At 42.0% G+C, this 71,940-nt stretch overlaps 3 protein-coding genes across 6 annotated transcripts; 1 reads left to right on the top strand and 2 right to left on the bottom strand.

Moving 5' to 3' along the window:
• Positions 1–28,144: 28,144 nt before the first annotated feature.
• C6H7orf25 (chromosome 6 C7orf25 homolog) lies at positions 28,145–33,768 on the bottom strand. Of its 4 annotated transcripts, none has more exons than XM_038333446.1 (2): positions 33,613–33,768; positions 28,145–30,031 (listed from the first exon to the last, which is right to left on the bottom strand). In XM_038333446.1, the coding sequence occupies exon 2, from the start codon at positions 29,763–29,765 to the stop codon at positions 28,500–28,502; it is 1,266 nt and encodes a 421-aa protein (XP_038189374.1). In that variant the 5' UTR covers positions 29,766–30,031; positions 33,613–33,768; the 3' UTR covers positions 28,145–28,499. The 4 variants fall into 4 exon arrangements, with proteins under 4 accessions (XP_038189374.1, XP_038189372.1, XP_038189373.1 ...); XM_038333444.1 differs by having other exon boundaries at positions 33,531–33,657; XM_038333445.1 differs by having other exon boundaries at positions 33,508–33,650.
• A 4,225-nt stretch (positions 33,769–37,993) lies between these two features.
• On the bottom strand, positions 37,994–49,540 carry Psma2 (proteasome 20S subunit alpha 2). The gene is made up of 8 exons (XM_038334069.2): positions 49,457–49,540; positions 47,075–47,151; positions 46,334–46,466; positions 44,042–44,164; positions 42,766–42,847; positions 40,059–40,132; positions 38,345–38,402; positions 37,994–38,255 (listed from the first exon to the last, which is right to left on the bottom strand). Exons 1-8 carry the CDS (start codon positions 49,495–49,497, stop codon positions 38,139–38,141), a joined length of 705 nt encoding a protein of 234 aa, XP_038189997.1. The 5' UTR covers positions 49,498–49,540; the 3' UTR covers positions 37,994–38,138.
• A 163-nt stretch (positions 49,541–49,703) lies between these two features.
• Positions 49,704–52,583, top strand: Mrpl32 (mitochondrial ribosomal protein L32). Its single transcript, XM_038333973.1, has 3 exons — positions 49,704–49,879; positions 51,234–51,415; positions 52,046–52,583. Exons 1-3 carry the CDS (start codon positions 49,756–49,758, stop codon positions 52,298–52,300), a joined length of 561 nt encoding a protein of 186 aa, XP_038189901.1. The 5' UTR covers positions 49,704–49,755; the 3' UTR covers positions 52,301–52,583.
• The last annotated feature ends 19,357 nt before the right edge of the window (positions 52,584–71,940 follow it).

The raw sequence follows: 71,940 nt of genomic DNA, 5'->3' as shown, positions 1-71,940 counted from the left end.
AACTGAAACACAAATTAGTTCACATTCTCCCTCGGTTACATAGTTAATGATCTGCAGAGACGTTCCCAGGAAGATGCCCTTTAAAGAAGCTTTGTGGTCCTTTCATCGCGTGACTCATTACACTCCTGACTGACCCACTTTGCATGAAGGATATTTAAGGCCCAGTGGCGGGTGTGGCCACATAGAGTCCTCTTCTGCAGAAATATCCCCAGCATGCCACCCAACACACATATACATAAACAAGGTGTGGTGCGGGAGAATTGTCTGTATTCTGTCAATCGTGTTATAAATAAATGCTGATTGGCCAGACAGAAAATGTAGGTGGGAAAACCAGACAATAAGTAGAAATGATGTAATGAGAACAGGAGAACTCTGGGAAGGAGGAAGTTGATTCCTCCCACTCCTGCCCAGATCACCGAAGCAGTAGGATGTGATCTGCCCCACTGAAAAAAGGTACTGAGCCACATGGCTAACATAGATGAGAAAAATGGGTTAATCAAGATGTGAGAGTTAGCCAGTGAGAGGCTAGAGCTAATGGGCCAATCAGCTTTATAACTTATAGAGATCTCTGTGTTATTTCTTTTGGGCTTGCCATCTGTGGGGTACCACTGTGGGGTACCACTGTGGGGTACCACTGTGGGGTACCACTGGGGTACCGGGCGGGACAGAAACCCAAACAAGCAGGTCTGGCCCCCTCATGTTACAAAGGTGCATATAGACCATACTCCTTGCCTATGTCCTCAAAGTACAGTGCCTCTTAGCAACTTTGTTCTTTCACAGACCATGCACAGACTGTGCTTCCTAATCACTAAATTACCCCCAGAGAGATTCATCAAGAAGCATAGGCATATACGCCTTCACGCCTCAGGACTTCACGCCTCACCCATGTCCCCTAACAACAGGGTCAGCCCTAGAGTGCTGCCCAGGCAAGGCGAGGTGCCCTCCCTCCCATGTGCTACAGCTGGTGAGGGGCAGGGCCAGTTCTCCCACTCGGTGGCCCCAGAACCAGTTCTCTTGCGTGCCGCAGGTGGGCAAGAGGAGGGAGAGTATTTTTTTTCCTCATCCATGTCTCTACATGGTGGGAGGGAACTGGACACAACATATGACTAGTCCTGCTGTTCTCAAGACCCACCCAAACCAGCTCACGACTACGCCTGTCAACAGGGTCAGCTCTATTCTGCTGCCCAGATGAGGTATGAAACCTGCTCTCCTAAGGGCTTCTTCCAGTGGGGGGCAGTGCCAGTTCTCTTACTCTGGTGACCTCAGGACCAGCCAGCTCTGACACCTGCCACAGGCAGCAAGGGGCTGGAGAGGGGAGCAGTCATCTCTCTCTCTCCCACTTCAACACAGCCACATGTCCGGTGAAGGGTTGGGCACGTAATCTCCTGTGTCCCTGTCAATGGGGTCTTCTCTACTGTGTTGCCCAGCTGTAGTACAGGGCCCCCTCTCTTGAGTGTTGCAGCCCATGAGGGGCAGGGTCATCTCTCCCACTCTCGAGTCCCAGGACCAGCGTTTCCTGCCTGCAGTAGGTGGTGAGAGGTGAAGGGTGTGGGGTCAAAAGGGTATCTCTCCCTTGCTGGTACGATGTGACAGACCGTGAGGCTAGCTCTCTCCGATCTTCAGGGCCAGTTCACCAGCACCCTTGCGAGCAGGGAAGATGCTACTGCGCTGCCCTGAAGAGGTACAGGGCTCACAGCCCTATCCTCACGGCTTTCCGTGGTACCAGGAGTCAGACATCAACACAGACTGAGACTACAGCAGAGTCACAAACACAGACGTGGCCCCTGGCAGCAACGCAGGCCAGGACGACATGAGGTAGCAAGAGAAAAGGGATGCTCCACTCCCATCCCTTGCCTCCTGCAACAGGCAGGAGAGCCAACCTCGGGGGCATAAGAATGGAAAAGCTGGCCCTATCCCTCACCAAGTGCAGCAATCCAGAGAGCTGGCCCTGTACCTCTCTGGGGTGAAACGGGAGAGCTGGCCCTGGTGGTGTGGGTGAGAGTGAGAGCCACCACAGGGTGTGAAAGCAGAACTGGCCCCGCTCCTTGTTGTCTGCTACATTGGGTGAACTAGTCAGGAGCAGTGCTGGAGAGCTGGCCTGCGTGGTGAGAGAGAGAGAAAGCTGGTGGAGTGACCAATCCGCAACCACCCTGGCCCAGAACCTAGGGTGATGAGTTGGCCAACCCCAACATCCACCCCATCTATGATCCGTTGGAGCACGTGAAGGGGCAGCACCTGCAGATCCAAAGCTACAGGATCTCCATGACACAGGATATAACAGGATATCCAAGGGGAGTCCCAGTGATGCCCAGTATCGATAGTGTAGCAGAAGCCAGAGGCCTGAACCAGATGGATGACCCATTGCAACGAACACTCTCAAGTAAAGATGTATGGACTAAAGGGTAAACTGTGTGACTCACTGGGCCACACTACAGCTTCCACACTGAGACTTTTTTTTTTGATTGGTTGGTTTGGCTTTTCTTTTAATTTTTGTTTTGCGGAGAGGTTGCAAGGGCAGAGGGCAGAAGCGAGAGGACAGAGAGATGAGGGGGTTCAAGATGCATGATGTGAAATCCACAAAGAATCAATAAAAAGCTTTAAAGAAAAAAAGCATACGGCAATACTAGTGGCAAATGGATGTTTTTGAAAACTGTTCCACAGTTTTTCTCGAGGGTAGAAGGAAAGTAAACTACAGCACATGGGAACCTCTCTTCCTCCCCCCCCAACACACACCCCCCACACAAAAAAAGTCATTGTATTTTTATTTTTAGAGACTTAGCTATATAAAATTCCATCTGCAAAATGAAGAGTACTGTTTTAATTTTTTTAATGAAAACAACTGAAGGACACGGGGGCAGATGACTAGTCAGGCATAGTTCAGATACAGCATCCTACAATCTGAGAGGACCAAGAGCGAAATGATAAATCAAATGTGTCAACAACTATTAACAAACACATAAAAATACTTACCTTAATAGTAGCCCATTAGAACTGTGTTTCCACTATGCTATCATGAAAAAGCATTTAAAATTTTTACTACATTTTTATTGTATGTTGATGTGGGATTCTCCTCTGTATGTTGTGAATATCATTGGTTAATAAAGGAACTGCTTTAGGCCTATAGCAAAACTATAAGGGAACAGAGCTAGGTGGGGAAAACTGAAGGCTGGGAGAAAGGAGGTAGAGTCAGTGAGAAGCCATGCAGCCTTGCCAGAGACAGATGCCAGAACTTTCTCCAGTAAGACACAGCCACGTGACAATACACAGATTAATAGAAATGGGTTAAATTAGTATGTAAGAGTTAGCCAATAAGAAGCTAGAGCTAATGGGCCAAGCAGTGTTTTAAATAATATAGTTTCTGTGTGATCATTTCAGGACTGAGCAGCCAGGACCCAACAAACGGCCTTCCTACTACAGTATGTAGAGAGCGTATATGTCCCTGAAACAACATGCATGTGAAGGTCGAAGGACACATGGGAATTGGTTCTCACTCTCCACCATCAGAATAGAATGCTATTGGGCTTAGCAGCAAGCCTCATTACTCCCTAAGCCATATCACTGGCCCACATTTTTTTAAAAAGAGTATTTTCAAAAGCACAGCTCTCTGGAGTGTAATAAAATAGACATTCATGAAAGTGTGTAAAAAGGCTCTTAGAAGATAAGATTTTATGAGTAATTGGACAATATGTACAAAATCTAGGTGATAAAACAGAAATAATTAAAATAGGAACACCACATTTCAAACTTCTTTTAGGAAAATAATTTAAAAAGCACATAATTCAAGGTATAAACCCTCTTGTTTGTCCTGGTTGCCCAGCTAGCTTACACCCAAAATAACCACACAGAAACTGTATTCATTAAAACATTGCTCGGCCCATTAGCTCTAAGTTCCTATTGGCTAACTCTTACATCTCAGTTTAACCCATTTCTATTAATCTGTGTATTGCCACATTGCAGTGGCTTACTGGGAAAGATTCAGCACATCTGTCTCTGGCGGCTCCATAGTGTCTCTCCCCTACTCCGCCTTTCTTCCTCCTAGCATTCAGTTCTGGCTTCCCCACCTTCCTAAGTTCTGCCTTATCAACGGGGCCAAGGCAGTTTCTTTATTCATTAACCATGAAAGCAACACACAAACAGAAGGACCTCCTACACCATAAAACTGTAAAAATTATTTAAATGATTTTCCATTAAGGAGAGAGTGAGTTGCTGAAACCATGTTACCTGTGGAACTGTTTTTCCAAGTTCAAGCACCATCACTCCTAGAAGCTTCTGCAGCCATTGTCCAAAAGGACTTGACTATTGCTCAAGTCATGGGTAGACCTCAGAGCCATCTAGCTTTCTAGTTATTTCTTCCAAGCACACATAGTATATGAGTTACAGAATTGTGGAGGCTTCCACAGAGATTTTAAAGGACGTTGGGATAACATGGTCTGATTCTGAGGAGAGCCCCGGGGAAAGAAATACATGAAGCTGTGAACATGAAGTCTCAGCCACAGTAGTAACCCCAGGATGCTGGAAATGCCAGACACATGGATGATCTGTTCAGGAAGGCTGCAGAGAAGAGAAACTTGTGCAAGTGAGCTCTGTATGAAAAAAAATCACTTGGCACCTTAAACTATCGGAGCTCCCATCAGGACATTGAACTTCTAGGTGTCTTTGCAAAGTCTCCTTTTTCCATCTCTTGTTTTATTAATTTGAATAATATCTTTATTTTGATTAATTTGGTTAGAGGTTTGTTAATTATTTTAAGTTTTTTCAAAGTGTTGGCTACTGGTTTCATTGATTCTTTGTATTATTTTTCCTTTCTACTTTTTTCATTTCAATACTAATTCAATTCTAATTACCTATTTCTGTGTACTTTTCTGTCATCGGTTACTCTTGTTTTTCTGAGACCTTCCAGTGCATTTTAAGTGATTAATTCATATCTTGTGTTTTTGATATGGATACATGGGGCTACAAACTTCCTTCCAATGACTGCCTTTATTGTGTCATAGATTTTGCTATGCTCTATTTTAAATTTCTTTCTTGATTTTTTTCCCATAAACCAGTTTTGATTCAGTGGTATGCTGTTTAGTTTCTATAAGTTTGTAAGCTTTCTGTCATTCTTGTAGTTACTGTTGATATCTAGCTTTAACCTACAGTGCACAGAATATAGGATTTTATTTTAAGTTATTTGCATTTTAGAGGCTTGTTTTGTGTCCAAATTGAGGCATTTTGTGAAGATTCTTTCATGGACTTCTTAGAAGAATGTACATTCTTTAGTGTTTGAGTGTGATGTTCTGTAGATATCTCTTAGGCCCAAATGGTTTATGCTGTCATTTAACTCCAGAGATTTGTGCTGTGGGACAATGGTCTGTACCCTGTCACTTGTATTTTAAATAAGCACTGATTGGCCAGTATCCAGGCAAAAAGTAAAGGTGGGGCAACTAGGCAGGAAGTAGAGGTGGGGTGACGAGAACAGGAGAATTCTGGGAGAGGAAAGCACAGTCTGCAGTTGTCACCCAGACACAGAGGAAACCAGACACAGAAAAAGCAAGATGAGAATGCCTCACTGATGAAAAAGTTATCCAGCCATGTGACTAACACAGACAAGAATAATGGGCTAATATAAGTTATAAGCTATAAGAAGCCTGAGCTAATAGGCCAATCAGTTTATAGTTAATGTAGACCTCTGTGTGTTTCTTTGGGGCTAAAAGGCTGTGGGACCAGGCAGGACAGAAACCTCAGTCAACATTTTTGAGTTCAGTTTTTTCCTAAATGCATTTAGTTTTTCTAGTGGGGTATTCAAATCACACACTGTCTATAGTTTTAAGTCTAATAGTGTTTCTTTTATGAAATCAGATGCTCTTAGATTGGATGCATATATATTTAGGATTATAATATCCTGTTTGATTTTCTCTTTAATGAATATAGAGTAATTTTTAATCTCTTACGTTAGCTTTCATTTGAAGTCTATTTTGTCAGATATTAGAATAGCTATATTTGCTTGTTTCTTAATTCTATTTGCCTGGAATACCTTTTTCCATATTTTCACCCTAAGGTGGTGGGAGATAACGGTAAAGGATGAAATATAGAGAGGGACAAATATACTAAAGAACATTTGAAAAACCATGTGGAAGCCTACTGCTATAGAATCTTTCTAAAATATATACATATATGAAAGAAATCTAAATGGAGACACCATCTAATTGGGGAAAAATTCCCAATTGGACATTTTATGCCACTAACTAAAAACCTCCAGTTCCAGGAATGGGTTACATCTTATTGAGTTGTTCGATAAACGGGGCCCCATGGACTGCCCCCCAAAAACAAAACATCACCGGCTATTGCCAAGGCTTTTTGCTACTTTCCACAGCCTAATGATAAGGTCTTATTGCTGAAGATACAATTTACTTATTTCATTAACTATGGAGAAGTCAAGCTGGTGCCTAAATAGAAGCTTCATTCTTACTGAGTAGCATTCATCATATGTAAGAGTTAGTTAATAAGAAGACTGAGCTATTGGCCAAAGAGTGTTGTAATCAAAATAGTTTCTGTGTAATTACTCTGGTCTGGGCAGCCAGGAAACGAAAGAGCAGCCTCCGACTACACTGTTAGAAGGAAACATAGGCATTACTCTACAAGACACAGGTGTAGGAAAGGACTTTCTGAACAGGACTCCATTAGCCAAGGAATTAAGAAAAAAACCTGACAGCTGAGACCTCATAAAAATAAAAGGCTTCTACACAGCTAAGGAAACAGACAAGTGAAGAAGAAGCCCACAGAATGGGAGAGTCTTTACCAGCTGTGCATCTGAGAGAGAACCAATATCCAGAATATACAAAGAACTCAAAAATAGAATAAAAGAAACAAGTGACCAATTTAAAAAATGGGTTAGGGATCCAAACAAAGTCCTCAAAGAAAGAATTGAAAATGGTTACATAATATCTATCTCAGGAAGTATTCATCACCCTTAGCAATTATAGATATGCAACTTTAAAGAAATTTGAGATTTTCTTAAAACCTCACTTCACTCAGAATGACTAAATTAACAAAACAACTAGCAAAGAAAATACTGGCAAGGTTCCCAATGTTGGTAGGAATACAAGTTGGTATAGTAACTCTGAAAATCAGTGTGGAGAGCCTTGAGAAAAACTAGCAATAAATCTACCATATGACCCAGCTATTCATTTCTTGTTATATACCCAAAGGACTCAGATACTTGCTCAGCAATGCCGATTGCCATTATATTCACAATAGCTGGGTCATGGAAACAATCTTAATGTCCTTCAACAGACAAATGAATAATAAAAATGTGGTAGGTATAAACATAAAATACTATTCAGGTATAAAGAAAAGTGAAACCATTAAATTTTCAGGTTAATGGATTGACCTAGAAATGTTTATATTGAATGAGGTAACCTATACCCAGAAAGATAAATACTGCATGTTCCTTTTCATCTTCTGTTCCTAGTTTTAATTCCTCGGATGTGAGTGTAGTGAGGAGCTGTGGGCCGCTTCCCACCGCCCAGCTCCCGGCCACCGGCTAGCTTTACCCGAAATAACAACACACAAACTGTATTCATTTAAACACTGCCTGGCCCATTAGTTCCAGCCTCTTATTAGCTAACTCTCACATCTCTTGCTTTAACTCGTATCTAATAATCTATGTAGCACCATGAAGTGGTGCCTTACAGGGAAGATTCTAGTGTATGTCCATCTTGGGCTGGAGCTTCATTGCGTCTGGCTCAGAGAGGAGAGGCATGGCATCTGTCTCATTTAGGAGAGGCATGATATCTGACTGAGCCATCTACCTCACTTCCTTCTTCCTGTTCTGTCTACTCCATCCACCTAAGGGCTGGCCCATTAAATGGGCCAAGGCAGTTTCTTTATTAACAAATGAAATCAACACAAACAGAAGACTCTCCCACATCATGTGAGCATAGAACATGGAATAACTACAGAAACCAAATACATATATATGTATTTGCTTATATATACATATATATATGTATATATATATATGTGCATATATATATATATATATATGAACTAGGCTAGGGGCTAGGGGGGTGCTGGGGGAAAGAGCAGGATGTGGGAAATGCAGTAATGTAGAAGAGGCTCCAAGTGGGAAGAAGGGAGGCTGAACAATACAGAAGGGAATAGGGGACAAGGGACAAAAAAATTATAACGAGGTTACTGATAAAGCCTTGAGCACATTTTATCTTTACATAAAGTTATCCATATCTAATCTTTACCTAAAATTATACACATAACACAGAGGGGGGGGATATACACTATGAGAGGTAATAATGCTCCCAACAAGAACCATTGATTCAAAAACACCAGAGTCAGGTACAAAAAACTTTCTTTTGAATGGTAGGTCAGGACAGTTCAAATGACTCTGAAAATGATACAGATTATTGATGTAGCCCATGGTTGCCTCTCAGAAGTTGAGCATGGGCTGCTTTTTGTTGAAGACACTTTACGCGTAGGACACAGGAGGACTCAGACAATTTGAACTGGATCTGACATGAAAGCCTTTTTCCTGTGATCTATCTTCTGTTCCAAGCATTACTATGCAAGCTGCCAAGGGAGAGAAAGAATTAAACAATCCCACCCCGCTGCAACACCCACAAACCACAACAACTACCAGCACAGCAAAGTGTGTATAAAGGTGCGATAAGTGGCACTCGCACGACAGTGGCAGCCTACAGGCGTCTAATTGGACGTAAGAACCACTCGGCAGGAGGGAAAAACATTCCTGGTACTGGAAATCTAACCATCTTCCTAGGACTAGTTTGATCACTATCCTTAGAAAAGAATTTACTACTGCCACTTTGCTAGACTAGCACAATTGCTTACTACATTCTACATTTATATTATCCTTGTAAATGGAGACTGCTCGTTCATTTCCCAGCCACCCAGACCTGAATAATCATACAAAACTATATTAATTACAACACTGCTTGACCAATTACTTAGGCTTATTCCTATGTAGCTCTTACATCTTAAGTAAACCCATTTCTATTAATCTGTGTATTACCTCAAGGCTGTGGCCTACTGGTAAGTTTCCAGTGTCTGTCTCTTTCATCAGATACATGGTGTCTCCTTGACTCTGCCTACTCTCTCTATAATCCTTATACCCACAGATAGTGGAAGTAACAACCCCTCATCAAAGAAGCCTCTCTTTACAGTAAATGGATGCCATCAAAGAAAACCACAACTGGTCACAATGCTTAGGTCAACAGATCATGGGAAGTCTAACCCCAAGGGATCCATCTACATCAGTTCCTGAACATGAATCATATTGTAAAAACATCCATCCAACCAAAAGCCAACTAAACATTCAATGCAATCCCCATCAAAATTCCAATACAATTCTTCAGAGAAACTGAAAAAATAATCTTAAATTTCATATTCCAAGATAAAATCAGCAGGACAGCTAAAATAATAATGAGCAATAACTTCTGGAGATAGTCTCATTTCTGATTTCAACACAGAAATAAAGTAACAAAGCACCACAAAAAAGAGTCATTGAAGAATAAAATAGAACTGAAGATTCAGACACAAAGCCAAGCACCACTCACAGATGATTGTTTTTACAAAGAGGTCAGCAATACACATTTAAGAAAATACAGACTTTCTAACAAATGGTGCTGGTCCAACTGGATATGTACGTGTGGAAGAATGAAACTGGCTTCATATCCATCATCCTAAAAACAATTCTAAATGGATCAAAAACCTCAGCATAAGATCTAAAGCAGAATCCGGTTAAAGATAAAGTATGGAATACACTTGAACTTATAAGTATAAGCAAGGAAAGGGCTTGCTGAACAGAAACTGGCACAAATCATGTAAAATTAAAAAGTTTCTGTACAACAAACAATATCCCTATGTGAACAGGCAGCATCTACAATGGAAAGAATATCTGCCAGCTAGACGTCTGACCGCCGAGAGCTGTTACATGGAATATGCAAAGAACTCAGAAAAAAAAAACCCTATACATCAAGGAAACAAATATACAAATTGAAAAAATAGGATATGGAACTAAATTGAGAGTTCTCAAAGTATGAAGCACAATAGCTAAGAAATACTTCTTAGATGTCCAAGACCCTTTGCTATCAGGGAAATACAAATTAAAACCACTTTGAGATTTCATCTCGCCTCAATCAAAATGGCCAAAAAAAATAAATAAATAAAAATGACAGCACGCTGGGTAGGATATAGTTAAGTGCTGTGCAGTGGTTTAAGTGAGAATGGACTTCATGTGCTCAGGTTTGAGTTCTGGGTCCCCAAGGTAGTGGCACAGCTGGGGAGGGTGTGGCCTTGTTAGGAGAAGTACACCACTGGACAAGGGGTTTGAGATTTCAAAAGACTCATACTATTATTCCCAGTGTGCTACTCCCTGCCTCCTAAGATGTGGGGTATAAGCTGTCCCTGCCACTGTGCCTTTGCTCTGACATCATAGACTCCAACCCTCTGAAACCAGAAGGCCAATTCAATGCTTTCTTCAGTAAACTGCCTTGGTCACGGTGTTTTGCCAAAGCAACAGAAAAGTAAAGTCCGAACAGGGATGGGCACTATCAAAACCAGTGTGGAAGTTCCTAAAGAGCTGAAGCGAGAGCTACCACACATCCAGCTGTACTTGCTCTTTCATACTCACTGCTGCGCTAGTCACAGTAGCTAGGAAGTAAAAGCAGGCTAGATTTCTATCAACTGATAAGTTAATAACGAAAATGCGGAACACTTAAATAATGCAATATTATCCAGCTGTTAAGAAGATAAAAGCATGAAATGTGCAGGTAAACGGACAGAACTAAAAACAATCATCCTGATTGAGGTAAGTAGAACTCAGAAACAGCAGATTCTCTTCTCGTTTGTAGATGTTAGCTTTTAAGTTTTCACTGTGGTTTCTGGGTATTTAGAATGCTCGAGGTTAGGTACAAAATAAGGGATCGTAGTTGGAGGAGATGGCCTTTCATGCCAAGGGAAATAGGAGACGGTGTTATATAGGGAGAAACAATCAGGAAGGATTAGATGGCATGGAGAGCCGGAAGATAGAGTAGAGGAGGGCAAGTGGAGGGGATAACTAACAATAGAGGCCTTCTGAAAACTCACATGCAGGTCTGTACTGTAGAAGTTTCCATATATTATATATGGAAATAAATATTATTAAAGTTTAAGTGGTTACTCTATAATGAGATAACAATATACTAACTAGGCCTCACATTACCAAATAAAAAGCTCAGTACTGGGAATGGGTTAACAATTTCAGAGTTGTTGGTCAGTGGGATCGCTTAGAACCACATCCCCACTATGCAGTGGTGGTGCACATCTTCAATCCCAGCACTGGGAGGCAGAGGCAGGTGGACCTCGGTGAGTTCGAGGCCAGCCTGGACTACAGAGCAAGTTCCAGGACAGGCTCCAAAACTACACAGATAAACCCTGTCTCAAAAAAAAAAAAAAAAAAAAAAAAAAAAAAAAAAAAAAAAAGAAGGAAGGAAGGGGAGGAGGGAGGGAGGGAGAGAGGGAGGGAGGGAGGGGGGACGGAGAGAGAGAGAGAGAGAGAGAGAGAGAGAGAGAGAGAGAGAGAGAGAGAGAGAGAGAGAGAGAACCCCTGCCCCAAACCTTAGAGAACACTGGCAATGCATTTAGTTACCCTCCAGACTTGACAAAGACACATTGCTGAAGATATCATATACTCGAGTCATATTGTTGATGGTGGACACGAATAAGCAGATTCACTGTAGTATTTTCTCTGTATACACTTGACATTCTCACCAACTGAAAAAAAATCAAAGTGCTCAAAGTCCCCTAAAAACTGAAGAGATGGCTCAGTGGTTAAGAGAACAGGCTGTTCTTACAGGGGACCCAGGTTCCATCCCCAGCACCCACGTGGTGGCTCAAAACCATCTGTAACTCCAGTTACCATGGATCTGGTATCCTTTTCAGATCACTCCCAGGGGAGTATCAGGCACCAATGCAATACACAGGCAAACATGCAGACAAAACACCCATACACATAAAGTACAAAAAAATGACGGTTTAAAAAAAAATTATACAACAGCACCTTAGGCCCAGAGCAAGAGAGGGGCCTAGAACAATAGATTGCCCTAATAAAAAAATTATATTAACTGATGTTGCAAAATCGAAAACAATGATGCTTATGATTTTTTATTTTTTAAAATTTGATTCTTTCTTTAGTTCCAGAGATAACCAGTTACAAACAGTTCTCACAAGATAACCTTGTAATGTTATCTGCTCTAAATTGACAGAGATCTTAGTGACAAGGTCTACCTCAGACCACCGGGTTTGATGATGCTGTCAGAGCAGGGCCATTGGTCAAAAAACGAGGCAATGACTGGCACAGATGCTATGAGAGTGTACTAGGAGAGGCAACTAAGCCATACAAAAAAGGCTTAGAGCACCCCCATGTGGTCAGTAAGGGTTAAGGCAAAGCCACGGCTTCTCGATAAGTAAAAGTGATTAGTGCTTCCTGACCTCTTTATTCCAAATGGCAGCTACATCTGGTGGTTTTTCAAGACCATTGCTCAATCTCACACTCTTATAGATGAATCAAAATCTCCCTCCTCAATGGTAATAAAATATCAGTTTCCAAGACATCGTTTTTGGAAAAGAATAACAAACAGCCCAATAATTTTCATTAACAGTGTTTCCAAAGTGATTGAATAATTTCTGTTTATGGTTTTTATACATTACATTTTTCAGATAGCAGAGTTCATAGGCTAGACACAGACTCAATGACACACTGTCACCATTACAGTGGGTGGCGATGTTGGGGGTGGGATGTGAGTAGGGTTAGGAGAACAGAGAGAAAAATTTTTAATTAACTACTTATAATTAAACAAAAGAGTTTGACAAAAACCAGTAGCAAATCTCAGTGTTCGAGCTTCAGAGGAAGGGACATCATAGCAGGAAGCAGAATCAGGAAACACACCCCTCTTCCATGAAGGGGAAGACCTCCTCAGGGAAGAAGGGAGGACTCACCTGGGCTGCTGCTGTAATTACCCAATGACTTACCACCTGAAAAGCACCAGAATCGAAACAGGATTCTGATGTCAAGGCTATAAAGTAGCTAGGAGGAGGATGTAGGAGATGGTTCGCTCCACAAATTTTAGAGATTGCTAAAGCTGTGGAGGTTTTAATTACATAGTAAAAGTGGCAACGAAAAGGATAAGAAAAAGGTGTATGGACAAGAAGGGGTTAAAAGAGATGTGACTGAAGAGTACAGTAAAAAAACAAAAACAAAACAACCCTAAAGTGTAACTGAGCAATATACAAATAAAAGCAAAATCGTCATAAGACATGTAAGCAGGAATGGACATTAGAGAATACTAACTAAGAGGTGAAGAGGATACTGACGGAGGGATAACAGCTGAACTGACATGTGAAGCGCTCAGGTCCCGCTGGCTTCAGGAGGTTCCTCGTGGTACCCGGTGGGAAGCCAGTGGTCTCTGCAGCCTCAGTGTTCTTGGGGTTCTGATGTGGGAGAAAGGAGGCTGTGAGTCCTTTCCAGTAGTTCCTAGGGAGCCCGGCACCGCCTCGTGGCTTCTGCTCCTGCAGGTGTGTGTGTAGAGCAGTATCTCCCTGCAGTTTCGCTGCTTTCTCCTGGTAGCTTCCTTCAAACCATGCGACACACTCGGACAGTTCGTGTTGTAAGGTGAGATGGAGAAAAAAACTAGAATTATGCATTGGGGGCTTTTTTATGAACCTAGTTTTCAAATAACAATTTCAACTAACCCTAAGAAATGTGTCCAGATTAAAGCATCACATAAATTCGGTTGGCTGCACTGATACATCTTTAATGCCAGCACTCAGCAGGAAGATCGCAAGAAGTCTGAGGCCAGGCTGGTCTGCATAGCCAGCTCAAGGCCAGTCAGAGCTACACAGTAAGACACTGCCTCTAATAATAATAATAATAATAATAATAATAATAACCTTAAAAATTATACTCCCCTCAGTCCTTTATCTGAAATTCTCAGAACCACAAAGCACTCGAAATACATAAAACCAAGTCATAAGCATGAAGAACTGAACCAGACTGACCAGTTATCCCTACTCTTTAGCTCACCACCACAGTTATTACAATACATGCTTCATTGCTGATCTGTGACTGTGATCCCCAGATACTTTTAGGAGTGCATAATACATTCAATCCTTTTTCTAAGTCCAAAATTTTCTGATTTCCAAAATATATCAGGCTGCAAATTTTTTTGAATTACAGATTTGTGGACACGGTCTAGCAAAAGAATAAAGGACGTTATTACCTACATTCCTGCTGGCCACTAACTATTCTTTATTACTTGACTGACACTGGATTCTTCAGGCTCCTTTTAAGGAATTTGATGCCACCTAATCATCAAAGACATGCTTCTTGAGTTTACCATATTTTTATTTTGTTTTGGGTTTTGCAGCACTGGAGACTGCACTCAGGGATTCTGGCTTGCTAAGCAAGCACTCTGCCACTGATCTACAACTCCAGCCCATGGAACCCCGTTTGGAAATTACCTGATAACTAACTCCCTTTGTTTGGCAGATAGTCTGTCAAAGGAATGCTTTCAATTTCTTTTTGCTGTCTAATAGAACTTTTTCAACATTTTTCCCAGACCTTAAAAACTTCCTTGGCAGGCTGGGCTGTGGTGGTGCGTGCCTTTAATCCCAACACTCCCAAGAGAGAGGCAGGTGGATTTCTGTGAGCTCAAGGCCAGCCTGGTCTACAAGAACTAGTTCCAGAACAGCTAGGGCTGTTACACAGAGAGACTCTGTCTTGAAAAATCCCTCCCAAGAAAAGCAAACAAACAACAGCCTTCCCTGGCAGAAAGATCTTTTATCAATGTAGAAAAACAACCCACTGCCCTCTATTCCTGCCAACTCATCAACAGAGAACTAATGTCATCTGAAGCCAGAGGCCTGGTCTGTAGGGAAGTATAAATCAAAAAAACTTTCTCCTCTCCAAGTTGCTGGGTTTTTGTTGTTGCTCTTTGGTTATGGTGTTTATCACAGCAATAGAAACTATAAATTAGACTGTGTTTAGACATAGTAGTAAAAACAGTATAGCATTGGAACAATGAGACAGCAGATCAATAGAACAAACCTGAAGACCCAAATATGAATACACATAACTTCTGCCATTTAATATTTGAAAAGATGCCATAAACATATGCTGGAGAGAAGAAAGCATCATCGACAAGTGGTGTGGGAAAACTGGATGTCCATCCACACACAGAAGAGTGAGATTAAACCTGTATCTATGATCCTTCACAAAACAAACACCAACTGACCAAACACTTAAACCTAGAACCTAAAACAATGAAATTGCTAGAAGAAACTACAGGTGGTACCCAACATGATACAGTTGTGGGAAAGCACTTTCTGAATAGAACTCCTAAAAATTAAGGCCAATGATCAACAAGTAGTACTTGATAAAACTAAAAAGCTTCTGCGCTGCTAGAGAAACAACCAACAGAGTGAAGAGGAAGCCTACAGAATGGGTTAAAATCTTGGCCTACTGTACATCTGACAGAGAATTATAGTAAGGGTATATGAAGAGTTCAAAAGATAAGGAATCAATAAAACTGATGACCCACTCAAAAAACAGACCTGGAACATGCACACAGAGTCCTCAAATGAAGAAAAGAAATGACTAAGAAATAATTTTAAAGATTCTCATCATTGTAGTTAGAGAAATGCAACCCAAAACAACTTTGAGATTTGATCTCACCCCAGTCAGAATGGCAAAAATCAACAAAGCCACCAAGAATAAATGCTGGCAATGATTGTGGAGGAAAAGAGAGCCCTCATTCGCTTTTGCTGGGACGGAAACTGGGGCAGCCATTATGAAAATCAGTGTAGAGAATTTTCAAAGAGGTGAAAATAAACCACATATATACCAGCTATACCACTCCTTAGCATATGCCCCCAAAGACCTGGCACCCTACTCTGTAAACGGAAAAGCCTTTCCAGTGTATACGAGCTTTATGTCACAACAACACTACTCCACATAATTGCCTTGTTCGTTTCTGCTAGGAAATGCAAACAACCCTAAATGCCCTTTAACTGATGACACGGTGGAACACTATAGGGTCCTAAGAAAAATATTAAATCATAAACCTTGCTGGCAAATGAATGAAACTAGAAAATATCATATTGAGTGAGGCAAACCCAGACCCAGTAAGACGAATGTCACACGTTGAGTCTCATCAGAGGTTCCTTGTTTCAAATCTTCAGGTGTAAGTACATAGCCTGAGTGCCCGCAGAAATCAGGAAGGGAAAATGTGAGCATTGTCTGGGTAGGGGTGAGGGAGCAGTAAAGGGGGTAGCAGCAGAGTGTAAATGAGCTGATAGGGAGATGGGAAAGAGATGGTCTAATTAGGAACCAGGGAGATAAATACAGGAGAGAGGAGTTTAAAACAACAGTAAGGATTCTGAAAAAAAAATCATAAGATACTATTAACTATCCACCTAAAAATACATGTAAGCCCCCATATAAATATACATATATAGTTTAAGTGAAATTTTTGCATCTATCTGACCATGTTCCCTCCAATAGCCAAAGACCACCTAACAAAAACCCTAATGCCAGGCAGAAGCCTCTTTTAATTTGTTGGTCATGGTTGTCTGGAAAATTCTCAAAACATTACAAATTATTGCTATTGCCTTTGGTTGCCTCCCTGAGGAAGGCGAGACCCTGTTGCTAAAGATAGCATGCACTTCAGACCCAAGACCCAGAGCCCTTGAACTAGAACTGACTCCTTGAGGAGTAGCTTTCATGGTACGAGAAGGAGCTATGAAAACTTCCTAAGGTGTAAACAAATACAAGTCCTACCCAGCTATGATGCCTACGAACCATAACAACGACCAGCATGACACAGTAACACTAAGGATGCAGCAAAGGCACAAATACCTTGAGGTGATCAACAGCTCTTCAGCTGGATTTAAGACCTACTTCAACAAGAGCGAAATCATGCTTGCAGCTGGAAACCTCGCCAACGACCCGGGACTGGTGAAGTCAGGGATCCTGGAGGAGAATCTACAATCACCAGCATAATCCACAACTACATTATAAACATCTGTCCTTGTATCTACAGGTAAGGATAGTTCTCACCCCTGATCAAGGAAACGACCAACAAAATTGCAGGCTTGCGGAGTCCAGTCCAAATGGGTACATCCACAAAATAACTCTGACACCTAAAGCTCAGGGAACTCTGTGAAAGAGAGGAGCTGGAAGATTGTAATAGCCAGAGAAGGAGTTTACTGTGAGATTTTGATGTCTGGTCAGATTGTAGCTGATTGAAAGAATGGAGTATAGGGTAAGAACAAGAGAGGGGTATTGTCTGCTGTGACACACTGCTTGCTGGTGTCTGGTCAGTGCTAAAGAGAATAGTCAAGGCGGAGAGCTGTGTTTACCTTTGTACATGTATGCACACCATAAGGGAATGTGGTAGTTTGAATACATTGAATTACATTGGCCCCCATAATCTCACAGGGAGTGGCACTGTTGGGAGGTGTGGCTGTGTTGGAGTGCGTGTGGCCTTGTTGGAGGAAGTATGTCACTGTGTTACTGCTGGGCAGGCTTTGAGGTTTCCTATGCTCAGGATATTGGCCCGTGTCTCCGCTGACTCCCTGTTGCTACAAGATGTAGGACTCTCAGCTACTACTCCATCAAATGTCTGCCTGCATGCAGCCATGATTCCCCACCATGATGATAATGAACTGAACCTCTGAAACCGTAAGCCACCACCTAAATTAAATGTTTTTTGTTTTACGAGTTGCTATGATCATGATGTCTCTTAACAGCAACAGAAACCCTAACTAAGACAAGGGGCTATGGAGAGGAGGGGTTCTAAAGAGAAAGGGGAAGGTGGTACAAGAAAGGTAATGGAGGAAGATAAAATATCATATATATATAATATATATATCTTATATATAAGGGATATAAATAATATCTCTATTATGGTGTATGTACACACATATATGTACATACACATGTATACTAATTGCAATGAAAGGTAATTAACAGGGAGACCCATAGCTGGACAATGAGCAGAGAGACTGTGGAGCACTCCAACCTTATTGGGATGTCTATATTACACCCCTCTCCTCAAGGTTCAGGAATCTATGTGAAAGGGGAGGCAAAAGATGTTAAGAGCCAGAGGTGATGGATCATATCTTCACAGAAACAGCATTTTCCAGACAGCAGGGCTGATGCAGTATGAACTCACAGACTATGAAAGAGTGTGTGTGTGTGTGTGTGTGTGTGTGTGTGTGTGTGTGTTTAGTAAACTGAAGGGTGATTATTTAGGGGAAGGGAGGATATCAAGTAAGACAAGGAAAGGTAATGATGGGGAGAACAAGAACAAGGTACACTGGCACAAATGTCTAAAATGGCGTAATTGGGGCCTGTTATTTTATATGCTAAAAGTATTTTAATTGTTTATTATCAACTGTTTCTGGCTTTCGGTTGTAATTATTATTGTTAGTTGCTTACAAAAATCCCATCCCTGTCTAAAATAGATACCTCAATCATCTAAACCACACATTGGCACATTTGATGGGGAGACAAGCGCGATAGAAGAAATTATTTTGAAGCCAGGCGGTGGTGGCGCACACCTTTAATCCCAGCACTCGGGAGGCAGAGGCAGGCGGATCTCTGTGAGTTCGAGCCAGCCTGGGCTACAAGAGCTAGTTCCAGGACAGGCTCCAAAGCTACTTTGAAAATGATACTGTGTTGGACTGACTGTCATTATTTCTGTCAATTTCCAAATACAGGAAATACAATTTGAGTTAAAATACAAATGATGGTTTTTATGGAAAGGAAATGACTTGAATGATATCATATGACTTACAATTTATCAATTTGGTAAATTCATTCATTTCCACACTTGGTTATCTGCTCACGGACATATCAACAAGTAAGTAAAGGCCAACAGGAGCCTTACAGAAGGATTGGGGGAATGGTTAAAGAAACCAGATCAGCTGGGTGATGGTGGCACGTGCCTTCAATCCCAGCACTTGGGAGGCAGAGGCAGGTGGATCTCTGTGAGTTCAAGGTCAGCCTGGTCTACAGAGTGAGTTACAGGACAGCCAGGGTTATACAGAGAAGGTATGACTCAAAAGAGAGAGAGAGAGAGAGAGAGAGAGAGAGAGAGAGAGAGAGAGGAGGGGGGGAGGGATGGAGGGAGGGAGGGAGGGAGGGAGGGAGGGAGGGAGGGAGGGAGGGAGGGAGGGAAGGGAAGGAGGGAGGGAAAAAGAAGCCAAATCAATGTGATGTGATTTTCAAGTGAAAATATTTTTTCTAGCTCGAGTTATTATCTCATTTTTATTTAATTTTTAATATTTTAAGATTTAATGAACAAAATGATGAAATCAGTGTACATGAAGCCACAGTTCACCTGCTGTTACTATTTCAAAGAAGAAATGACTATTCCACCTAGTCAAAGACTTGCTAAGGCTTAACAGAGGAACACTGAGGTTCCTGAGGTCACAGAGGGGCGTCTGCTGGGGACAGCAGTCAGGAGCCCCTCTAGGCCATGTGCTGGCAAAAATGGCTGACCGGTCATGAGCACAGCAGCAATGCTGAGGATGCCAGGCATCTCTGGGGCCACTGACTGGCTCCACCTCTTGTCTTCATGCGGCAACAGCTGCTCGGTCTCTGGGTCAAAGTCAGCTTCTGTTAAAATGAACCTATTCTTCCTCCTTTCCTGTTTCAATCCTAGACCGTCCACCCTTCTGCTTGTGTCCTATCCTATCTCTCAACAACCCCTGTACTGTAGCCAATCAGTAGTCCGGATCAGTCCTCGGAAATGTACATAGTATCTACTGGTATTCCCTTTGAGTTTCTCTCTACAAGATTTTCTTTGCAGTGTGACGTGCCCTGCAATCCCGTATTTTATTTTGGACCAATTTTCTACATTTAAAAGTTATATTTTAAGTTAATATTACATAAAAATGTATGTATATTTAAAAATCAATAAAGGGTATGGTGTACTCCCTTAATTTAATAAACACTCTTCAAAATGAAAGAGAAAATGACACACCCAAGAATATACAAGAACTATGTCCAAAAAAAAAAAACCTAAGGGGCCAGCAAGATGACTCATGAGGACCCCTAGAACTCACCAGAAGGTGAAAGGAGAACACTGGCTCCCCAAAGTTGTCCTCTGGCCTCCATATGTTCATATCCCATGTGGGCATGTGCACACAAATGCACACACACACACACACACACACCATACATATGCAATAATAAAAACAAAATTTTAAAGGAGAAACAAATTTGCCTTACATGTTCCCCAATTCTTTTCCTTTTCTAGCCTTAGCTTACAACAACCTTAAACAAAAGAAAATATCAAGAGTTGAACTATTACAGATGGTGGGATTAGCAATGGATAAACTGAAAATGAATGATGAAACTCCAGACTTGAAAATGACACCAAGAAGCCGGGCGGTGGTAGCGCACGCCTTTAATCCCAGCACTCAGGAGGCAGAGGCAGGCGGATCTCTGAGTTCGAGGCCAGCCTGGTCTACAAGAGCTAGTTCCAGGACAGGCTCTAGAAACTACAGGGAAACCCTGTCTCGAAAAACAAAAAATCAAAAAAACAAAAAGAAAATGACACCAAGAATTTTTTGTGTCAAGATGACTCTTCCTCTATCCAAAGCCTGCCTATTTGACGAAGATCTTCATTTACTTGTCAGCATTCATGGTAAAATATAAAAGGCACAAAGGAACAAAAACGTGCAAGTTGCACTTTATAATTCACACTTCTGCCACACGTGCTGTCCAATAAGCAGGGTGTTAAATTAGCAGAATCGTTATTTTATTTTTATCACCACGCCATCTCAAATGGATTTAAGGTTATATATAAGAATGAACAGGGCTAGAGAGATGACTCAGGATTTAAGAGCAATGGCCGCTCTTCCAAAGGACCTAGGTTTGATTCCCAGCACCCATATGGTAGCTAACAACCTCTGTAACTGCACTTCCAGGGGGTCCAATGTCCTCTTCTGCACTCTATGGACGCTGCTTGTCCCTGGTACACAGATGACTTAAAAACACCCATTTACATAAAAATAAATAAAATCTAAAATATTAAAGAAAAAAATGAACTAGGAGGGTCAGCAAGGTGACTTAGTACATAAGTGTTTGGCAACACGAGCATAGCAACCTCAGTTTGGTATCAGGAACACACACAATGGGGTGAGCATCTGTAATCCCAGCACTGGTGGCAAGATGAGAGCCAGACACAGGAGACACTCAGAAGCTCTTGAGCCGGGTAGCCTGGTGTGAACAATTAGCAAAACAACAGAGCCTTGCCTCAAGAGGACGGACTCCTCCCAGAGATCCTCTCCTCCTCCTCTCTCTCTCTCTCTCTCTCTCTCTCTCTCTCTCTCTCTCTCTCTCTCTCTCTCCCTGCCCCCACCTTTGCACCTTTGGCTGTCCTAAGCAAGCCGCTTCATCTGGCACGCACCCCTGCAGGCATAATGCTCTAGCACAGGCCTGAAGCAATGACATTAGTAACCACACACTGAAGCTTCGGAAACGATGAGCCAAAATATCTTCCCTCCTCTCAGATTGTTCCCAGATATTTTGTCAGAGTGACCAGAAGCCAGGGCCCTGCTTCTTAACGAATAATTTTAGAGCCTCCCATTTCAGAAATCCTAATAGGTGATCTTTCCTGTGACTGTTTCTTTGCCTTCTTTTTTTCTCGTTGGGTTTTTTTTTCTTTTGTCAAAACAAGAAAATGTTTTTCACACAATGACTTTTTATTCAAAGGAGGACATGGGAGATTTTCCTCCACTGCAACTCACTCCGAGCCCTCCTCCCCTTCTCGCGCACCAGAGAAAATGGTTGGACTGCAAATCTGAAAGAACACGGGCTTTGCTAGGCTCGTCTCTGTCCTTTTCCCAGCTTTCCTAGGGCAGCATTTTCCACATCTCCTTAGGAAAAGCTCTTCCCATCGCATGTGCTATACAATGCCTGCCTCATTCTGGACTTCAGAGTCTGGAAACACACTAGCTGTAATGTGACCCGCAGGTTCCCACTCAACTGCATGCAGTGTTTGCTAAATAGTATTGTAACCACTTTGAATATTTTTTTTTTCAAATTTGATGGGGACCACTTCAAAGACTCCAAACCCATTTTAAAATTTTGCTATTGTATATATTTTATATATAAACATAATTATAAATTCTATTGACATGGGATTCCCCTCTGTATGCTGTGAATACGTTTTATTACCATAGGTTAATAAAGAAGCTCTGGCCTATGGCAGGGCAGAACAGAGCAAGGTGAGGAGGAAAGAAGGCAGAGTCAGGCAGATGCCACGTAGTTGCCTAAGGACACCAGAACCTTACCAGTAACCCACAACCTTGTAACAATATATAGATTAATAGAAATGGGTTAATTTAAAATGCAAGAACTAGCTAGACCTATGCCTGAGCCATTGGCCAAACAGTGTTGTGATTATTCGGGTCTGGGCATCCAGAAAATGAAAGCACCAGTCTCCATTTACAAGAATTGATGCACGATTAATAAAAATTCAGAGAGAGAAATTAGGGTTCAACCTGAAGGTCAGAAAAGCAAAGCAGCCAGCTCTTGCCTCAAACTCAGTCCAAAAAGGGCGATCCTGCCTCCAGAAATCTCAGACTAAGACTGAGCCTGAGAACTGTCTCCTTCCGTTTTATAATCCTTTCTAGTTCTGGGGTTAAAGACATGCACAGCCTGGTTTCTATGGCAACAAACTAATGTGGCTACTGGGATTAAAGGTGTCTGTTACTACTGCCTCATCTGTAAGGCTGACTAGTGGGGCTGTTTTACTCTTTGATCTTCAGGCAAGCTTTATTTATTAAAATACAAATAAAATGCCACTACATTCTATGTATATATGTAGTCTTGCGCCAGCTCTCTCTCTCTCTCTCTCTCTCTCTCTCTCTCTCTCACACACACACACACACACACACACACACACACAATCATGCATACCACACACACTGCATAAACTACCTCTCTATCTGGTGGTGCCAAGTGTCCTATGCTTCTCATTGGAATTCAACCAATCAAAAACATAATCTTTTTGGAATCGGGTGAGGTTTGGGGAGCAAGCGTTCTCAAACTATTCATGTTTCTGTCACATAACTGATAGTGATTGCCAGAGTCCAATTTCCACACAAGTTTTCCTTCCCTAGGAAACTCCCACGGGGCTGTTAGGATTGGGTCTCTGTAGAACACAGCTGGAACTTGGGTCTCTCTCCGGTTTCTTTTTCTAGCATTCGAAACGCTACAACCCAGTTTCCATGCTGTCACTGGACAAAGAATGCAGGATCCCCTCTTAGAGGCTGCAGGCTTTTTATGGCTCTGGTCTTAAGAACACCACATCCTTGCACAGCCCCAGGGACTGCGACCTGACTGGGGTGTTGAGGGAATAAAGACAACACAGAGACGCCCAGAAAAGCTGGGTTTGAGAGGACTGGGCTCTCTGATGGTGGAACTGCTGCTGCACCTCGGAAGCTCAGTGTGTCTATTACACAGAGGCAGGCAGAAGTCCTGGAGCAAGACGGGGTTTAGAGCAATAAGGGGGCTTATGGTGAGTGGGGAGGACTGAAGCCAGGGTTCTGGTATGGCCGTGTCCATGGCAACCAACACACATTCACTGAGAACTTCCTCTGCTCCCTGCATGGGATCTTAGGCATCCACAAGACTACTCTTAGACTAACTCAGGATAAAGGCTAACTCCTGCGTGGTAGGATTAGCCAACCGTTAAGGGTAGGTAGTCTGCTCTCTTTCTCCTAGGAACAAGACTCCCATAGATGAAGTTTTTTTGCTTTGTTTTGCTTCTGTTATTTTTAATCTGAGATGTGTATTCTCAAAATGATAGTGTGTTACATTTTCTGTTTTTATACTATGCTCTCAGATTTGAACATAAGACCTATGTTCACATCCTAGAAAATAAATTTGAAAACATTCACAATTCAGTGATGCTCAGACAACCAGCCCACTAAAGCAGAAACTAAGCCGAGCCTTCTTTCCATGTGAGATATTGCAGCTCCATTTAAGGGGTGTATCATATTACATTTAAACCAAGAGCCACTTGATATTTAAAACTAACTCTTAGCTGATGAAGCTGACTCGACCAGAAATTTTCTTTATTCATACCTAATTTGAAATTGATTCATCTTGATTTACTGTAGGCACTACCTTTCTAACATTTGTGTGGTGTGTGTGTGTGTACAGAAAAATGCCATTGTGCAAGGGTAGAGGCCATACGGAAACTCCTAAGAATGAGTTGCCACCTCCCACTGTGGGGAGGTATGTATGCTTCTGCCACTGCACCATACTCCAGTCTCATTGGCCTGTGAGTTTCCATGTGTTTTTCCTGTTGTCTTTCATCCTTCTGTAGGAGGGTCGAGATTCCAGGTGTGTACTGCAGCATCTGGCTAATGTAGGTTCTTAGATCAAACCCAGGTCAGCAGCACGCACAACTAGCACGTTTACCGCCTGGTCCACCCCCACCCCTACCCCCACACCCCCACGCCAGCCCCAAGGAAGTTTATTTCTTACTACTTAAAATTATATTGCTTTACTTTTCCAAAACCAGATTTTAAAGCTATCTTTCTAGAATAGGAATTTTTTCAACATACTTTTTTCTTTTGCCTACTGAAGTAGAATGAGGTAGAAAAGGCCAATTATTAGATACCGGTTTATTTATTTAGCAATTTACTTCAAGCGCTACTTGGCTACTTGTACTGCCCATTTGCCAAGTCTGACTTCAGAGCTACCTGGAACAGAATGACCTGGAGGACCAGCTGAAATAATGAGCCGTTGCCCGTAACAACCTGCTGATTGCCACCCTGCCGGGTAGCTTTAGAACAGCACTTCTCAACCTGTGGTTCGCAACCCCTTTGAAGGTTAAACAATTCTTTCAGAAGGGTTGAATATCAGATATCCTGTATACCAGATATTTGCATTAAGATTCATGACATTAGCAACATTATAGTTAATAAAGTAGCAACAAGAATAACTCTATGATTGGGGGCTCACCACAACATGAGGAATGGTATTAAAGAGTCGGTGTTAGGAAGGTTGAGAGCCACTGCTTTCGAGTATAAAATGAGAATGCAATTGGGCGCGGCACCCAAAGCCTTTCAGGAGCTGTCCCGGCTTCAGTCCACCAGTGACATCTCCTCTCTTCCACTATCGTTGGTGTCAGGCTGCTCATTCCAGAAGGATCCCTGGAACGCTACCTCTTTTCCCGGCACAACGGTAAGTTGTTTTTCTTTTACCTTCAATCTTCACGATGTTTTAGACATTATGAAGATATTTGCTTTAATTTCTTCCTAACATGAGTTGACAGTTTTTAGCCGGGATCTAACTGGGCATTCCTGTTGTAATTTTCATCATTTTTACACTGTGAATTGATCTTTTTTGTCAACCTGAGTAGGCCTTTGGTGTACGGGGTAAGCCACAGGGAACCAACCGTTCCAGAGAGAGCAGTTTGCTCATTCTAGGGCCAAGCGCCTCACTAAACGACCACATCTAGTTCTTGCACTTACTATGTTGTGAAAACTGTAATCTCTGGATGCCAGGCAAGAGACACAGGTGTTCGGCAGGGCCACAGATGTGGCCCCTTCAGAAAGCAGTGTCTTCAGAATGCTGTGGCTCTTCGCTTTCTAGGTGGCAAAGATTCCAGGTGTTAGGACCTGATCACCAGCAAACAGGGACAGCAATCACCCTTCTTGAAACCAAGTTTTTCTGTATATGTCAGCCCTTCCTCTACGCCTAGCAGCAGATGGCAGGCCCTCAACGAACACCAAATGAAGTTAACATCATGTCAATGCTGCTTCAAACACAGCACCTGTCTATATGGTCCCTGACTCTCACTCCGGTCTCAGCTAACCATCATATCTTCCTTAAAATATTTTCTTCGAACTACAGGTTTTGGCTGTTTTCCTAAAAGAGATCTAATAGGCCAAACTTGCCTACCTTTTAAAAAACTTCCATTTTGGGCTGGAGAGATGGCTCATAGGTTAAGAGCCTTAACTGCTCTTCCAGAGGTTCTGAGTTCAATTCCTGGCAACCACATGGTGGCTCACAACCATCTATAATGGGATCTGATGCCCTCTTCTGGCCTGCAGGCATACATGTAGACAGAACACTGTATACATAATAAATATAACAGAAAAAACAAATATATATAATAAATATACTAATATATACTATAAATAATAAAAAGAAAAAAGATAATTAAAAAATAACCTTGCACTTCTTTTGATCAGACATTTTTGACTTACATACTTATAAAGCTTCACCCCTGAAATAATCAAGCATCATTCCTTCTTGACTTCTGACCCCAGATCAAGAATTATTCCCTTACTATACTATAGTATTTCGGGCATAATTTAATACATTATATATTTACCTTTTGCCTCCATCCTAAGCATTCCTCATACTTATCTGCTGTTTTATACCAAACTATTCCATTCTTGGTACTCACTAGTGCTGAATATTTTAACATCTTAAATCAATGGTTTTCAACCTTCCTAACACTGAGACCCTTTAATATAGTTCATGTTGTGGTGAACCCCAACCATAAAATTATTTTCGTTGCTACTTTGTAACTATAATTTTGCTACCACTGTGAATTGTAATGTAAATACCTGTGTTTTTAGATGGTCTTAGGTAGCCCCTGTGAAAAGGTCGTTCAACCCCCAATGGGGTCAAAACCCACAGGTTGAGAACCACCGCCTTAAATAGGTACGCAAAATTGTAAATTTTATTTCTAAAACCTCCCCGTGTTAAACTTGAAACCTAATTTTCAGCTCTTCCTGAGGGAAATATGTTTAGTGATCTCTTTTCCCAGAGAAGCGGCACTCGAAATTTAATTCTGTGTCCATATCAGTGTTCCTGAGTCCTGAGAACCAAACCTCACCTCGACGTGGTTGCTCGAAATCGAGTTCCTCGCTTGTGAGTCAGCACAGCTGGAACAGGTGAGGCTGCCAGATCAAATGCCAGCCCTGATCCCTACAGGTGGTAGAGACGATGCTACCCTCAGATTCGCAGTTTTCAGGAAAAGTATATACCTACTCTGTTAACACGTTTGATTGTAAATGATAAAGTATTGGGCACGCTGTAGTCACAAAACTTATTTTTAATTAAAGGCAGCTACCATTCACTATCCTTGCGACCATTTCTTTGTTTTTCCCATCACCGTTTCAGGAGGGAGGTGATGCAATGATCACTTGCTATCAGCTAAGAGAATAAGGTTGGTTTTATAATTCAAAATACTTGCAGCATAGGGGTGTTTGGACTTAAAAGTAAATTGAGTTTGAAAAAAATACATTTTTCAAGTTGTCCAAATTGATACTTTAGGGAGACAGTCGCCTCCTTTCCCTTTTCACAGGAGTTTCAGGTCAACTTGACACCTGAAGCCATCTGAGAGGAGGGAGCCTCAACTGAGAAAATGCCTCCATAATACTGGGCTGTAGGGAGGCCCGTGGAGCATTTTCTTAATTAGTGATAATCAGGGAGGACCTAGCCCATCGCGTGTAGTGCCGCCCGAGCTGGGGGTCCTGTGTTCTATCAAAAAGAAGACTGAGCAATCATAGCCTCTACATCAAGTCCTGTCTCCAGGTTCCCTCCTGTCTTGAGTCACTGCCTTGGCTTCCTCAATCGACATGACTCAGTATATGTAAACTAAATAAACCCTCCTTCCGTCTCCAACTTGCTGCCATAGTAATCCTAGCTAAGACAAGCGGTACATCATAAATAGATGGGATTTAATGGATCAAAGTTCACTTTCATGCCTGTGAGTTATAAACTAGAGACACACCCACCAGACTGTGTCTGACACAAAGCAATTGTTTTAAAAATTACATATTTTAAAAGTATTCTCTATTTCCTATAAGAATGTGTTTTAGTTTAATTTTTAAAGTTTCTTTCTTCTCCCACCACCCCAACTACCACCCCATACTCTCTACCCCACCCAACTTCTAATTTCTAAAATTTTTAATAGTATTAGTTTTAATTTTTTTTTTTTTAGCATTTTCTTTTCACTAATAACAAGCAGTGACTTTAGGATGTGAAATAACTATTACCTCCCACTTTCAATGGACGTAATTGATAAATAAATACAATGAAAAGCAGGCCTCAGAGTTTTCTCCAGATTATTTAATGAATTCAAGAATCAATGTAGCCATATTCCATGAAATGCAATTGCCTGTGGTGGGGGCTGCAGCCCCAGTGAGGCAAATGAAAGCATCACAAGATTGCTAAAATCCTTATGCAGCCGCATTTCTGTTCTTCCCTGCTATAATGGAGCTTGTGATATAATGCAGATAAGTAAGATTCATAGACCTTAAACAGACAAAACACAAGAAATGCCTACTTAAACATATGAGTTCTAAATATTATTTTTACTATAAACTTTGTTCTCTCAATATAGACGGGAAGGCCAGCCTTTGGTATAAATAATGTATTTCCATGACAACATGTAAAGGAACCACTAGTGTGCACTGTCACTGGGGAGCTCTTTCTGTACGGGCACGGCGAAGGCCTCTTTGCTCTCAGTAAGCGCTCTGGGCTGATGTATGAAGACGCTGAATTTGACGCCCTGGTTGTTGGCAGCTCTGACAAAGCCGCTATTGGCAGTCATGGTGATGGCTTTCAGGGTGTCTCCTGTCCCAAAAATCGTTAATGAACGGTTGTTAATTTTTGAACTTGACACTAGTCTCAAGGCACGCTCAGAAGGCTGGTCTGGGACCACAGTGACTCGTTTAATTAGCATAGTGGCCCTCTCTCTCTCTCCGGGTCCCCCTAAGGTGTCTAGAATAGACTGAAAATCCTTGACAGCAGATTCACAGGCAAACAACTCCTTGTCCTTCATAAACGCTTCCAGCTGAGGCAAGACCTGCTCTCTCCTCTCCTGCTCGGCTTGTTCTGTGAGTACTTTCTCTTTGAAGACGAAGTGGCAGCCTCCATAGCTCATGGCAGATACATACGTGATTAAAGTAGTGATGTCCAGATTGACTCTTCTGCACACGTCCACCTTGATCTCGGTGGGAAATGCAACGTGCGCCAGGACGTTGTCTCGGTCCACTCTCGTCACCCGCAGAAGTTCTTCGTCCTCATCGTCGGGCTCGCTCTCGCTCAGCTGCAGCTCTTCGGGTGGGCCTAGCAGAGAGTTGACTGCGACGATGTCCCCTCTGACAGAGATGCCCATATCTCTCAGCTTCTCTGCCATGGGACTAGAGACACTGTTGTAAAATGCAAACACGATGTGAGGGTTGCTATACTGCACCGGCTGCTGGCGGCTGGCCTGCAGGAAGTCTTCGGCCTGCTCAATGATGCTTTTGTCGCCGTACTGGCCCCTGCCCAGCCAGATGTTATGCAGCGCTTCGGCTTTCCGGCCAATAGCCTTGACCCACGTATGACCGCCATTTGCTACGACATCCACCACAAGAGTCTGCTTCTCTCCCAAGGTGTCTGTGTAGCCAAACACACGAAGAACACTGACAACTTCTTCCAGGTTTTCTGCCGATTCCACGATGGCTTTCAAGTGTGTTAGGTTTGTGCTCTGTAAGTGGGATTCTTTAATAGCGACTTTCCCAGCCTCTATTTTCTGTAAGAATTTTAGCTCGGCCTTCAGTTTGCTACACAGCTTTGCGCCACCTTCTATGCCACCTTTTCTTGATCTAGAAAGGGATTCTGCTCTCTTGATCAGTTCCTTGGCTATGGCAATTCTTTCAGAGAGCATGGAGTGTGAAGACATGCTGACAGCATTATTCCTTTCATCGAAGACAACAGGGAAAATCTCAATGTACTTCTGCCGCAAGCATGATTAAAAAGCCCAACCTAGCAACAAAGTTTATGAAGATTGAGAATATGAAGCTGGGCTTTAGTCTATGGGCTTTTGAGAGAGACTCCTTCCTTTGACAGCTGAAGAAAGCTGTAAGCTTGAACTCTTCCTGAAGTGAGTTGGATTCTGACACTTGTTCAGACCTTCATTTCTTTGAACTATGAGATCCACAGCAAGTCCTATGTTAGGATAAAAAGCAGGAGTTTGGCAATGTGTTTTATATCTCTGTCAATAACTAGTCTTACTATTCGACTACTGAAAAAACGTAAAGGTTCCAAACACCAAGATTAAAAGTTGAAAATAGCTTCCCTTACGCTCTTTCAATTAAAGAACCCCTACCACCATCCCTGCCAAAAGCCCTTGAACCTAGACTCTCCTCACTCCAGCCAAGTCCACTCCCTACTGCCGACATCTGGTCTCTTCTCCAGAGGGACATCAGATTGTGCCTTAAACTACAACCATCCCCACTATCTAAGGATCCACACCAACAATTCCACCCATTCCTGCAACCTCTAAGGAGCAAGTGTCCTGCTTGCCTTCCAGCACCTTTCTCCATATTCCTCTTTCAGGTATACACGAACCACATCCATCCATTTCCTCTGAAAGACCTTGCCCCAGTTCCTAGCTGGGAAACCTAGATTCACCCCCTTACTCAGTTCTGCCCACCCCAGCCAGCTCTATATATCTCTGATGTGCACACCTGGTCCCTTCTCTAGGCAGACAGCAGACTCATGCCTCCAGCTCCACCCATCCCTACAACCTGATGACCCCCTCTCTATAGGGAGGGGCTTTACACCCAAACCAGCAACTTCACTTTCCCCTGAGACTCACCTAAGGATCCTGAATGCCTGCCTTCTGGACCTCATACCAGGCAGCAATCCAAGACTCACACTGCCAATTCCAGCAGCACTCACTGCCTGATGAAAAGTACTGAGCACCTCGCACAGGCTCCTGAAGACCAGATGTGAGAATCCTCTACCTCTACAGAGACTGAACGCATGCACAAGACCTCCATAAAATCAACCGAGAAAATATCCCAGCATAGGGGAGGGGAAGTGGGCACAAAGTTCCACCCCTTACCAAGAAACTATCTGTAATTCCTGACCACTGGGAGAGGAAATACGAGTTTCCTTCAATGGAATGACACTGTATAATATCATCTGAACTCCAGGGCAAATCTCATGCTCAGGAAGAGTTAGCCAACACAATATGGAGTCCATGTTTCTTGTGTGCTTTGTCTTTGTTATTTTGAAAGAACATGAAAGTCAGGTGGGAGAGGCGGGAAGGCATATCTGAGAGGTAAAAGACTATAATAATAATATAGTGTGTGGAAGAAAATATAGATTAAACAAAACAAAAAATTTTTCAACACTGAAGAAATGTATTGAAGAAACTGGGAAGACCACTCCTGGGTTGCTAGGATTAATACTGTGAAAATGACCATCCTACCAAAAGCAGATTCATATTATATTCAGCACACTCCGCATCAAATTTCCAAAACAATTATTTACAGAATTTGAAAAACAATCTTAAATTTCACATGGAACAACAACAACAACAACAAAAAACCCCAAACCCCACAGAATAGCAAAAACAATCCCAAACAACAAAAGAATGGCTAGAGGTATCACCTCAGATTTCAAGCTATACTAGAGTTATAGCAACAAGAGCATAGCAATAGCATAAAAAGCAAACACACTGAAAAATGAAAAATAAATTGAGGATTTATATGTGAACTCTCACTCCTAAAGCCACTTGATTTTTGACAAAGATATTAACAATGCACAATGGAGAAAACAAAGCATCTTCAACAAATGGTGTTGGTCAAACTGGATAGCTAAAGTAGAAGAATGAAACTTGATCCTTATCTCTCACCTTACACAAAACTCAACTCCAAATGGGTCAAGGACCCCAACCTAACATCAGATATCCTAGCTGGGTGGTGATGGCACACGCCTTTAGTGCCAGCACTTGGGAGGCAGACAGATGGATCTCTCTAAGTTCGAGGCCAGCCTGGTCTACAGAATGGGTTCCAGGACAGGCTCCAAAGGTACAGAGAAACCCTGCCTCGAAAAAACAAAACAAAACAAAACAACTCTGATATCCTAACTCTGAGAGAGGAGAAAGTATAAAACATACTAGAACTCACTGGCATAGGATAGGACTCTCTAAACAGGACCTTTATGGCACAGACATTAAAAACAATTAATAAATGAAACCCGAAACTAAAAGGTTTCTATTCAGCTAAAGATGCCATTACTTGAGTAATGAGGCAGCCTACAAAATAAGGAAAAACTATCATCTGTAGACCTGACAGAGGGTTAGTGTCTAGAATATACAGAGAACTGAAAACATAGCCATAGAAATCAGGACGTTACTAAGGGCTGTGGGGAGGAGCTTTTAAGGGAGAAGAGATGGCTACACTGGTATGAAGGGTTAAATGTTAAAATGGATCAGGAATGGCTAAGCTGGAGTGAGAGGGGAGTGTAGGGTGTGTGTGCAAATAACACTAAAGACCTTTCAAAAAAGACACAAGCGGTCAAGGTGCAGGGAATATGAGGCTGCATCAACTCTGAGCCCTGAAGGGAACACAGGTAACCCCTTCCTCCCAAGACTCAGAAGCAGTGGATGGCTACAAGGACCCTCCTCTGGACACAGCAGGGCAGCTGTGTCTATGAACTCACCCTGGTTGTGATAGCATGCACTTGTACAAGCAGGAGCTAGACCAAATACCGAGCACAGAAAGCAGAGTTAGGCCCAGAATCCCTTCACTAGCCAGGCAACTACTGGCAATTTTCAGCTGCTGGGAGAGGGGAAGAGCATTTTCTCTAAGAGTACAGCCCCAGTATGGCAGCCACTCTCCAATGGAAGATCACAAGATGTGAAGGAGGGGTGGCAGTGGATGGGTGGGGTAGACCTGGGAATAGTTGGGGGAACCAGGGTGAATATGGCAAAACACATGATATGAAATTGATATTTTAAAATGTAAAAGTAATAATTTAAAAAGGCACTGTTTGTCCTAAGCAAAAGTCTCTGAACTGGTACTAGGGTCTCTCACCTTTTACGCCTTCTTTGTTTCCTTGGTAGCCTTTTCCTTGAGACAGTGTTTCTCTATGTAGCCCTGGCTTTCCTGGGACCACGCTGGCCTTGAACTCAGAGACCTGCCTGCCTCTGCTTCCCAAGAACTGGGATTAAAAGTGTGCATCACCACGCCTGGATGGATGTCTTTTAAGAAGTTGTCTCTTGATTTCCACAGGGTACAGATGCCAAGGAATCGAGACTGCGTGATTTCTGCATGTGACGTCAACAGCGTGTTTTATAAAGAACAAAGGGGACAACCAACTTGCTTCCCGTTCCCATTCTGAAGGAAGCGCTGGAAGAGGGACTCAAAAGCGCACGCCAGGGTGGCCAGGCTGGCTGTGGGACTGGCGAGGTGGGAGGACCATGGGTGAGGTGCTTCTAGTGGGGTTATGGTTCCCATCTGGGTCCGTCCACCTGCACAGCTGAGCCTGGCCCAACAGGTCCTGATTAAACAGGCTCCTGCTGGCCCAGGGCTTAAAGGCCAGAATAGGAAAGACGCAGAACTGACCCTTCCTGTCGGGACACCCGGCCCAGTCCCTCCTCTCTTCCCACCTCCCTCTCTTCCCCCACTCACTCCCTCAGTCTCCGGATCCTCACCAGCAGCGCCACGGGCCCCACGCGCACATGGCGAGGGCACACAGAGGCAGTGTGCAAAGACAGCTCAGCAGCCAGCCCTCACCTTGCTCTGCTGAGACACACTCCGCCCGCTGAGCCCGCCTCCGGCATTACGTGGTTCCGGCCGGGTGAGCTTCAGCTCGAGAGTCCCAGGCGGCGGCGAAGCGGCCATGTTTGTTGAGGGCATTAGGCCTCTGCCACCAGTGTGAAAGCTGAGCTGCCAGCAAGCAGAGGCAGGTCTAGGGCTGGGTCGCATTCCCACTGGGTCCTGGATGGTAAAACTTATTTGGGCCTCAGGTTTGGTTGTTTTTAACAAAATAAAAACGGGAGAGCCATCAGAGGCTCCAAATGCCGCTCGGAAGCTCTTTGAGTTGCACCATCCTGGCTTTCCACAGGAGACTTTAAATGTCCTGTCCGACCGAACAGGGCAAAGTACGGCTTAGCTTCTGAGGCCAGGGAATATTTAGACAAGTGGAGTGTTCAAAGTTACCCAGAAAAGAAATTGAGACACAAAACTAATTTTAAATACTAGACATAAGTTGTCATCTTTTTCTTATATCCCGCTCCTTGTCCCAAGTGCTACTTGGACGATAGAAATAATTGCAAATTACACAACCTAAATCATTAAGAAAGGAGCAATGTCTCATTCGGTGCTTACCGTGGCCAGTGCTACTCTAAATAAATTATACATTGATTTATTTAGTGCTAAACTGACGGATAGATAGAGGAACTTTGCAGCTGGCCACAGACCAGTTATTTAAGCCCAGGCAGCCCCTGGGTTTACATGCCTTCAGCAGAGCCTAAAACACCTTTATCAATTTGTCAAGTACAAACTGCAGAAGGGCTTCGGAACTTCAGGTGTCTAGATAGGAGACAGAACTAAAAACAGATTCCTTAAAAGACTTTGTTAAGAACACACCAGAGTCCTCTCTTCCATCGGGCACAGGGGACCCATTCCTTGTCCTTCCCAAGAAATAAGTTCATGGTGGTGAAGGTAAACGAGGTGAAAACTAAGTGTTTTTCTGACTCAAACGGTGCTACTAGACTATTTGCTCCTCCAGTGCCCGTCTTCCAGTACCCACCCGCTCCACCTTTCCCCTTGAAACTGTAAATAAGAATAAAAAACTCCAAAGACATCTAATATTCACGGTGTACAAGAAAGTAGGTAGCTCCCAGACTCATTCACACACTTCCGAACATTCTTCTTGTGAACATTCTTCTGTTTGGAGGACAGAGATGGCACAACGAAGTGGCTTTAAAAAGTATCTTATAACTGGAATCTTCAAGTGATCAGTTACTCTGACCCTCAAATAAGAAGTTCCTTTATTTAAGAGAAGACACAGCATAGGAAACAGCTCTTCTAAGAAAAAGGCTGTGTTTCTAACCTTAAATATCAATTGACTAGAAAGTATAGAAAGGTTTAAAAAAAAAACAGCAAAAATCAAGAGTCAGATATTCAATTGACAGAAATTATAGGTCCTTAATCAAGAAAATTAAAAGGAAAAATTTAAATATACTAAAAAGTTTACAAAGAAAAGAATTTAATTTTTATAGTAAAGAATCTACTTGGGTGTTCAGTGCATTGAATATTAAGTACGTAGCAATAGTGCTTGCTTTGGCAGCACATAAACAACCATTAGCCCAGAGAGTAGCATGGCCCTTACAAGAGAATGGCACACAAAGTCATCCTTATTTAAAGCATCCATATTTAAACAAACATTTGCAAACTCACCAAAGGACAAATAAAACCACTGTAAAATTCCAGAATACTGAAAATTCCAGAGGTCACAGAGAGGACAGTATTTTGCCACAGACAAGAACTACAACTAACCAAAGAGCCACCGGACTGGCTGCCAGAGAATTAAAATTCTACTCCCAGGAAAACGCCAACCCCTCCCATTGAGTAACTTTACTCTTCTTTAGGGCTGGGGAATTGAAAATCTTGCACACACTGGTAGGAAAGTGGGCAAGGTTAAGTACCAAGTTCAGCAATTTCTGTCTATAACTACTGAAAATACACTCCACTATAAAGCAATCATTCACACTCTTCCCTTTCCAACTGCCTTTTATCCCCCATATATGCAAATGTTAGTAACATCCATGTTTCTCTTCTAGACACTTTGCACAGCAAATCCTAACCTATGGTAAGGGATCAGACACAAAAGTCTTTCAGATACAAACTGAGCCAAATGTTGGGAGAAGCTATGAACTCTGGGAACATTGTTAAGACACAAGATTAAAAGAAACTAAAATCCACAACTCAGAGTGATTTGAGAGTTTAAGAATGTTTAGAAAAGCATCAAAGAATGGGTTTCTGAAATAACTGGTACAAAAAGGAAACAGTTAAGTTTCAAGGACAACAAAAAGAATTATTTTGTCCTGTTTTGTCAACAACAAGTTGTAGGCAGCTTTGCATTTAGCTGAGGCAGAAGCAAAACTAACCCTGAACTTAATCTGCTTCAGTGATGTCATCTCTTCCTTGTGACTTCTGCTGCACCTGTTTGCACCCCCATCTTAAATTCACATACCTTTGCTTTGCTTTTTTCTTTGATTTATAAATGTTGGCATTCTTCTGGGTTTGTTTTTTAAGACAGGGTTTCTTTTGTGCAGCTATGGCTGGCCTGGAACTGTGTAGACCAGGCTGGCCTCAAACTCCTGATCCACCTGCCTCTGCCTCCAGAACATTGGGATTACAGGTATAAGACACAATGACCAAGCATCTTGTTTTGTTTGGTTTTTTTCTTTAATATTGTTCATGAGAGGTCTAACAGAAATCTGTCTCTTCACCTACAATATTAAGTTTAGCCAAAAAAGAAAATCTAATTCAGTGTTTCTCAACCTTCCTAATTATTTTCATTGCTATTTCATAACTGTAATTTTGCTACTATTATGAATTGTAATATAAAGATTTGTTTTTGAATGTCTTAGGCAACCGTGAGTCCTTCAACCCCTAAAAGGGCCCTGACCCAGAGGTTGAGAACCACTTCTCTTATTTCTTTGCATACTCAGCCAGGTAATAAGTTGACTTTAAAAAACCTTTTTTAATATTATGATTATTGTGCTAGATTCACCAAGCTCATCTAGATATGATGCTCTCAAGACACATCTTTTATTTCTTGTGTTTTGTCTGCATGTATGTCTGTGTACATGTGCGAGCCTGGTGCCCACAAAAGTCAGAGGATTTCAGCTTCTCTGGAATCGGAGCTATGGATGGTTGTGAGCCACCACCATATGGATACTGGGAGCTGAACGCAAATTCTCTGCAAAAGCAACAAGTGCTCATAACTGATAAGCCATCTCTCCAGCCCCTGAAGACAAATCCTAAGATAGAAGGGCAGAGCAGAGGCTAAAGCTCGCCAGCTGAAGCACCTGTGATGCAAGTGTAAGAACTGGAGTATGGATACAAGGTACTCACAGCGGCAAGCACGGCAGTCGTTTAGTTCCAACATTCTGAAGGCAGACATGGGTCTTCCAGAGAGAACTATCTAGTTAGTCAACAGGCAAGCTCTGGGTCTCAATACTTAAGGTTCAGCATAACTGAGGAAGGCACCCAACCCATCTCTAGTCTCCACATCATGCTACCCACACAAACACACATGCCCATATACACAACATGCACGTGCAATAAATACACGACTAATTCCAGAAGGTCAAGGTGCCATCTTTCCATCTCTTAAAATGTTACCGCCTCCATTAACAACATATGGACATATGTGACAATGGGTAGCAAAACAGCACACCATGTCTAAACTTTAAAGGTCAAATTCTCTTCAATTACACCTAAGTCATTGACCTGCCTCCCTGTTCATATTGATGACATTCATAAACAGTCTGTTCTGGAAGTCTTTTATCCTAAGATGCCTAAGGGAGGAAACCTGATTAAAATAATGTGCCACTAACTACTTGCTAAGGACCTACTTCCAGTAGGTTCTTCTCACACTAAGGAGGGAGCTGCAGTTCTGAACTTACTATTTGATATTTACCCTTAAGAGAAGTTCTTCCACAATCTAGGGAATCCTTTTAAATGTTTACTACATGAGATGGAGAAACAGAAATGATCTAGCACACCATGGTTTATTTAGTTATGTATCTCTGAGAGGAGACCACTGCTGCTTAACACTTGATTGCTGCAGTACAGCTGCAGAATATTCCACGACCTCACTGACCCACACCCAAAAGGTGCATAACACAATTTGTAGCCTGTCTCATGAATGTATCAAAGTATACAGATTCTCTCAGTTTTAAAAGTCATTATGAATATTAAAACCCAGAACTGTCTTTTATGGAAACGTAGGGATGTTTGGTAGTAAAAGGGGCAATGAGATCTAATAACAAAAATATCTGAAAATTAGAGTAATTTTTATCATTCTACTTTGCAATGTAATTTCCAAAACCAACTATGATGAGAAGAAAGTATTTCAAACTTTACTCTTAAAAGCTAGAACTTGGTTTTAACAGTTTATTATGATTCTTATTTTAAAAATGTGAATCCATTAAGCCATGTAGAAATAAGTCTGCACAAACAAAACATACTTTAAACATGTGTAAGTGGATAGACTGTGAGATCTGAATTGTCCAGGTACATCTTCGTCACGCGATGGCAGCCAAGTAGTCCTTCACTTCCGCTGGGGTGAGCCTTCTGAAGCCAGCTTCGTTACAAATCCCAACTTCTATGTTATCTTCTGTCATTTGCCCTTCGAAACTTTCCTAATTGAGGAAGAAAGGACAATGGTCAATTTCACAAGCAGTACATTAGAAAAACTATCCTTAAAACCATCGGTGGGTACTGAGCTAACCTTTAGAGTTAGGATGGCCGTATGAATGGCATCTTCCAGTTCTAGGTCTTCATTATATCTAGAGAAAAACATTGAAAACACTGCTGTTAGGGCACTGCTTAGATTCTTCGTGGCTATTTTAAATAAAAGGACAGTAAAAGCATTAAGTCTTTTAAAAATCTAACCCTCCTAAAAGCACTAAGTTATAGTACAACTGTAGAATAGTCCACAATCTCAATGATTTACACCCAAAAGGTGCATAACACAATTTGTAGCCTGTCTCATGAATGTATCAAAGTATACAGATTCTCTGTTTTAAAAGTCATTATGAATATTAAAACCCAGAAGTCTTTTATGGAAAAGTAGGGATGTTTGGTAGTAAAAGGGGCAATGAGACCTAATAACAGGCTCCAAAGCCACAAAGAAACCCTGTCTCGAAAAACCAAAAAAAAAAAAAGGTGCTAAGTTGTAAGAACATTATCTAATTATCTCAGTGAGTTATCCCCAAACAACAAAGTGAGTGACACAGCTACTGACCTTAACACCATGAAAGTATCATTATTTAAAAAACTTTGTTTTAGCAATACTACAATGTCAGACTATTGCTAAAATCCTTTATTATTGGTTATAACACAGCACTGAAAATCATTAAGTAAAATTTAAAGTGCTTTTTATCAAGATTGATATTACAGTGTGATCAAAAGTCTAGGATCCTTAATAACTATAACATGAATATTACATGAAAATTGTACAAAGAAAAGACATCTGTTAGACCTCAGCCATAAAACTTCCCATCCAAACTATCAGAGACGATGACGACACTGAATTCAGGTATAACTGTGAGCGAAACAGCTTGTGTGCGCAGCGCTGACAGCAAGGTTCCCACAGCGCTCCATTCTCAGACATACATCACGTGATCTGCTCAGTGCCAACCACTAGGCTCACAATTTGTTTTGCTTATAGCACAGCCTGACCCACAGCCCATTCTGCAGTCCAGGCTGGCCTTCACTGGAAACAGTCCTCACAATTGCTGGATTACAGGCATGGGCCTCCACATCCACCTATCTCAATTTTTAATTCTCATGAGTTATTATTAAACATCCTTTTTTGTTTGTTTGTTTTTCGAGACAGGGTTTCCCTGTAGTTTCTAGAGCCTGTCCTGGAACTAGCTCTTGTAGACCAGGCTGGTCTCGAACTCAGAGATCAGCCTGCCCCTGCCTCCCGAGTACTGGGATTAAGAGTGTGTACCACCACTGCCCGGCTTAAACATTTTTTCTACTCTAAATGGCTTTTTTAAAAAAAAAAAATTAATGGGGGAAATGAATTAAAAAGTAAACATTTAAGAAACGACCAATGACTGGGCATGCTGGCACACCACTCAGGAAGCAGAGGCAGGTGAGTCCCTGTGAGTTAGAAACACAGTCTACATGGCAGGTTCAGAAGAGCCAGGGCTACCTAGAGGAATCCTGTCTCAGTCACCCCCAAAATCCCAAAAACATAAAAACTTTAAAAATGAAACAAGGTTGAGCAATATCGTTAGGAAATGAGTAATATTAACACTAAATACATCGAAAACAAGGAAATCAAGATTTAGGGAATTTTCTCCTTTATCTCTAACTAGACTCAAATATAGAATGATACAACAAATCTGTTAGACTCATAAAATTAATGACATAAAGAGTTCTGACATCTGTAAGATCAGCCTGCCCAGGAATCTGATCCTGGGAAGCCCTACCTCTTCTCAAGGAAAGTCTTCCCGTTCACGTAGTTCTTCCCCATTGCTGTGGCCTTCCAGGCAAAGTAGGCTCCCTAATCAGGAAAGACAAACATCTTAAAACACTCAGATAACTCTACTCCTCTACATCTGTAAACGGGTCTCTAACTTACGAAGTCAGGATTATTTATTCAAATTGAGTGGAAATTTCATAGAAAAGAATTTGTTTAAAGTCATGAAAGAACTCAGAAGATAATTTTGACTGTGGTAATGGTTTACTCAGGTATGTATATGTATATAATACACACATACATATCAAAATTCATCAAACGGTGATAATGAGTTAGAAAAATTGCTGTAAATCAGACTACTTTAAAGGCTAGTTAAAAGAAAGTAGGAGTTAAAGTAATATTTCAGCTTAAGAGACTGCATGGATCTAAAGCTGTGTCACATTACCCTGAAAACTGGTGGTCACTCATCTTTAGTGGACAGATGAGACAGCTTTTCATTGAAAGCATCGCAACCTTTGAATATTGTAATGGGGTTGTGAAAAACCTTGCAACAGTAAAAGGTTTCCAAATATTTAACAATTAAAAAAATAATTCAAAACTATATGTAAAGAATCCAGGGTGTTTTTGGCAACTCTCTCCCACGCGACCTAAGTGACTTCATCACAGCTCTGGCTCTGAATACGCACGTGCATTCTGCACTGTCTATCCCATCACGCCACACAACGCCAGTCAGCACTGATTTGAGACATGCATGTCACGGAGAGGAGTTGTTTTTACTATGCTTAAAAAATGTTTCCTACTTTTATAGAAACATAATGATTTAATTATAAAAAAATATAGGACAATGTTTTAGTATCATCATTCCTCAGCCTAGATGCCACTGTTAGAAATTTAATTGTTGTTTGAGTTGCTGAATTCAGTTTCATAAAAAGAATTATTAAATGAATTTTGGATTGGGATTAGAATTTCCAGCAATTTTTGAAATGGCCCTAAGCATTTCCTGCCATTTCTGTAGCGAGTGTTTTTGTGAAGTGGTATCTTTAAGCACTGACAACCATAAAATCGAACTCTGGAACTCCAAGGGCCTGCAGATTCAAGTATTCTATGACTTATTCTTTCTGAAAAAGTAAAGGAGCCTATCCATCTCACGCTAGTATGCAAACTTGCTTCTGTTTTTAATAAAAGGTAAAATTACATGCATACCAAAGAACTGTTTTTAGATAGGTTTCTTTGTGACTGTCAGTCAATATTTGGCTTCTGTATGCATTTTATATTTACCGATAGTTACAAATAACTGTACCAGGTGGAAAGGGTGGCGAGCGGAATGTCTAAGAAGCCCTATACGCAACAGCCTCACCCGGGAAGAACAAAGACATGCACAGAGGAAAACTAACTCATGGCGTGGGGAGACAAGGCCTTTTTAGTCAGCAAGGAAAAGGAGAGCAAGGGGTGAACGCAGTCCCAACACTGTCTTCCTCTACTGGCTGGGAAGGCAGAACCTCGGGCCCCTGACCTGGAAACGCTCACAGACGGTCTGACAATCTGATGACTTTGATTTTGCCTTTTCAATTTGTAAGGTAAACGTAAGGCTTGTATCAGGAGAACTTGCAATGATCTAATAATTTATAAACAAGAATTCACTCCCTAATCTTTTTCTTAGGCTTCTTCTCACAGCAATTGGAACGACGTGGAAAAAAACTCAAATATCAACCTGATATCAGTGCTTTTGCTTTGAGAGTCACACTCAAGACAGCCCCAGCAGCAGACTGACGGCAAAGGTTCTAACACTGGCCTCCTGTCGTGCATCTGACTTACGTGATTCCCAAAACAACAGCTCGAGAGAGCTGATGAAATTCCATAGCGACAGCAGCTCATTCTAGAGCATGCTAACAAACGTGACCCAAAAAGGGAAAAAAATTAATGTGGCACACACTTCCTGATGGAAGAAAAGTGCTTCAGAAGTGCTGAACACGCAAACAAATGCGACCTACTTTATACTTTCTCAGAAGAAGTGAAGGGCTTGAACGATGGCTTAGGGTTGAGAGAATGCTTACAGCTCTTTGAGAAGACCCAAATTCTAGTCCCTGCACAAAGTCAGGTGGCTCTCAACCACCTGTAGCTCCAGCTTCAGTGGGACCTGACTTCTCTGGATTCCATGGGCAGCTTCAGTCACACACACACCCACAGATACATATGTATATGCTGGGAGATGTCTCTCTGCACACTTGAATATGTGTTGCTCTCATTGGTTGATAAATAAAGCTGCTTCAGCCTATGGCAAAGCAGGATAGAGTCAGGAGGGAAACCCAAGCAGAGATACAGGAAAAGAACAGCAGAGTCAGGAGACACCAGCAGCCACCCAAGGGGCAACGTGCCAGAGCACCAGTAAGCCACTGGACACTTGGCGATACACAGATTAATAGAAATGGGTTAATTTAAGTGTAAGAGCTAGCTAGTAATAAGCCTGACCCATCAGCCAAACATTTACAATTAATATAGTCCTCTGAGGGATTACTTTGGAAGTGGCTGCGGGACCAGGCAAGACAGAAAAGCCTGTTTACATGTACACACATAATTAAAGGTAAAAATAAATCTTTTAAAACAAGTGGGGAAAAAAGGAAATGGTGCTGAATTTTAAACTTTTATGGTTTCAACTTTTATTAGATATATGAAAAGCAATTCTAATAAATGCTTCAAATATATGTAACGATACTTACAGATGGATCTGACTGAAATAAATATGGTCGTCCCTCATTCCACCCACAAATAAGTAAAGAAACGCCAAATGGACGAACACCACTGTAGAAAGAAAATGAAAAAGATTTATATATACACACAAGTAAAGCAAATTACCAAGTAAACTGTTAGACTTCTTAACTTTAACTTCTAAATGAACCAACTTAAAATGAATTCTTTTATTATAGCTGGGAAGAGCAATACACCTAAACCAAATGATGTAGCACCTTGCTTCCCAACAGATCAGGACAAAGTAATTCTCAGTATAACATCATTACAGAACTGTGTCAAGAGGAGGAACATGGTGCCATCCTGGGAAGGGTTAATCATGCTTGTTTCTCGAACAGGTTAAGTCTGACAGAAGTGGATTAGTTTCCATGGAGGTCATTGCCCACTCTTCTTTTACCGTGTGACATCTGCCCATGCACTGCTATCTGCCAGAAAAACCTTACCAAAACTAAATTATCTGTATAAGTACAAACCCTGTCCTTGGACCCACAGTCTAAGCATGGAGAAATGCACCCTAACAAATCTAATAAATACGTCTTCCCCACAAGGCTTGTGCTTCAGCAATTAGTTTCACACCATCTTATTCACCATATAATTTAAGGCTACTCAGCAGCTGAAAGCACTGACTGCTCTTCCTGAGGTCCTAGTTCAATTCCTAGAACCCACATGTTGGCTCACAATTGTCTAGTAATTACAGTCTCATAGAATTGTCATGGAATCCAATGCCCTCTTCTGGTGTGCAAACACACAACACATCCATAAAAACAAAATAATTCTTTAAAAAATAAAACTGGTATTAAAATGTTATTGCTGTTTTTATATGCTCACAATCACTTTAGGTTGAAAAGCTAAGTACAGAGGCACTGAAGACTGCCTATGAAGAATCACCAGCAAAGGGCCCTTTTAAAAATCAAGATGCTTTATTTTGCTGCAGGGTAAGAATATACTTTTCCCCTTTTCTTCCTTTTGAGACAGCATCTAACTATGCAACCCAGATGTGACCTGAGTTTGTCATCTGCCTCCCTCAGTGTCCCACGTGCTCAGCTTACAGGTGTGCACCACCACATACAGTCACATTTTCATTTTAATTATTTCAAATCAAAATCAGAAACGTAATTATCAGTGATTTTCTTCATTTGTTCAGCAAATACAGAAATAATAAGACTCCTACTCATTTGTTTTCTTTTACTACGTTTTTTTCTTCTTCAAATTCATGATAAATGCCTTCAAGTAATAAGAACAACTTACCCTGACTGGGTATACTCCTGCATCACAGAGGCTACTCTCTGCACCAGCTGGGCTGTGGGGATGGGTTCTTGGTAGACAAGATAGTATTGCTGGGCAAGTTTCCGAGCTCTGTGCACAAGCACTCTAAGGCAATAAGAAAAATAGCTGTGACGCTCTACTAACTCCCCACAACTTTCGTCTGAACGCACACACAACATAAGCTTAGCACGCATCTCTCTTTAACAGCGATCAGCTCAGAAGAGTCTCTTGACAACTGAGAAACAGAATGAGAAGCAGGGACTACAGTACAGATAGTAACAGATTTAGGGAGTTGGAGATGGCTTAGCAGTTAAGAGCACTGGCTGCTCTTTCTGAGGACCCAGGTTCAACACCTAGCACCCACACTGGTGGCTCACAACCATCTTAACTCCATTTTCAGAAGATCCAATGCCATCTTCTAGCCAACAGGGGCAGTATCTGCACATGGTGCAGAAAAACATACACTACACACTGTAAAAAGGTAACATTTAATTTACTAAATGAGCTTCATCTCTCCTTCTGTGACTTCCACCAAATTGCCCCCCTTATCTTGAGGGCAGTCTATTTATATTTTACTCAGTCAACCCAAATTTAGATGCATATGAGCATTCAATTCTGGGCATATTTCTTTCACTCAGCCTGTCTTTTCTACAGTCTACCTTAAATACTGCCTACAATTTAGAATAGCCTTCAAAGATTAAACAAAGATTAAGTAAGAAACTACATTTTACATAAGGTATGAAAATCATACCATTGTGATGGTTAATCTTATTGTCAACATGACTACAGTTGGAATTTACTAAGATTCAAGGTGGTGCAAGGGCTTTTAAAAGTCAGATTATTTGAAGCAGACAGACCCACCCTAAATATGGGCCACACTTTCTGATGGCAACCCAGACACAAAGGTCACAGGACAAGGAAAATGCTCTTAGCCTTCTTGCCTCACTGGAGCTGGATAGTATCTACACTGCTGCAGCCCTCAGTACTAAACACAGCTTCTTCAGGATTCTCACGGACTGGAGACCAGCAGCCCTGAAGAATCCTCCAGGACTCCAGCACTAGACTGGGGCTGCTTGTTGTGTGATATTTTGATCAGATTCTGACCATAAGGCTTGCTTGGAGTCAGAGGGCAGAGCTAGCCACTAGCTTACCAAAATGAACCATAGAGGTTTTGGTGGACTGAGGATAAGATAGGAGACAGGAAGTAGTAAAGTGGGCTGAGAGAGGAGCTCAGCCCTTTCTGAATAGAGGAACGGAAGAGGGAGGAGGTCACTGGTGGCTTCTCTGCTGCTTTTCTGATTATTCAGGTTCTTACCCTGATATCTGACTCCAGTTTTTTATTGATAAAGAATAATTAGATAAATGCATCAACTGCTGAGCCATCCGGCCTCATGGACTGAATAATAACTGCCACACTGTCTGCCTTTCTGCCGGCATGCAGCCAGCTGGACTATCCAGACCACAGCCTACATTGGTCTAATAACCCCATGGTGTGTGTGGGAGGAGGGTGTGTGTGTGTCCTCTATCAGTTCTGACAAATACAACTATACAGAAATACGTTCAGACAGATTTATCCTCACCCACTCAGGCCTACTTCTCTGAAATACATCATTATCTCTCTCAAAGACACTCACGCCCTTCCATCTAAAGCTGCTGATCAGCAGCAGTCCCCTGCAGTGCCCATTCTACACGGCGGTGGAGAGTTTCCACAGCAGAAGCACTAATCATATTCTGGTAGCCCTGCTGGCTTATAATTCCAAGTGAAACTTCTATCTTGTTTCATAAAATTCTTTTTAGTTATATTCTCTTTCAACTCACTGGTACCTCAGCATACAGGGAACTATCTCTTCTCCAGTGATTCTACAGGCCTATGAGTCCTGGCTGGCCACTCAGAAGCCTTCAGTGGCCTTAAACACATTTGTCCCTTTGATAAGAGCAAAAGTAAACAGAATGAGGCTAACTCTACATGGTCCATGCTCTCTCTTGTTGCCTGAATCACCTTAACAATATTTTATTATAAATGAATGCATGTGATCATTTTTAAGGTGAATCAGAACACCAAAGCCCTTCCTACCAAGACCTTGGAGAAATGAGATAATGGTGAGATAAAACAGGTAAGCAGGTAACTCATCACCTCACAAGATCTCACAAGATCAACCTCCACATAATCCATCAGGAAAACTACATTTAGCTTCACCAGGCTGTCAGGACTAAACAAAACAACCACAGAGGAGGAGCAAGGTAATGAGAAAACACGGTGACCGGCTGTAGTACCTGTAATCTGGGCCCATGCCACTGTACACCAAACCAATGTGCTTGGTGATTGGTTCCACTTTGTGAACGCTCCTTTCATCATACAGGATGGATTTCTGTTTTTTCTCAGTGGCTAATACTACACCATTTGCAGCTTAAAAGAGAAAAAAGACAAATATTAGAACATGCTCTTCATTAGCTTTCCACTTGCAGATGCGTCCAACAAATTTGTTGCTTTCTCTAGATTATAAAGCCCTTTTCTGGATTCTTATACAAAAATTACGTGAGAAATAATAAATCATTTTTCTGTCACTGGTCATTAATACTGCACCAACAAACAAATCCCCAAAGCTGCAGGTAATACCTAGTCTCTCTTAATATTTTCAAGTATACTGGTTTTAAAACAATAAACTTGGTTAACTCTTCTAGTATAAGTGATAAGAAATTTTTCTATAAGGATACTAGAACATATAACAATTTTATATTTAGATGTTTTACAGTTAGCCCTTTATAAATAAAACTTCCAGAGAAAATTACTCAGTTGAAAAATAAAGGTTTCCTGAGGAAAAGACTACCTATGGATAATCACAATATACTAAAATAACATATTTGCTATGAACTTTAAATTACTGGTTTGAATGCTATTTTCTTTAAACTTCAAAATTCTCTAACAAAAAGACTGTTGAGAACTCCACACTTATATCTACCGTACCCTCAAGTAAGCAGTAACAAGCATCTGCAGTGAACGAAACATTTACTTACCTTTAATTCCCACTGAAGGGGCCCCTCCAGCTACAGCAGCCAAAGCATACTCGATCTGGACAAGTTTCCCAGATGGGCTTAAAAAGAAACAAAGGTATTTGCTATGTTCACGCACTTTCGAATATTTACGATAGGCACCCTTATGTCAGAAGGAAGACGTACAGGTCAAACTTCACTAATAAGCCTGCTGGCCTTTGAGATCTGACATGGAGCTATTTGGAAACTACAACAAGATTTGTATAGGCTCAGAGTTAACACCAGTCCTCTCTCCTTAGCTCTGTTCCCCCCCCCCCAGCTCTGGTTAGTAAAGCATCATCACAACTGCCTCTGCCCACCACGCACCAGCCTTGACTTTAAGCAAGTGCATCAGAGCAATCAAGCAGTTTCTGGAGTCAGTAATCTGGGTCATATTAACAGGCTTCTGGAATCTTCAGTTCCAAAGCAGCTACTTCTGTACCTTGTCACTCTGACATAAATCCCACAATAGCTTCTTGGTTCAGTTAAAACAGAAATTACTGACTCTGGCAGGCATCCTCTTGTTCTCTTGTCCACCCTTCATGTTTGGCTCCATCCACATTCCCTCCTTCCTCACTATGGTTTAGCCTGTCAACAATTCCCTTTATTCTTAAATGTTCCAGCAGCCAGCTCTTTATCTTCTAGTTTCACAATCACCAAGCACAGGCCTTTCCCGAGAACCAAGTCTGAAGCTCTGCTCCCTTTACCTCTTTCAATACAATTTGCAGGAACAGAAAAACATTTTTGCAGACTTGGCACCAGTAGGCTCCAATTTCTTTTGCTCATTTATCAACTCTCAGGCAAATGTAAGCTGGAAAACTCGCTTCATTTCCTATCCCTGGCAACTTATATCATTAATAGTTTTAAAACTAAAACCAGTAGTTTCTTCCTAAACAGCTAAACCTTATCATGTTTTTTGTTTTTAAGGTTGTTACAGTAAAGAAATCCGCTGTACAAATAGTCAGATGTTTGCTATAAAAGAGTCAGGGCTGAGGATGTGGCTACTATGGTAGGGTGCTTGCATACAATGCATGACACAGCATAAACCAGGTGGTGGTGCACCTGGGGAATCGGAGGCAGGAAGAGCAGTTGAAGGTCGTCCTTAGTAACTGGCCATTTTAAGCTAGCCTGGGCTACAAGTGATTCTGTCTCAAAAGGAAATTAAAAAAAAAAAATTCCCAGTCCCTTATGGTTTATATTCATTTGTTCAGCTCCAGTGAGACCACATTTGGGACCATATCTCTTTTGTTTACAAATATAAGTGACTACCATGCATAATTAGTCTCTGCCATAGTATGTAACTAAATCATTTGCTAAGGAATTAAGGGGAAATCATTCCAAGTTTCCAAAACAAATACAACAAAATTGCACACCTCAGTTATCCGGAACTACAAAAAGGCAATGTTCAAAAGAAAGACAATATATTGTGACAAAAAAGTATGTTCATTTTTTTGTTTTCAGAGTGAACAACGTTTGAATATCGACTTAGCTACTAGTGGACAACCTGGAAAAAGCTCAATTGTTTAGGCTGTGGTTAGCTCATCCCTAACTCAACATACATAAGTGGTGGTGGAAAACCAGCTACAGTTAAATTCAACAAGTAGACCCTGGCTGCCTTCAGTCGGATCCTGAAGAAAATGGTCAAACTACAGTCATTTGTCTAAATTCTTCCGTGATGAATTTTCTTAAACAGGGAACAACGAGGAAATAAAGTACACATCATGTGTACCTTGAGAAAATATATTTAACTCCCTAACTCTCTATCCCATAACAGAAAGGTCTAAAATCTTTTGAAAGCAATTTTCTTGTGACGAATCAAGCTCATCGACTTTAGCTTATCAGTTTGAGCGCGTCACGAAAACCTGACGGGAAATCAGCGCTTTCATTTTGGAGTTATAGTCTATAGCAGCATAGTAGAAACCGAAAGCAGAGTGAGCTTCGAAGCACACTGGCGCTAAATGGGAGACTAAGACTCGGACTTAACAATAAAGAAGGGTTTCCCAAAGGAAAAAGGACATCTCACAGGTCTGAGCAGGAATCAGTTTCCGAAGCTCCCTATCTGGGCCAGGAAGGAAATCCTAGTCCTGAATGGACCAGCGGAAAACAGGCTGTGCCATAGCAGCTTTTTCTAAGCTAGAGAGAAAAAGCCAGCGTCTGGCTCGGAGCCTGCAGACCCTCAGTCCCAAAGGCGCCGGGCCCCTGTGTGGGCCCGGGCCTGGCACCGCACATGACTCTGCAAAGCTGCGAGTCCAGCCCCATCCCCGCGCGCTCCTGCAGAAACACCAGCCAGAGCCAGGACACGGGGAGCAGGTCTGGGGCGCTCCTGGGACCTGTGATGCGTGGAACCTTGGGGTCCCCCCCGGGTACCTGAACGTTGTCAGCGAAAAGCTGTAACCGCGCTCCGCCATCTTTACCCAGGAAGTCGGGTAACATCCACGCCCATGCGCGGTACGTCTATTTCCTTTAACGGTCTAATTTCTCTGATTGGAAGAGAGTCAGATGCGCTCCAAGGGCAGTTGGGAGTTGGAGTTTGAGGATCCCGGGCAGTCGGTCACTGAGTGCGCGCGCAAGCGTAAGGGCGGCCCTGCGCATGCTCTGAGCAGGGAGGCGGGGGAGCGGGAGGGCTTGCGCACGGTCCCGGCAGGCAGGCCTCTCCAGTGAGAAACATGGCTGTCTCCTTGCTGCTGCTGTCGTTTCCGTGGCCGGCGCGTCCCGGACCGCTCCGGAGGTGCTGGGAGCTGCTGCAGCAACTGAAGCAGAACTGGAACGGCCTTGCCAGTCCTCCGTGGGGTCCGTAAGGAGAGAGTTCGTGGGGAGTGGGTTGGCGGGGGCTTTCGAGTTGTGTGAGAGAAACGGCGCGTGCCGTTTTTTGGTTGACTTGGAGGGATTGGGGAGGAAAGGCTGTTTCTGTAGCTCACGAGGTCTGGAACTCACTGTGTAGACCAGCCTAGCTTCGAGCTACTGGTATCCTGGATGTTAAAAATTTAAATTGCTTTAGTATTTACAGCATATCTCAGAAGTGATAATACCTAGACGATCCGAATAGAGATTTATTCCATCAGATCATAAACCCCGTGTGATAAATAGTTGTCTCCATGTGCTACCTGAAATAATCATTTCAATCCATTCGGTGTCCAATAGGCCAAGAAATCCCCAGTGTCATGCAGGCACGCAGGCAGTTCAGAGCTGTTATAACATCTGGGCTCTATGTAGCAAAACATAAAGTCTGTTGAGAAAGAATGCCAATATAGAAAGCTTTATGTAACCTTTTTTTCTCTTTTGGGCTTGGAGGAAGGGGGCAGGGTAAGACAAGGTCTATCCATGTCCAGTCTGCCCATATGTGCCCGATCCTCCTGCTTCAACCTCCCGATTTCTGGAACTTCGTGCCTGTACTTGGGCAGCTTATGTACTGGTAAGAAGTCCAAAGAATAGAGCGAACTGTTATAAGTCTGAAGAATAAAAGGAAGGGTAAAGGAATGCTTTTCTAAGCAGTTTAGAAAAAGTAATTGGGAAACACTTGATAGTGTCATAAATAATAAAGCTCCTTTTCTTAGCACACAGGTCAAGATTAAATATTAAGGAAGAATGTAATAGCTGTAGAAACGTACAAGCTTCCTAAAGGAGCTAACTGGGTCAGAATACTATGGTACTAGTCATCTCAGTGCTGGTCAAAGTATATGTAAGGAATCTCAAAATTAAATTTACTTGTACATTATTTACAACTAAACTACAACGTCCTGCATTGCATAAGGCGAGAAATGCTTAATAAACCAGTTGCTTCAGTAGGCTGGACTAAGAAAACATTCCATTTGAATTATTTTAAATTTCGTTTTATGTGAACTTTAGTATTTTAATAGCTGGGGCTTATTAATTTTTTTAGTTTGACATTCTAAACTATTGTGTGTCAGGTGAGCCACATGTCTCAGTAGTAAAGGGCCTTGCTGCCAAGACCTGAGTTCTAGCCCCAAGACCTACACGGTGGAAGTAGAGAACTAACTCTGAAAGCTGTCCTCTGACCTTCACGTGTGCACACATACACACATACTTTACAGGTGTGTATGTCTAGTGACGTGTTGATTGTTGAGGAGAAGGTATCTATAAGTAGTCGTTTAGAGATTGAGTCTGATCTCTGTTTTGGTTTTAGCACCAGCATTAGCAGTCCAGGGTCCATCCATCCTCACAGACCCAGCCCACGGTACCAGTGGAAACAAAGAGGATTCCAGCTTTTTAGATAGTATCTTTTGGATGGCAGCTCCCAAAAACAGACGCACCATTGAAGTTAACCGGTGTAGAAGAAGAAACTCCTGGAAGCTTATTAAAATTAAGGTAATTTGTGTGTGGGGGCACACCCGCTCTTCCTCAGGCCTACCATTGACGAACCTCTTATTCATATATAGCAGAGGAATTGGCTTTATAATAGTCGTATCATCTTGTTTGGCTCACCGTAGATCAAAAAGTAATTTAACTCTTCCTTGATGTTCCGCTGTGTTGATGGCTCCTTGTTGATTATTTATTGTTTGAAATTAGAGGACTGATAGAGCTCTTAATTAAAAAGTCACGTGGGATCTTCACAAGCAATTCTTATGTAAAAATCTCCCAACGTTTTCCTCGGCTATTAATGTGGAATTCACTAACATTACATAATCAAAATATTCTACTCAAGCCAGAGGGTAGATAAGAGAATCTGAGAATAGTTCATTCATGGGCCATACAAATAAAAATATACTAGATGGGTAAACTTGAGTTCTAGCCCCAATTTCCTTCCTCATTTGAACGCAGTGTTACTGTTCTCTCCGTTTCACTGTTATTTTTAAAGTTGAATGAGATCGTATACAACCTCACATAGCATGAGCGCTCTCAGAAAGATGCAGTGTCAGCATCTTAGGGCTCCTGCTGGCTGGTGATTGATTGTGTAATATATTTCCTGTCGCTAATAGGTTTTTCTTTGTTTTCAAGAACAATATAGACGTTTGCCCTGAATGTGGCCATCTGAAGCAGAAACATGTTCTCTGTGGCTACTGCTATGAGAAAGTACGCAAGGAAACAACACAAATCAGACAACAAATATGGACTCAAGAAGGGGGTCCCTTTAAAGCCCCAACTGTGGAGACTGTGGTACTGTACACAGGAGAGAAACCATCAGATCATGATCAGGGCAAGAGAATTGTTGAACGAAATATGAAGAGACCGTCTTGGTTCACCCAGAATTGACACTGAAGAAGTTAAAAAATAATAATTTCATAGTCTCTAAAATCAGGAGTCTTTGTTTTTATGTTGTGCCTGTTTTCATATTAATGTATTTTAAAATGGACTTTATTAGCTGTTAATTTTAAATGAGGTAATTTGAAGAGTGTCTCTTGAATAAACTCAAATTATTTATGCAAAGGCGTAGTGGATTAATATGTATGTTTCTGTAATGCTGTTGGGTCTTAATTAAACCTAAAATTTCCAGACCAAAACATTAAAAAAGTAATAAAATTCATAGCTAATTATATGGACTGTTTAAATTCTTTCGGGTTTTTGAAATGATAGTTGTGTCGATGAGAAGAGGTTGTAGGCCAGGCCTATGGCACACTTCTATAATCCCAGCATTCGGGAGTAGAAGCAGGAGGATCTCGAGTTCCAGGCCAGCCAGGGCTACAAAGTGAGACCCAGTCTCAAAAAAAAAAAAAAAAAAGAGAGAAAGAGACTTTTTCTTTGTTGTTTTAGCAAAATTATCTTTGGAAAGATTTACTTTTTATGGAACATACTGTTGTAATTTACTTAAATAATAGTAATAATTCTCATTTTACACTAATCAAATCACATTCCAGTGTCATTGTAGATGTTTGTGAGATTGGAGAATTTTTTTTAAGTGAGATTAATAAATTCCAGTATATAAAGAAATGTACTATGGATATAGATTCTACGTTTCTTCCACTATATCTTTTTAGTTCACTTCATAGTCCAATATTTTTACTAACTTACAGCAATAGCATCTTTACATTCTTCAATCCATTTCTTAGTTTCACTTGAATTTCTGAGTCCCTCTGTAGTACATGACTTGCTAGCTTATTTCTTCACTCCAAGTACAATTAAAATAGTTAATTGAAGTAAGGGAATTAAAATTAAATAAGCATCAACAAAATTCATAACAAACTCAGTAAATAACTTGGAATGTATCTAAAGCAAAATATGAACATTTACTAATTGGAAATAATTTCAGCTCTGTACTTATTTGAAGAGAAAGAATATTCACTTGAGTTAAGAAGTGTCTCTGAAGCCAGGTGGTAGTGGTACATGCCTATAATCCCAGCACTCAGGGAGGCAGAGGCAGGCGGATCTCTGAGTTCAAGGCCAGTTTGATCTACAAAGCGAGTTCCAGAATAGCCAGATACAGAGAAACCCTGTCTGGAAAAAAAAAAAAAAAGTGTCTCTGGATACTAAACTGGGGGACGCATTTCCCATGGGACTTCCAAATGAAGGTACTGTAATAAGGTCATCCATGTGCACCTTTTACAGACAAATGACCAATTTCATGGACTATATTAAACAGTAATCCAGTAGAAGCAAATCTACTAGGGAGCATAGAACCCCAGTGAACAGCTCTTTGAAGAACTGACTCACTCCAGGAAGGAAAGAAAAAACAAAGGAGCTGCTTATGGATTTTTGGACATTGTTTTATTTTGACAGGTCGGGCATGTGCCCGGGTATGTCAAATTTTTAGTTGAATTTACTAGAAATTAAATCCTTGGTTCAGAAAACCAAGGCTCATCTGTTACCTCCTTGGTATCACCTGTTGATTGACAGGCTGCAAAATGTACCCTAGGTAACAAATCCTCCAGCTGAGAGGCAGCTCATAAGGGTCGAGCCCTTACACGGGACTAATTCCCTTGGAAGGGTATTCAATTTTTAAAAGATCCTTTTAAAATAGGGATTATTTTTTTCGTAGTTTTTGTGGCAAACCCAAGATAAACCTTGTAAGTAATGCCTAGAGTAGGCCTTTAAAGTACCAGTTGATGAAAATTCAATTCTCTCTTCAGGATTGTTTTATATACCCACCCCTACCCTTCTATATACATTATATTATGTAATATATATATAATATATAAGTATATATATATATATATACTTTACTGCCTATAATTATCATTTCTTGGTACACTAAATAAATAGACTATCTTCAGCTGCAGTTCCTAAATGGCATCATTTTAGGGGCTGTGTTTTGAATAACTTTATCATCACTATCTCTGACAGAAGTGTTTTCTAACTTTTGTTCTTTACTGATTTCCACAGCCAAGGGCATCTAGATCAGCAGGGTGCTCACTGGACTCCTCATGGAGTAGCTCTTCATGAAAACACTCCCAGAAGGCACGTGCCTTTGTATTACCCGCCAGGGTCTCTCAAGGATCCCCACTGACCTGCACATGCACCTTTTCCAAGTTTGTGAAGTCACTAGTGAGTGTTATGGGTGCGATTTGGAAGAGAATGGGAAGAAAACTAGAGGTCCTACATAATCGAGTCTGCTGGACCCAGGTAGTCAGGCTCAGAGGTAGTTTTACGGTTCCTGCCTTTAAACCACGTGAGGAACTACCGTAATTCAGGTAAACACTATGCAGCCACACTATAGGACCATAGTTAACTGCAGGGTCTTCTCAGTAACAAACTGTTAAAGCCTAGCCATCCTAGAGACATGGCCTGCCTCTATCAAAGTCACCAGCCTGTAGCTAGAGAGCAAGATTACTTTGGGGAAGTAAAAGCAGTCTGTGGTGTTGAGTAATGGCCACCAACAGAAGATATAATTGCCTCTCACATCGCTGTTCAGGACTTAATCCTCCTGGGAGTTAAATGCTACTCTTGGTCTCTTCCTGCCCGACATTCTTGGGTACGTGGAGCCTGCTTAGTGCAGGTTCCTTGGCATGAGCATTTTATGCTCAGGATGATAGAAATACTGTTTCTCTAATAGTAAAATTTTAGGGGCTAAAAGATACCTTCTCATCAATACTATTTGAATTTCGTAGTTCTAATCAGGATCAGTTCCCTTTCTGCATCTTTCTGATATTTGACAATATCTGTAGACGTGGGTTACAGATTGGTTGGGAGCTACTGGATTCTGCTGGCTAGAAGACAGGGATGATACTCATTATTTTCCCTTATTTGACTCAAAGTTAATTCTATTTTGATTTTTTTTTAATGTAATAATATTTTTTTCAGCAGGCCTCACTGTGCCATCAGTAGTTGGACCTTTTTGTGGGGACTGCTGACTCCCCAGTAATGTCAAGGAGACTTATTAATTATTAAAGCTCAGCTATAGCTTAGGCTTGTTACTAACTGGGTCTTACAACTTCATTTCTATTACTCTACATATTGCAGCGTGGCTTGTGGCTTTCCCTGTCCTCCAGTGTGTCTTGTTCCTTCTGTGTCTCCTGGCAAGCTACTTTCTTCCCAGTATCCTCTGTGTTTGGCTGTCCTTCCTATACCTCCTGTGTAGCTAATGGTTGTTTAGCTTTTTATTAAACCAATAAGAAGGTGCCTTAGCTGGGCCGTGGTGCTTCAGCAAAACTCTAGTCGCTATGCTGCTTTTCTCTTTTCCTTCTCAAGTTCGGCAATGAATGAGCAACCCCTTGTCTCTATCCTCTGTCTCCAAAGGGTGCTTAACTTAGAGAGGCTGGAAGGGGTGCAGTAAGGAAACCGCATTGGAGTGGGGCAAGAATGGACTTAGAATACAGGCCTGGCAGTCACCTGGACCAAGTGACGTGGTACAGACCACGATGATAATGTGGAGAGATATAATGGACTATGTAGATGGAAGTAATGGGATCTGCCACATTTTAGAAACTAGATTTGGTGGGACAGAGGTCAGAAGGTACAAATGTCAGGTAGGTGGTCAGTCCAACACTGCTGCCGGCAGCCTGCGGAGCTGCATTTCCCTTAGGGGCCTCCCTTCAAGTAACACTCAAGGGTCCTTGAGTCTGACCAGATGGCTCAGCCCAGTGATCTGAGTTGAACCCCAGAGACCCACATGGTGGAAGGGAGGAGTAGCTCCCAGATGTTGTCCTGTAACTAGCCTGGCAGGCACAACTGTATCCTAAAGGCATATTTCAGCTGCCGGACTATTAAGACAATGAGTACCGAGAAGTTGAAATTTCCCCAGTGATCCCTTGGTGGAAGAAGAAAAACACTGAAACTTCATGCCAGACAGAGGAATATCTTGGCTCCCAGAAGAGATATTTCACACAACTCTAACAATTTGTTAGACTGCATTGCAAGTTAAGAATGAAGCCCAGATGGCAGGGCCACAACTTGAACAGGACTGCTAAAATGTGTGTATTCCTGGCCCTCTATTTAAATCTTAATCTCATTTCAGGGCCCTGAAGATGGCCTGGGGTGGAGGGGGGGTCCTCCCTAGATCTCTTGGGGCTTCTTCTTAATGTGAGTAACCCCATATTGAATAAATCTCTTTTCCTTGTTTTATTATTCATTTGATTGTGGTTTACTATTCATTTGGCTTGTTTTAATTAACTCTTCAAGGATGGGTTGCTGAACCAAGCTTCTTGAATTATGGACTGTAAACCCAAGTTCAGAAACATTCTGACATCCACACATGCAAGTTGGAAAGTGCACACACACACACACACACACACACACACACACACACACACATGCACACACACTAAGTAAATAAAATGTAATAAGATTACACATAAAAGAATTTCAGAATAATGCCAGCTGAAGCAAAATTATTGCAAAATTTAAAAATAAGGGAAAATAAAGCCAGGTATGGCAGTTCACACCTTTAATCCCAGCACTCAGGAGTCAGAAGCAGGTGGATCTCCTGGGATTTGATGCCAGCCTAATCTACTAAGTAAGTTCCAGGACAGCCAAGGCTACATAGAGAGACCCCATCACAAACAAAACAGAAAATAGAAGAGAATAAGGGGAAAAGACAGATTTAAGCACAAGTGGGAGATGCAGTTAGATGTCACATTTATACGTAGGTATTTCTTCTTGCCATTTTCTGTGTTACACTGATACAATAGCCAACAAAGGGTAAAAATTATAAATAAAATTGGAACTAATGTGAGCTTTAGTTTATGTAATTTTTCTTAAAAACTTCTTGGATGGCCCCACCCATGCACATATGTCAATACTAACTGGACTTAGTGGTTGTTTGGTTGGTTGGTTGGTTTGATTGTTAAGATGGGCATGGTGATGTATACCCATAATCCCAGCACATGGGAAACAGAAATGCAGATCTCTATGAGTTTGAGGACAGTCTGGTCTTTATAGCGAGTAATAGGCCAGCCAGGGCTACATAGTGGACAACAACAGACTCATGCCTGAGAATTGAGAACCTGGTAATTACTTGGTCCTGGAGGTTGGGTTACCTCAGCAGTCAGATTGACCCAACAATGGCTGTCTCTCACTGAGGGGTAGGGCAACCACAGGTAGTTGCTCAGTCCACAGGCAGGGTGCCTCAACAGATCAAATCTGGTGCTTCTAGAAAGCCCAGAAGATTCCGGGAAATCCCTGGGTCCTTGGTCCACAAGGAAAGCTTGGAAATACTGGTTCTGATATAAGCATAGGAACCAGCAGCAGCAGGACGATCACAGTCCTTGTTTCTGTAACTGGTCATGTGGCCCTAGCTGATATTTATAACCCTTCCTCTACTATCTATCCTGTATTTCTTCAACCCTCAGGAAGCACTTTGGTGGATCTTGGTTATTTACCTGGACAGGTGGCCTGCAGGTTCTGGTCTGTTTGTCACCCTTCCTGGATTTGTTATAGTTTCACACTGGCTGTGATCACAGGACATGGAGTGCGAAGAGTCACCCCAAAGGCTCTCCTGCCTTCCAGACACACTTCCTTAGCTGTAAAGTGGGTACTATAGTCAGAGTAATGCTATTTGAAATTAATTTGGGTGAAGTGCCACTTGCAAAAAGGCAAACTCATGACCAGCATAAGCATTCCAGTAAGGTCAAAATATTGACCCCTCCATTATAGACATTGTTCATTGTAACTAACTTGCCACCAGGGTACGACTGACTGGTCACCCTGGGTTAGAGCGCCATATCAGGAGTTCTGTGTTGGTCGAAGACTGGCAGATTTGACACACAGCAGCAGCTGTAGCCCAGTCAGCCTTAGTAAGTGGAAATCCATGTTGTGGAGTCCACTCATAACTTCTGTCTCTGCCACCATGGTCACTTTGTTCATGGGCCTATTAGACAGGATGGTCTGAGAAGAGGTTGTCCACAGAACAGGTCATCTTGTCTACTTGATTACTGAACCCTTCTGGAGTCGCTTTTGATGAGCATTTACGTGACACACAAGCATTTTCACAGCCTTCACCCATTGGAGAGATCTATCCATGTGCCCCTTGCCCAAATGTCTTTCTCGCCAATTTTCTAATCATGCTCCTTCCAAGACGCTGGCCATCCAGTCCAATCATTGACTGTGAATGCCCATGAATCAGTGACCAGTCACACATCTGACCATTTCCCCTTCCAAGAAAAATGTACAACGATATTCATTGCTTGAAATTCTACCCACTGTGAAGATTTTTCTCCACTAAGGTCCTTCACAGTTGGTTCAGAAAGGGCTGTGATGCTGCAGCTGTCCACTTCTGGGTGGTGCCGGCATAGTGTGGAGAGTCATCTGTCTAAAAGGCCCTAGTTTTCTCTTAGTCAGCTCATCTTAGAGCATACTCCATAAGGTAAATTGTCAATGCTTGGCTCCAGAAGGTACTGTAACAGTAATAGGAATCATAGACATCTGGGCAACCTCTTTGTACAACTTGCATGCGCCCCATCAGGACCTGCTTGGGCGCAATCACACACACTGTTTCCATTTGATGATGGATTGCTGCTGTGAACTTCTAATGTTATGGCTTGGTGAATCAGGTAATACCCAGTTCACACTGGGCACTTCAGGTCACATGGCAACCTGGGGACCCATTTTCAAGTGTTCAGTTTCTACTAAGAACCTATAACAAACCAAGAACTGCCCATCATTAGAATAGTTGTCTGTAGTTGAAGCTATCTGTCACTTTGCTCCAGGCCTTCACTGTGATTCACGTTTAAGGGCCTACCATAGACTCCAAAGAGCATCCCTCTGCCAGAGACACCTCAAGTACCAGTGAGTCTGCTAGATCATACAGGCCAAGTGACAGAGCAGCCTGGTTCTGTTGAAGAGCCTTTTCTTGTTCCAGGCCCCACTCAAAAATAGCAACTTTTCTACTCAGTATAGGGGCCCAAGTAACAGGTACAAGAGAGGAAGATTCTGTCTCTGAAATCCAAAAATGCCCAGTAAGTGTTGTGCTCCTATGTTGGTGGTTGGAGGTGCCCAGTTACAGCAATGTATCTTTCCCTCTAGAAAGATTAGCTCTTTGTGTTTGCTGGACACCTAGAAATTTCACTAGGGTAGAAAGATCTTGAATTTTGGTTGTCATTTACCATATAGTGCACATATGTTTGATCAACAAGTCTAAAGTGTTTACTACCCTCTGCTCATTTGGTCCAATCAACATAATGTCATCAATATCATGGAACAGTATAATACCTTGTGGAACTAAATTATGACAGGGCTTGAGAACTGATATACCCTTGTGATATGGGAGTCCCCTCTGTGTGCTGTGAAAACCATTAACGAATAAAGAACTGCTTTGAGCCTATAGCAGAGCAGGGCAGGGTGGAGCAGAGCTAGGCGGGGAGGACCGGACTGAATGCTGAGAGGAAGAAGGGCAGAGTCAGAGGGGATGCCGTGGATCCGCCGCCAGAGATAGATATGCTGAAATTTTGCTGGTAGACCACAACCTTGTGCTGACACACAGATTAATGGAGATGGGTTAAATTAAGATGTAAGAGTTAGCCAATAAGAAGTGAGAGCTAGAGCCAGGCAGTGGTGGCGCATGCCTTTAATCCCAGCACTCGGGAGGCAGAGGCAGGCAGATCTCTGAGTTCGAGACCAGCCTGGTCTACAAGAGCTAGTTCCAGGACAGGCTCTAGAAACTACAGGGAAACCCTGTCTCGAAAAACCAAAAAAAAAAAAAAAAAAAAAAAAAAAGAAGTGAGAGCTAATGGGCCAAGCAGTGATTTAAATAATACAGTTTCTGTATGATTATTTCAGGTTTAAGCTAGCCAGGTGGCCAGGAAGAACAAGCGGCCCCTCTTCCAACACCCTTGAGGGAAAACTGTAAAGATATCCTCCAGGCCTCGCCATCTGAAAGCAAACTGTCTCTGGTGGTCCTTATGGATGGGCATAGAGAAAAAGTATTTGCCGGGCCAATAGCTGCATACCATGTACCAAGTAATATGTTACTCAGGTCCAGCAAAGAAATCACATTTAACACAACAACTGCAATTGGAGTTTTGCTTGGCTAATTTTCAATAGTCGCTATCATTCTCCACGATCCGTACGTCTTCTGTACAGGTCAGATAGAGTTAAAAAAGAGGTGGTGGAAATGACCACCCTTCAATCTTTCAAGTTCTCAATGGTGGCACTAATTTCTATAATTCCCTCCAGAGATGTAGTATTGTTTTGGGTTCAGTTTTCCCTGATAAAGATAACTCAAATAGCTTCCAATTGACCTTTCCTACCATAATAGCCTTAACTTCGCAGGTCAGGAAACCAATATGGCAATTCTTCTAACTTCTTTTTTTCTTTTCTTTTTTCTTTTTTTTCTTTTGGTTTTCGAGACAGGGTTTCTTTGTAGCTTTGGAACCTTTCCTGGAACTAGCTCTTGTAGACCAAGCTGGCCTTGAACTCACAGAGATCCACCTGCCATTGCCTCCCAAGTGCTGGGATTAAAGGTGTACGCCACCGCTGCCCAGCAATTCTTCTAACTTCTAAGTGTACTTACTCAACTATACATTTGGGGACTGAGGAAATAATCACAGAATGAGTTCCTGGACCTACTGGCCAAACTGTGAATCAGGCGTTAACTAATACTCGATCAATTATTAATCAAGAAAACACCCTACAGTCTTGGTTATATTAAATCTGATGGAGGTATTTTCTCGACTAATATTCTTCTTTCCAGATAACTCTGTGTTGAGTTGGCAAAAAACTAACCAGGACAATTGACTCTTTCATGCCTTCAAAATGCATACTGCATGAATAATTCTCACACATTACCAACTGTGGCAGTCAACATGAGCTGCAGCCTTTGCTTTCTCTTAACCACAGGTCCTATGAGTTGATCCTGAGGAAATTTCCCAGTAGATTTCCCCTTAGTGTTGCCGGTCTCTTCTTAATCACAGCTGATTTCAGCCCCAGCTGACCAGAAACCACATAACCTTAATTCAAAGTACCACATAAGCATCTCTGACAGTCTTTGTTTCCTGTAAATGTCACAAGCCAGGCCTCTGTTGTTTGCATCTCTTTCAGCATTCCTACCTTCCAAGCTCCCACACCTTAGGCTCTGAGTATCCAATGGCTTTTTCTAGCCTAAAGTTTCAAACACACCCAAAATCGACATGGCCAGCTCTGCCATACCAATATCCCATGATCCTGCTACTAAATTTCTGTCCTGGTTTGCTTGTTTGATTGTTATGATCAACACTATGTCCAAAAGCAACTTGGGAAGAAAGGGTTTAATTCAGCTCACACATACACTGTTGAGGGTAGTAATGCAAGAACTTAGGGCAGGAATCTAGAGGGAGACTGTTCCTTTCCAGTGTGTTCTCCATGGCTTAATCGGCCTACTGCCTTACACTATCCAGGACTATCTGTTCCTGGGTGGTGTTTATCACAACAGAGGAGCAAAGACAGGACTGGGCTAGATATTGGAGCTTGAAGAGAGAAACAAGAGTATAGCAGGCTTTTCTGGACTCCCAGTCCCCAAATCATGACATGGAGACTTACTATTAATTATGAAAGCTTGGCCTTAGCTTAGGCTTGTTTTTCACTAGTTATTATAACTTAAATTAACTCATTTATATTAATATATGTGCTGTCATGTACATGTCCTGCTTCCTCTCCATCTCCTCTGGCATCTCCCCTTTCCTAGATGATGATTCTCCTCCTCCTCCCAACTATTGGCCATTCAACTCTTTATTAAACCAATCAGAAGGTGCCTTGGCAAAGACCCATCTTCAGAGTATACAAAACAATTATCCCACAACACAACACAAGAGGTGTGTGTGTGTGTGTGTGTGTGTGTGTGTGTGTGTGTGTGGTGTAGTGTACACATGAATTCAACTATCAAGAATAAAGCAAATTTGTTTTTAAAACTTTTTAATAAATCAAAGTACTCAGTGGTTTTTCTGTCATACTCCATTTAGATTTAAGGGTAAGTATGGAGTGTTAATTTGGTAAAACTTAAGACTATAGACATTCTGTCCCTGGTTAAGAATAATTCACTTGTTTTTGACATCTTTGCTTGAGATCTATTACCTCTGTAGACAATCTTGACTTTACCGTGTTTAAGTTTCTTGACTCTCAGCAGGAAAGGCAAACTAGATCCCAGGGTAAAGGGCTTTGTCTCCCCACCCCCACTTCCCCTTCTTTATTTTACCTATCTTTCTACCCTGTCTCAAAAGCATGGCTTTATTCCCAGCATTTTAGTTTAGGGAACATGATGAAGCCTGTGTAAGGCAAAGGCAGGTTATAGGGTGTGTTTATGTGTGTGTGGAGGGAGGGATTCGCATCTCAACAAGCCATTCAATTAAGCTGAGTGTGTGCATTTGAAAGAGCTGATGAGGGGAGCTTAAAGCATGAGACTGAGTAAGATTATCTAGGGCTGGGGCTTACAGAAGAGAGAAAATCCTGCAGGCAGTCCCAGGGAGGGGAGCTCAATGAGGGGGTATTGTCCTGTGCTGCTGCAGTGCCAAGAGAAGGGCTTCTCCAGTGCATGTGTCCAGGGGCTCCTAGGAAGTGGAGTAGGCAGGGTTTTAAAAGCACCTAGTGGAGAGATGGTTCTGCAGTAAGAGCACCTGCTACTCTTTTAAAGGACCTGAGTTGGGTTCCAAACCCACATTAGAGTTCACAATGCAACTCCAGTTCCTGGAGGACCGGTTGTATTTGTCCTCCAAGGTCACAGGCACTCATGTGCACACATCCTCTTCCTCCCTCCCTCCCTCCCTCCCTCCCTCCCTCCCTCCCTCCCTCCCTCTTCCGTCCCTCCCTCCCTCCATCCCACCTCACATATAATCAAAAATGGGCATTTTTCAAAAGCACCTAGGGATTGTAGCAAATGGAATTCATTTGTGACAGTGACAAAAGCAATTTCATTTCAGTGTTGGTGGCAGATGACAGATTGGAGTGGGCTGAAGAATAAATGTTTGCTCAGTTGGTAGAGGCAGCATTCCTAGAGAGAACTCCCCAAAAGATTTTCCTCTGCTAGGGAGTGAAGCAATGAGATAGAATCTAGAGGAGAGAAGGAACAGAGGAGGAGATGGGAGATGGTGGTGGGGCACACAGAGAGAGTTGTAAATGCATTTTACTGATGATAGTAAAGGGATGCATTTGTACAAAGATGGCGATGGCAAACAAGAGGGAGAGCGTGTGTGTACCACAGAGATCAACATGTATTATTACTGCTGGGGATTTTCCCATAAAAGAGGAAAACATGGGTACAGTGGTGATGATTTGGAGCAAGAGACAGAGAAAAGGCAGAAAGAGAAAGAAAAAGGAGCAGCCCCTCACCCTCTCTAGCACAGTGAAAGGAGCCACATTTTGCTCACATTTCAAGAGGAGCTGTGTCCTCTGTTGTGACTCCTGAAGGTCAGACTAGAAGATCTAGGCCAATACCAAGAAGCTGGAAGAAACGCTTTGCTTCTGAGAAGTCTGACTCACTAGCATCCTTTTTGGGAACGTATCTAAAAGCCCAGGTCTCTGAATTCGTCCTCACTACAGCACCATGTAGAGTTTTTCTTCTTCTTCCCCCCCCCCCCGATATTATATTTAGATAAAGCAATTCTATCCAGTCTAATGTATTGACGGCTTAATGGCCAGTGTCATGTGTCATGTGTTCTTCCAAAGACTTAAATTGCTATTTTTGTTGACATGGTATGAAGGCCAGGACCACCCAAGGGTGTACTTTAGCTTAGTACAGGGTGTAAAAATTACCAATAGAAAAGACACATTTCTAAAGTTTTGAAAAAAATAGTATTTGTAGTAAATCTTCTCATCTAAAATCTATGCTTACTAATATATGTTATTAATATCTTAAACCTATTTATTAATAAGCATACTATTTACATCAAGTCAAATCATTTTTCTTCATTACTAGAAGTGTTACTGAATGTCTATTGCATGTTAAACATTCTACATATATTGTGAATGACCTGCGGGGAAGATAGTCAAGAATGATTTTGCTCTTAATGCAGTGTTTGTATAGTTCAGGCGCAATGCTAAGCATTTTACATAATTGTTTATTAAGTTTGTGCAACATAACATTTGGCATTGCTTTTCTAAGATATTTCTTTATATTGTTTGTCTTTCATTTGCCTCAGAAAGTCAAAGCATTTTATTCATTTCCTAAGGGAAGGGAAGGCAGAAGGAGAGTGAGTTGTAATTTTTTTAAAAAAAAAGGTTTTCCCCCAAATTTAGCTCTTCAGTAGGTGACATACAGAAACACTGACTGTCCTATGAAAATTCATGGTAGATGAACAAAAGGAGACCACGGAACTGCTCCTGCGGTCCACCCCTTTCCCAGTCATTCTCTGTCCTTTGGAAAGAGGCTTGTTATGGTTTGAATAAAATGTCTCCCACAATATTTGGGCATTTACATTTTGGTCCCCTGTTGATGGCATTTCTTGAGAGGTTGAGGAGGTTGGAGGAAATAGTCCCTGGAGGTGAACTTTATGAGAGTTGAAGACTTGGGCTATATCCAGGTCACTGTCTTATCTTCATGCTTGCACTTCAAGGAATGAGCCCTCAGCTTCGCCAACCACCGTGTCTGCTGTCTGCTTCCGTGCTTGCCCACCACAATAGACTCTTAACCCTCTGGAACTGGGAGCCAAATCAACCCTTCTAAAAGTTGCCTTGGTCAAGGTTTTCCTCGGCCATATAAATCAGACTAACACAGCGCTAGTGGCCCTCTAGGCTGATATACAGAAGCCAAGAGCAGGAAGCTAACTCTTAGTGGGTGCCAGTGGTACAAGGGTGATTAAGTTTCCCTTCTGGCGCTGTTAGTTTCACTAATAAAATAACTGAATGGACTCAAACAGAAACTCAAGATCAATTTCTTTCGTGTTTAAATGAAAAACCTTAGGCAGGCAAATTGTAAACTTCAACTGCAGCCCAGTGGGGAACGGGGAAGGGAAAAGGCCGTGTGACTGAAGAGACATGAAGATCAGACACACAGCAGACAAGCAGCCACATGGAGGGAGGGAAGCATGAGAAAAGGGAAGGAATCCCAAAGCACTAAGGAAAGGCAGAAGGGAAAACTATTGAACTCGGCAGACATACAACCTTTACATGCCTGTGGTCTCTATGCTTCTGCACTAGGGTAGGGGTTCTGGGAAGGAAAAGTACAGTATCTCATGAAAGAATTGCCTGTCTCTTTAAAGTGAGCCACCTTGCTAGGAGTAGTCTGTTACCCAGAGCGACTGAAGCAGCCCAGCATGAATACTAAGTTTCCACCTAGCTCAGAGATTCTTCATCTGGCTCTACTCTATTCTGTTCTAACACCAAAGCCAAGTATCAGTTCATAAGGATGGTCCTCCAAAGAGTAACAGACATTTTTTTTAAAAAAAAAAAAAAAAAAGCAGAGGCTGCCTGGGTGAGCATTGATTTACTCTGTGTCTGACCCAGATGAATATGGATTATTCTAGGCTCCCAGGAGAAATGAAGTCATTGTGGGAGGTAACTTGGGAGGAGAAGCAGAACCATCATGGGGTTTACAATTTGGGCCTAGGCTGACTAGAAGTTTTAAACATTGTACAGTGGTCCCCTCCCCTGTTTTGAAGGTTAAAAGTACAGAAGAAAGGCATTCTGGTGATCAGCCTCAATCCTGAGGCCACCTAGGTACTGTGAGCCACATCATTGCCCTAGAGCCCTGTTTTCTCTGGAGAGTGTTTATGGAAGCAGACAACACATACACATTTCACATGCCGTATTTGCCCACTGAATTTCGCTTTCACCAATAAAACATGAGCTTTTAGGAGGCAGGATAATTCCCTCTTCTCTTTCCAGGGTCTGCACAACGGAACCCAAAGTCAGGATGACAACAGCTAAAACAGCTCCTAACTGACTGACAGGGGAATAGGGAACAGTGTGAAGCCAGATTCCAGAGATTAATATCTAAAAGGAACCAGCAGGGGAAAGATAGGAAGCTGTCACTTACCTGGGCTTCAGTCATCCAGAGTAGCATGCTCAAAACCTTCCAAGTTAAAGCCAGGGCCCGGAAGCAGAGGCTTTTGATCCCGGTGCTGAGAAGGGAAAGGCAGAGGATCTGTGAGTAGAAGACCAGCCAGGTCTACATATTAAGTTCCAGGACATTCAAGACTACATAGAGAGACCCTGTCTCACAGAAACAGTAGAAACAATGGCAAAAATCCAAGTTAGATTTGGGAAAGGTGGATGCTACATAAGTGGCCTACAAAAAGTCTTGCCTACCCCTTTCTCTTCTGGAGCCAGGTCACAGGCCAGGTCTGAAACACCTCCAAGTCCCTCTGTATTGCTCCTTCAGTGAGCATCCCCTTCCCTTAATCTTACCTACACCACAAAGCCTGTATGAAAATGTGAAATAAAAGGAACAGGGCAGGAGAGGCTTCCAGACAACTGAACTTACACATGGAATCAATGATTCATCTGTATTTGGGGGTCCTGGGGATCAAACTCAGAGCAGGTACTCTGCCACTGAGCTATAGAGAAAGATAGATGGTCCCTGGGAGGAAGATCCCGTCAAAGTGCTAGTCTGAAGATGTGTGGTAGAGACTGGGGAAGGTTGGAGAGGGAATGGTATGGCCAGCACAGTAGGCATAGTCAGTCATAGGTCTCTAGGTCCCTTTTCTTGCTCTCCGCTGGGTCCTCAGAATTTCCAAGCAAGGCTAAGAGATAACAAGGAGCAAGGAACTATGACTCTCTCTGACTTTCTTGGTCTCCTACAAGGACATTCTCAGAATTGCTCTTTTGGGGTACCTATCCTATCTGAGCAGCTTTCGGTCCCTGTTCTTCTGAATGTGGACCCTGATGTATAGGCAGTTGGGGTGGCAATGTAAAACCAAGTTCTCACCTCAAAGAAAGTAAAAAACAGCTAATTCCAGAGCCAAGTATGGGTGATCCTGGCCTGGGAACACAGATTGAGTTGCCCTAGATACTGGGTTCCCATATGGAGTCCAAAGTTTTTATGGTCATAGAACAAAGAAAGTCATAGATCAGGACACTTTTCAAATATATTGATGGATCTGTCAGGTAGACCAGTTACATCAGAGCAGTGAGATGTCTCTTCTGTAGGTTTCAGGCACTATCTTGACTTCCTTAGTGTTTGCATTGGTGGAGACTAGGAGCCTGTACATTCCAAAAGGATTTACCTAATAGTCACAAGGCTGTTGGGCCAAACAGAGGAAGAAAATCAAAGACTATTAAAGGAGTTAAAAATAGCCCAAGACAAATCAGGTTCCCAACCTTTAGTATCCCATGTCTCCACAATTATTGATGTTTCAGTCAGTCAAATAGCCTTGTAGAATGCTTGATGTAGCTACAACTCCTTCCCAGTCCCTGGGATTTCAGTCGGCAGAGCTGTATGTAAGAACCTACTGTGCCTGGCTGTCATCTGATGTGAAGTAAGGGACAGACTTGAGAGACTAAATGCTCAACCTGTAGGATCTGATGCTGTCTCCAGACAGTGTCAGAATTGATTATATTAGAGGAAGCCAGCCAGTATCCCATGCAGAACTACTTTGTGTGGTGAACCATTCTGTATCCATCCTCTGTTACCAAAAGCAGAGGGTGTAGTGTGAAGCGGCGGGGCTGCGTCCCGCCACCCGCCGCCGGCTAGCTTTACACCCGAAATAATTACACGGAAACTGTATTCTTTTAAAACACTGCCTGGCCCATAGTTTCAGCCTCTTATTGGTTAATTCTCACATCTTCCTTTAACCCATATTTAGTAATCTGGGTAGCACCACGAGTTGTGGCTTACCAGGAGAGATCTTAACCTGCGTCCATCTCGGAGAGGAGCAGCATGGAGACTCCTATGGAGACTGCCTGAAGCGTCTCCACAACTCTACTTCCTTGTTCCCACAATTCTGTTCTGTCTACTCCACCTACCTAATTTTCTGTTCTTAAAGGGCCAAGGCAGTTTTCTTTATTAATTAACCAATGAAAGAAACACAGACAGATAACTCTCCTCCATCATTTCCCCTTTTTCTGTTTAAACAAAAAAGAAAGGCTTCAACTTTAACATAGCAAAATTACATATAACAAAACAGTTATCAAGCAAGTATTACAGTTACAATATTTAAATCTATTTTATCTTTTATCATAACTAAGGAAAGCTATAACTATCTATTTATTCTTCAACTCCATCAAAGACTCCAGAAGGATATAATGCTACCTAAATAAGAAATAAGTAACTTATAAAACTCTAGAAATGACAGAGACAACTCGCTGCCTGGACAGTCACCCAAAGTTCCTCTGTACCGTTGGGGCATCCATCTTCGGGCTTCAGGCCCACAGTATCCAGCAGACATTTCCATGAAGCAGAAAAATTCCAAAGACAGTTCAGTCACTTTCTGCTGTGTCCTGCAGAACGTCTCGCAGACTCTTTCACGAATCAGGAACCCCGAAAGACCATCTCACCTTTAGGCAAGTTCAGCAGTCCTCTCTCTGCGGGTTTTTTGTGTCCAGTTTATGGAACAGTCCAGCCAAGAGCAGTTTCTTGCCCAAATGGCTAACAAACTCCATAAGTAGCCTCTTCGATGCCCATCTTCCTCTTGAAGTAGATTGGTGCTGCCAGGAGCAGATGTGTCTCATTGTCATGAAAAACCCTAAGTTATTAAAACATTAAATGCCATATTCTGCAGTCTTTGAAAGATATGAAGAATGTCTATCTAACTGAAATATATCTCTACATATCTAGAAAATCTAATAACATGACTACAAGCTTAACTATTATCAATGATTATCCATTAACAACCTATATTTCCTAATTATACATTACAGTTTTTAAAATGAACTACACAATCAAAATAGCTTAATCAAGATCAGAAATACATATACATATAACAAATTGTCCTTAAAATCTATACCAATGCAAATTATTCATATCTATATCATCTCCCCCTTTAAATGTAAAAGAACATTTATAAGCAATATTTGGGAAAATGGGCGCAGTTATTTCTCTCCAAACTGCTTCCTGCTGAATGGGGGCGCTGTTATTTAGGTCTTTTATGGTATAACCTGTGTGCTAGGTTCCTCTCAGCTGGCAGTTGAGTGAAGTAATTTTTTGAAGATGTTCACAGCAACCTTTCAGGAGGGTGTGGTCTATCATACCATATTGGGATAGAAGCAATCCACAGAGTCTCGTCCTCTGTGAAAACAAAAGAAGAAACTCTTTTCCAAAGCATCATGTTCTTAGATCCAAATCCTGAAGTCATACCATTAAAATGTCCATTCTGGTCTAGACTGGCAGCCCATATAATGAAATGTCTCTCTGTACTTAGCTCCTTTACAGTCAAAAAAATCAAAGAAAACACAACAAAATACATAATCCAGACTCTCTGTGAATTTTCCATTTTTATGCGGCTTATTTTCATTCTATCACTTTACTTTATTCTGTCTCTTTAAAGACTTTAGCCTTTTTTTAGGCATTAACTTTATTTTTTATATTTTCTTCTCTCTCTCTCAAGCCTACATACATTCATCCAACACTGTGACTCATTTAAAAGTCTTTTATGTCTGAATCTGTCCTATTGTGAATCTGTAATTTTTTTACTGTCGAGAAACTTGTTTGATTTGAGCCTTTACATTGCTAAGCGCTTAAGACTCTAAGCTGTGACATTCCTAGGTCAAAAAACAGGTACTGTGAGCTTGCCACGCCCAGTCCAACATAGCTGAGCCGCTTGTGACTCTGAATCGGTTGCAGCTCTGAGCTGCAGAGCTGCGGGCTGCTCTGGATGTTGGCTCCACCTCTCTCCAATTTCAAAATGGAGGATGTACCATTTTCTACTAGCTCTGGGGCCGCCAGGTAGGAGCCGCACTCAGCACTTTAACTCTGAGACTGAGCGTGCAGCACAAAAACTCTTTTCATCCAAGTTACAGCCAAATCTGACATGCAGAGCACTGCGCAGTCTGAAAACACCTCTCTCTCTATGGCAGCAGGAATCCGCAAACGCTGTCCCGCTCGCCTAAGCCTGATTCCGCCATCTGCCCAGGTGCAGGCAGGGAGCAGTGAGCCATTGGCATGGTCTCAGAGTACTTTCTTTCCGATACCAAGCGGGCAAGGTTTTTAAGTGGATTTAGTGACCACGTTGGAGCGCCAATCTGTAGTGTGAAGCGGCGGGGCTGCGTTCCCGCCGCCCAGTTCCCAGCAACCAGCTAATCCGCCGCCGGCTAGCTTTACCCAGAGGGTCGAATGCCTAAGTGTCTGTAAAAATGCCTTGTTTTCTTCCTTTCCCGCATCAGAGGGGTGCACTCCCACACTTTCTGAAGGGACACACGGCTACTTGCAGTGGCTGTCCTGAAGCCATTATCACAGCATCGTCACCTTTCTGGCTGTAGTCCCACAGGGAGGCCTGTTCTATTATGTGGCCCTGACACCCGACCTGTGGCTGCAGGGTGGGCACGGGATTGTTAGCGTTTGTTCTGTACCGATGCCATTATAGATGAATACAAATATAAATAAACTGAATATAAATCATTCTATATTTTGGTAATGGATCTTTGAAAACTCTTTGATTTTTAATCTTATAATATTTTGTTATTTTTCAATTTTAAGTAGTATTTCTTCTTTTTTATTAGTCCTTGCTGTGTAGTTTATTTTTTTAGATGAGCCATGCTTCATTTCTCTCACACTCTTTGAGAAGACTCCTAGGAAGCCTTGACCAATACACATGAAGTATTTCAGGGGATGGCTCTGGTTAGATATACCGTTCCTGGCGGTTTCTCTTGAGGTGGGTGGTAGATGAAGCTCTGGACATACAAAATATGGCCTAAAGAACAGGGAAGGGAGAGATAGGAGCATAGCTCAGTGGTAGAGAACTTGCTGCATCGCAAGGCTGTGAATTATATTTCTTGTGATAGACACAAAAATAAAGCCAAAAAAACCCTTTGGGTAGGGAAATAGTTCAATTGATAGAATACTTGGTTAGCATACATGAAGCCCTGGGTTTGATTCCTAGCACCACATGCACTCACATACATACACATGCACAAACACACATGCATATATACACACACATATATATCATACACACATGCATACACAAACACATATGCTCACACACATAAATATATAAGAACACATCCATATACACACAAACACGCATACATGCACATACATATATACACAAAGACATTTACACATAAACTTACACACATACAAGGATACACTAGTGCACACATATTCATCAAAATGCACATGCACACACATGTATATATATATATATAGACAGACCTACATACATGCAGACATAATGCACACACAAATACTCTTGCAAAACACGTATACACACATATACATGCACACACATACATATATACTCATATACACATGCACATACAAACACGCACATGTACTCAATCATACACATGAATGCACACATATATGCACACACACATAACATACATTTTTTGGGAAAACCTATTAGGGCTCCTGTTTCATATGGCAGTTTCCCAGACTGTCCTTATTTCTGATGCTCCACACCCTGGGTCTGTGTAATGTTTTTCTAGCAGTCTGATTGGTTTACCAGACACAGGAAAGAAAT

The sequence above is a fragment of the Arvicola amphibius genome, chromosome 6 (genome assembly GCF_903992535.2).
Source record: "Arvicola amphibius chromosome 6, mArvAmp1.2, whole genome shotgun sequence".
In the NCBI taxonomy this organism is placed as follows: Eukaryota; Metazoa; Chordata; class Mammalia; order Rodentia; family Cricetidae; genus Arvicola; species Arvicola amphibius.
This window is presented reverse-complemented; position numbering and strand designations above follow the sequence as displayed.

Bases quoted from the DNA above. Each gene is read 5' to 3' on its own strand.
- C6H7orf25 (XM_038333446.1), bottom strand. From the start codon at position 29,765: ATGTCTTCACACTCCATGCTCTCTGAAAGAATTGCCATAGCCAAGGAA.
- Psma2 (XM_038334069.2), bottom strand. From the start codon at position 49,497: ATGGCGGAGCGCGGTTACAGCTTTTCGCTGACAACGTTCAG. The intron at 46,467-47,074 runs GTAAGTAAATGT...TTCTCTTTTAAG, and splicing joins CCCTTCAGTGGGAATTAAAG to CTGCAAATGGTGTAGTATTA. The intron at 40,133-42,765 runs GTAAGTATCGTT...TTTCCTGATTAG, and splicing joins TATTTCAGTCAGATCCATCT to GGAGCCTACTTTGCCTGGAA.
- Mrpl32 (XM_038333973.1), top strand. From the start codon at position 49,756: ATGGCTGTCTCCTTGCTGCTGCTGTCGTTTCCGTGGCCGGCGCGTCCC. The intron at 49,880-51,233 runs GTCCGTAAGGAG...TTTTGGTTTTAG, and splicing joins CCTTGCCAGTCCTCCGTGGG to CACCAGCATTAGCAGTCCAG. The intron at 51,416-52,045 runs GTAATTTGTGTG...TTTGTTTTCAAG, and splicing joins GGAAGCTTATTAAAATTAAG to AACAATATAGACGTTTGCCC.